The sequence below is a fragment of the Lactuca serriola genome, chromosome 5, assembly GCF_051521515.1.
Source record: "Lactuca serriola cultivar US96UC23 chromosome 5, Lser_US96UC23_V15, whole genome shotgun sequence".
NCBI classification, from domain to species: Eukaryota; Viridiplantae; Streptophyta; class Magnoliopsida; order Asterales; family Asteraceae; genus Lactuca; species Lactuca serriola.
This window is the reverse complement of record NC_136412.1, coordinates 217,818,196-217,890,284: the sequence shown is the minus strand read 5'-3', so window position 1 is coordinate 217,890,284 and position 72,089 is coordinate 217,818,196. Positions and strand designations below refer to the sequence as shown.

General features: G+C 35.8%; 2 protein-coding genes and 1 pseudogene across 10 annotated transcripts; 1 reads left to right on the top strand and 2 right to left on the bottom strand.

The window, feature by feature from the left end:
- Positions 1 to 16,167: 16,167 nt before the first annotated feature.
- LOC145050175 (pentatricopeptide repeat-containing protein At1g10270 pseudogene) lies at positions 16,168 to 17,910 on the bottom strand (annotated as a pseudogene).
- A 6,418-nt stretch (positions 17,911 to 24,328) lies between these two features.
- Positions 24,329 to 30,001, bottom strand: LOC145053591 (formin-like protein 18). Of its 8 annotated transcripts, XM_079001657.1 has the most exons (15): positions 29,606 to 30,001; positions 27,273 to 29,466; positions 27,057 to 27,183; positions 26,910 to 26,981; positions 26,726 to 26,824; positions 26,600 to 26,641; positions 26,442 to 26,522; positions 26,314 to 26,364; positions 26,148 to 26,229; positions 25,990 to 26,084; positions 25,817 to 25,888; positions 25,628 to 25,744; positions 25,062 to 25,130; positions 24,899 to 24,965; positions 24,329 to 24,827 (listed from the first exon to the last, which is right to left on the bottom strand). In XM_079001657.1, exons 1-15 carry the CDS (start codon positions 29,676 to 29,678, stop codon positions 24,661 to 24,663), a joined length of 3,408 nt encoding a protein of 1,135 aa, XP_078857783.1. In that variant the 5' UTR covers positions 29,679 to 30,001; the 3' UTR covers positions 24,329 to 24,660. The 8 variants fall into 8 exon arrangements, 2 of the variants coding, with proteins under 2 accessions (XP_078857783.1, XP_078857782.1); XM_079001656.1 differs by having other exon boundaries at positions 25,990 to 26,229; XR_013684533.1 differs by lacking the exons at positions 24,329 to 24,827; positions 24,899 to 24,965; positions 25,062 to 25,130 and having other exon boundaries at positions 25,668 to 25,744; positions 25,995 to 26,084.
- A 20,490-nt stretch (positions 30,002 to 50,491) lies between these two features.
- On the top strand, positions 50,492 to 53,698 carry FAD6 (fatty acid desaturase 6). 2 transcript variants are annotated; one of them, XM_079001654.1, is made up of 10 exons: positions 50,492 to 50,684; positions 50,769 to 50,823; positions 51,737 to 51,981; positions 52,067 to 52,210; positions 52,288 to 52,439; positions 52,523 to 52,645; positions 52,716 to 52,893; positions 52,984 to 53,102; positions 53,190 to 53,304; positions 53,391 to 53,698. In XM_079001654.1, the coding sequence occupies exons 1-10, from the start codon at positions 50,646 to 50,648 to the stop codon at positions 53,550 to 53,552; spliced, it is 1,332 nt and encodes a 443-aa protein (XP_078857780.1). In that variant the 5' UTR covers positions 50,492 to 50,645; the 3' UTR covers positions 53,553 to 53,698. The 2 variants fall into 2 exon arrangements, with proteins under 2 accessions (XP_078857780.1, XP_078857781.1); XM_079001655.1 differs by having other exon boundaries at positions 50,495 to 50,684; positions 51,733 to 51,981.
- The last annotated feature ends 18,391 nt before the right edge of the window (positions 53,699 to 72,089 follow it).

Sequence of the window (72,089 nt, the reverse complement as noted above, 5' to 3'; positions counted from 1 at the left end):
CCCGTGATGGATTCACCGTCCTTCATTCGGGTTGTTATCATGGAAGAGATGATTTCATACCTCTCTTGACGAGCACTCTGATGGTAGCGATCCATCAAGTCCATGTGCATCTCAAAAGGGTAAAAGTCCTCATAGGACTTCTGGAGTTCAACTATCATTGTGGCCAACATGATACATGCCACCTTGGTAGCATCTCTCTCATGTGCCCTAAAGTCAGCGATCTCCTATGGAGTAGTAGTAGACTCATCAATTTCTTTCAGCTCCTTGTCGAGGACATATTCCTTGTCCTCGTAATGCATGACCATCCTGATGTTTCTGATCCAATCATTAAAGTTTGAACCATCAAAGATGACTCTCCCACAAAGGTTCATGAGAGAGAAGGAGCCGATAGGGTTTGAGCCAGAAGCAGCATTGTTGGAAGACATTTGAAAAGAAGAAAGACAAGTTTAGATTACATATAGGATCCTTAATAAGACACCCAAATGTAATATTAAGGCTAGGACCCAACACAATACTTTATAACTTGGAAGAGGGATGTCGTAATCTAAGCTATAAAATATTTGAAGGTAGGCGAATAACGATTCACCAATTTCCACCATGAAAACGAAATAAATTATTAGGTTTTAATTGGATTGAAACACCTAGATATTTTGAGATTCATTGAACTTTTCAATGGCATGTTTAAATCTCGGTTGTGCCCTCTCAAGTTTGTGACTGGGATGCCGAGGATCACAAACAACATGTGAATAACCAAGAAAATTAACTTGGTGCCCTTAATCTTTATCACCTAATCAATGTGCCAGTTACCCACATGCGCTCCACCGATCTATGATAAACATTAAGTCACCATTTTCCACTCTTACTAGTCCATGTTTGTGTGTCGGTTACCCACACACGCTCCACCAACGACTTGGTAAGGTACAAAGTGTAATTTCATGGGATAGCACCAAATTCACATTTTCCTAAAGTAACTAAGATTGTGAATTTATAAAAGGTTTAGTTACTTTATATTTATCATTATAATTTTAATGAGAATTATAGTCCTTGTTCTACCAGTTCGGCTAACGACCCTCCACCAGTCTGAAAGACCCTAACTTTCGTATTTATGAAAGACCCAAACTTTTATACTCGACAATATAGTTACTCCAAAACATGCTACTTGCATATTCATAAAAACAATATTTTACATTGATAAAGAGATTACAAACTACTGGATACAAACCGACTATTTTAAAGTGTTATATATTACATTACTTCCCAGGATTCTATAGTTTTATACATATGGGAGTGCAAAATACAATAGTTTCAAACTATTCATAAGCTTCTATCGATATAATAGTTTCAAACTATTCAAAAATCTTCTACCTGTATATAACTATACTGGATGCTTATCTCCTGCAATTTGTTAAACATTGAGATGGGTAAGCGGTGACGCTTAGTGAGTTCAATAATAGATACAATATAACGTTATGCCATATATACTTTAATATGTCAGAAGCAAAGAGGAACAAGGAACAACAAGGGTATATGTGAATCATGTGACAAACATTCCATATCAATCATTGATTTGATTTAAAGATATACAATCAATGAGACATAACAATTTCCATGCTTGCTATACATCAATAAAGCTTTGGCCCAAACGGCGCAGAAGATATACAACTTCGGATTAACATTTTGGTAGATTTCAGGCTTAAAGTCCTGTCTAACCTTCTGCCAATACCATAGAATAGAATTCATTCTTTTACGGAGACATGTTCTACATGGCCAGAGGCTACATACCAGTACTAACGTGAATCTAAGTCCTTTCACTGATCACATGGTCAAAGGTATTTCTTTGCTATTAAAAATAGCAAATAAAAATAACCCGGAATAATAACACCGAAAGGCACGTAGCACATATAACACATAACATACAATTGTTTCTATATATTAAACTCACCGTGAAATAACCGGGGGCTAAAATATTAATTTGGGCAGTACTTCGGCTCTAAATATGACTTTCGTCGTTGAAAACCGGGAGTTTTCTTGAAAACCGGGCTCTGCGAAGGTAGAGCTTCGAAACCGAAAAGATAAATTTTTCGGGCTTCTTGGGAGTCTCGGGGCGTGTTTCGGGCTTTGGAATTAGTATCGGGGCTTCGGGGGAAGTGGAAGTAGAAGAAATATAAGTTTAGGGGTGAAAAGGGGCAAATTTCAAACATTTACCCGGGAGGTCTCGCACCCCTTATATAGGGCCGAGGTTCGGATCCGAAGCGAAGGGAAGAGGGCAGGTGGCTGCGAGGCTCGGACCAGATGGCAGCTTCGGAGAGGCTCGGATGCGAGGAGTCATCGGCTTCAGGCGCATCATCGGCTGGGTCTTCGGCTCGGAACAGCAGGCTTGCTGACGGCAGCCTCAGATTGGACCCAACTTCGGTCCAATGGGCAGGCTCCACGTTGGTGCGAGGGTGATCCGGAGGTGTCTCATGCGAAGGTGTCCCATGCTTAGTGGACCTCGGACTTGGTCCAATCAGAAGGCAACACGCAAAGTTGCGGTCCAATCAGCAACGAACACGTGTCCGACACGTGGAAGCCTCGCATAAGAGGGTGACGTGGCAGTACTATTCATGCGAATTTTCTCGAAAAATGTGACAAATCTTGTAAAATCCATAACTTTCGCATACGAGCTCCGTTTTTGACGTTCTTATATGCACGCAAAGCTAAAATTATGCTCTACGACTTTAGTTTAGATTTCGTCGGCTAATTTTGACTTTAATTTTAATATTATTATTTTTAACAGACCGGGATAGGAAAATCTGTTAAAAATTCATAACTTCTTCATCTGACGTCCGTTTTCGTCAGACTTTTTACCGTTGCACTACAAATGACGAGACCTTCAATTCTCGTTTAGGTTGTGTCGGCTAAAAATCACTCGATCTAAAATTCGAGTTTTTAGCTGTCTACTGCTAAGCTGAAACTTCGAAAAATCATAACTTCCTCATACGAAGTCAGATTTTGACGTTCTTTATATGAAAGTTGATTATTTTCACGAGTTCTACAACTTTCATTTACATCACTAAGGCTAAAAATTAGTTTATCGAAAACTAAATTTTTACGCCACAAAGTATTTTCCGGATTTATCACGGATCTTTGTTTGGTCATTACTTCTTCGTTATAACTCGGATTTCGACGAGGTTTTCGCCTAAATGTTTCTAATGAGATTTTCTACAACTTTCAATAATAAAATTTTACTTATTCCAAATTTTATATTTTCGCTATATTTCACTATTTGGCTTTTAATTGGAATCTCATAAGACTTCCAACATTTTATGAGTGATTCTAAACATAGTTTTACTTTATTTCTAGTAAAAGCTATCTGTTATAACTAAACATTCAAATTCACTTAATATTTCATAATATTATTTACTTAAAACACGATTTCAAAACGTGTATGTTACAAATACCTCCTCTTTTTGAGGATTTCTTCCCCGAAATTACATCGATTAAAATAAATGGGGATATTTTGCTCTTATCTCATTCTTATTTTCCCAAGTATAATTTGGGCCTCGATGGTGTTTCCACTTGACAAGCACCAACTCTACTTCTTTATTACGTAGATTAGTTGTTCTTTCATTCACAATCTCTTCCGACTCTTCTACATATCTTAACTTATTATCCAATTTCACCTCGGATAATGGAACTGTCTCATCATTGATGCTCAAGCATTTGCGCAGATAGCTCACATGAAACACATCATGAATACCTGCCAAATCTTCAGGTAATTCTAAGCGGTATGCCTGCTTTCCAATTCTCTGGATGATTTTGAAAGGACCAACAAATCTAGGACTTAACTTTCCTTTCTTCCCAAATCTCATAAGGCCTTTCCATGGGGATACCTTCAGCATCACGAAATCACCCACTTGGAATTCTATGGGTCATCTTCTCTTTTCTGTATAGGACTTATGTCGATCCTGGGCCGCTTTCATTCTTTCTCGTACGATTTGAATTTTGTCGGTGGTGTCTTGAATCATTTCAGGGCCTCCAAGGATCTTCTGTCCTATGTCTCGCCAACATAATGGAGTACGACACTTGCGACCATATAATGCTTCATATGGTGGCATTTTGATTGAAGCGTGATAACTATTATTATACGAGAATTCGACAAGAGGTAAGTATTTATCCCAGTTACCACCGAACTCCAAAACACATGCACGAAGCATATCTTCTACTGTTTGGATTGTTCTCTCCATTTGACCATCTGTCTGGGGATGATAAGTTGTGCTGAGAGCAACTCGAGATCCTAATTCACCTTGCATACTCGCCCAAAAGTGAGAAGTGAAGCGAGTATCACGATCGTAAATGATCTTTAGTGGCACACCATGTCTTGCCACAATTTCATCCAAGTATACTTGTGCGTATTTCTCCATTGGAGTCGTTTCACGCATGGCAAGAAAATGAGCGCTTTTAGTCAGGCGGTCGACAATTACCCAAATGTTATCATGCTGTCTAGCAGTCTTTGGAAATTTGGTAATGAAATTCATGGAAAATTCCTCCCATTTCCATACAGGAACACTAAGACTTTCTGGGGTTCCATAAGGCTTTTGGTGCTCTGCTTTGACTTGTAAGCATACTAAGCATTCCTGTACATATCTTCCAATGTCTCTCTTTAATCCAGGCCACCAATAATCAGCTCTTACATCATAGTACATTTTACTTGTACCAGGATGGATTGATAGTTTAGATTTATGGGCTTCATCTAAAATCCTCTGTCTCAATCCACCAATCTTTGGAATCCACAGCCGATTCTTGAATACTTTTAATCCTCGCGGATCATCAAGTAGAGCATCATTATAGTGTATCATCCCTTCTTTCTTCACATTTTCTGGCTTTAGGGCCTCTTCTTGCCATTTCTCTAATTCATCTAAAATAGTGAATTTTACTGTAGCATGAGTAATGGCATAACACACACTATTGCGATAAACTTTTCTACTAAGTGCATCAGCAACCACGTTAGCTTTTCCAGGATGATATAGGATTTCACAATCATAATCTTTGATCAGCTCCATGGCTCGTTGTTGTCTCATATTCAAAGTTTGCTGACTGAATATGTACTTGAGACTTTTGTGGTCGATAAATAATTGGCACTTTGTACCAAAAAGATAATGCCTCCAAAGTTTTAGAGCAAATACCACTGCAGTGAGTTCGAGATCATGAGTGGGATAATTCTTTTCATAATCTTTCGGTTGTCTTGAGGCACAGGCTATCACTTTTCCACGTTGCATCAACACACAACCGAGTCCCAATCTTGAAGCATCTCTATACACGGAGAAATCATCATCACCTTCTGGGAGTGGTAAGATTGGAACATGAGTCAAAAGATCTTTTAGAGTTGAGAAAGCTCTTTCTTGGGTTTCACCCCATTCGAACTTCACTTCTTTCCGTGTAAGACTCGTGAGAGGTATGGCTATACGAGAGAAGTCTTTAATGAATCTCCGGTAATATCTTGTGAGACCCAAGAAACTGCGAATTTCGGAAGCATTACGGGGCACTTCCCAATTTTGAATGGCTTCGATTTTGATAGAATCTATGGATACACCATCACTAGAAATAACATGGCTGAGAAATTGAACTTGGCGAAGCCAAAATTCACATTTCGAGAACTTAGCATATAGTTTCTCCTTTCGAAGAAGTTCCAATACCGCACGAATATGAATGGCATGATCAGCTTCAGACTTGGAATAGATTAGAATATCATCAATGAATACGATGACTGATTTATCGAGCATTGGGCGGCATACCCGATTCATCATATCCATGAATACAGTCAGAGTGTTTGTTAAACCAAACGGCATAACAAGGAATTCATAATGCCCATATCGAGTACGAAAAGCAGTCTTCGGTACATCCTGCTTGTGAACTTTCAACTGATGATAGCCAAATCTTAAATCATTTTTTGAGAAATAGCTAACACCCTGAAGTTGATCGAACAAATCGTCGATGCAAGGTAGTGGGTACTTGTTCTTGATAGTCACCTTATTCAACTCACGATAATCAATGCACATCCGCATTGATCCATCTTTCTTCTTGAAAAACAGTACCGGAGCACCCCAGGGAGAGGTACTCGGTCGAATGAAACCATTGTCAAGTAGTTCTTGCAATTGGATCATCATTTGTTTCATCTCAGTTGGCGCAAGACGATAAGGAGTCTTTGCAATTGGAGCAGCTCCAGGCACAAGGTCAATTTGGAATTCTACTTGCCTATCCAAAGGAAGGCCAGGCAAGTCATCGGGGAAAATATCAGGATATTCGTTAACAACGAGAATATCATTTACAGTTTTCTTCTCCTCTTTTGAGACATTAACTGTGTAGGACAGATAGATAGAACACCCTTTCGATATGAATTTACGAGCTTTAAGGAAAGAGATTATTTTGAAGAGTCTTTGTTCACCGTAGACATAGATAGGATTCTCCCCTTCAATAGGAATACGTACTATCTTTTCATAGCACAAGAGTTCTGTGTGGTTCTTTGATAACCAATCCATGCCGAGAATAATATCAAAGTTGGGCAAGGAGATAGGGATCAGGTTAGCGAGAAAAGTATAGCCTTCAATTTCTATAACACAATCCCTATAGACTTTATCAGCAAGTAATGATATACTTCCCGCAATATCTACGTGAAATGGTTGCGCGAGTACAAAGCAAGCAATTTGAAAAGCATGCGCAAATTCGTAAGACACAAAAGAATCTGAGGCACCAGAATCAAATAAGATGTGAGTAGGTATAGAGTTGACAAGAAATGTACCCATCACAACATTTGGGTCCTCGCATGCCTCCTCTGAGGTAATCTGGAATGCACGACCCCTAGCTTTTGGCACCTCCTCCTTTTTAGTTGGAGTACCCTTTGATTGTTGAACAGGGACTTGGCTTCTTGCCGGTTGTTGAACAAAAGCTTAACTTCCCGTCATCTGACTAGTAAGGGTAGGGAAAAAATGCTTCTTGTGGTCAGTAATACCACATGCATAGCAAGTAACATCCTTTCTTGGGCAAGCTGGCTTTATATGACCCTTTTCTCCGCATCCATAACAGACAATGGATTCCTTGTCTATTTTGCATTGGCCCGGATGATTCCTTCCACAAATACGACATGAAGGCGATTGCATAGAAAAAGATTGTGATCTACCGCGTCCACGAGAGACACTTTGAGTTTGAACTTGATTACCAGGTTCAGTCCGAACAGATTGAGCTGGTAGAAAAGAAGGAACAGGAATAGTTCTTTCAGTACGTGGATGCTTTGGAGCAGTAACAGTGGCACCACATATTTCTAAGTCATGCTCACGTCTTCGAGCACATTCAACGGCTTTATCGAATGACAGAACTTCTCGATTGGCAACGAAATCGTGGATCTCATGTCATAGTCCCTCCATGAATAACTGAATTTTCTCGTCTTCAGTTGGAATATACTTTGTAGCAAACCTTGCTCTTTGATTAAACTGAGTTTCATACTCATTCACAGTCATTCCTCCTTGTTTAAGCTCGAGGAATTCCTTCTCCAATCTCCTCCCCATGTCTAGAGGACAATACTTCTCTAGCAAACGATTTTTAAACATTTCCCAGGCTAAATTCTCCTGGTCAAACCCGTTGAGAGCTTCATATGTTGCTTCCCACCAGGCCAAGGCTTATCCGATGAGCATTGCGGAAGCATAGTTAGCCTTGTCTTCATTATCCACATGAGAAATACGAAACACTTTCTCTGTGTTCTGGATCCAAGTAAGAACAATAATGGGATTGAGAACACCGGAAAGCTCTGTAGCACCACTACTCTTGAAATCTTTGAACGAGGGATGCTTCACCTCTCCTTTTGAAGATTCTCCAGTGGCTTTCTCTTTTCCCTTATCACCATTCTTTTTGTGTTCTTCGAGAGTCTGTCGAATAACACCGGTAAGTTTACCCAAGAGTCGCTCCTCACGAGGAGATACTGGAATATTCACTTCCTCGGGTTGAGGACCTCCACCAACCTCAGGGGTATGGCTACTAACCTGTTCAACCATTGCTCTGCAATACGGAGTAACATTGTATTTTAGAATATTAGGGTTTATTATTACCTAATACTTTTACTTATATATTTCCTATGGTTTGTATCCCTATACTTACAATGATTTAGTTCATATATTGAACTTCCAATAGTTTAAATCTAAATACCAATCCGTGGAATTTAGTTCACTCAAACTACTGCTCTGATACCATGATTGAAAGACCTTAACTTTCGTATTTATGAAAGACCCAAACTTTCATACTCGACAATATAGTTACTCCAAAACATGCTACTTGCATATTCATAAAAACAATATTTTACATTGATAAAGAGATTACAAACTACTGGATACAAACCGACTATTTTAAAGTGTTATATATTACATAACTTCCCAGGATTCTATAGTTTTATACATATGGGAGTGCAAAATACAATAGTTTCAAACTATTCATAAGCTTCTATCGATATAATAGTTTCAAACTATTCAAAAATCTTCTACCTGTATATAACTATACTGGATGCTTATCTCCTGCAATTTGTTAAACATTGAGATGGGTAAGCGGTGACGCTTAGTGAGTTCAATAATAGATACAATATAACGTTATGCCATATATACTTTAATATGTCAGAAGCAAAGAGGAACAAGGAACAACAAGGGTATATGTGAATCATGTGACAAACATTCCATATCAATCATTGATTTGATTTAAAGATATACAATCAATGAGACATAACAATTTCCATGCTTGCTATACATCAATAAAGCTTTGGCCCAAACGGCGCAGAAGATATACAACTTCGGATTAACATTTTGGTAGATTTCAGGCTTAAAGTCCTGTCTAACCTTCTGCCAATACCATAGAATAGAATTCATTCTTTTACGGAGACATGTTCTACATGGCCAGAGGCTACATACCAGTACTAACGTGAATCTAAGTCCTTTCACTGATCACATGGTCAAAGGTATTTCTTTGCTATTAAAAATAGCAAATAAAAATAACCCGGAAAAATAACCCGGAATAATAACACCGAAAGGCACGTAGCACATATAACACATAACATACAATTGTTTCTATATATTAAACTCACCGTGAAATAACCGGGGGCTAAAATATTAATTTGGGCAGTACTTCGGCTCTAAATATGACTTTCGTCGTTGAAAACCGGGCTCTGCGAAGGTAGAGCTTCGAAACCGAAAAGATAAATTTTTCGGGCTTCTCGGGAGTCTCGGGGCGTGTTTCGGGCTTTGGAATTAGTACTGGGGCTTCGGGGGAAGTGGAAGTAGAAGAATTATAAGTTTAGGGGTGAAAAGGGGCAAATTTCAAACATTTACCCGGGAGGTCTCGCACCCCTTATATAGGGCCAAGGTTCGGATCCGAAGCGAAGGGAAGAGGGCAGGTGGATGTGAGGCTCGGACCAGATGGCAGCTTCGGAGAGGCTCGAATGCGAGAAGTCATCGGCTTCAGGCGCGTCATCAGCTGGGTCTTCGGCTCGGAACAGCAGGCTTGCTGACGGCAGCCTAGGATTGGACCCAACTTCGGTCCAATGGGCAGGCTCCACGTTGGTGCGAGGGTAATCCGGAGGTGTCTCATGCGAAGGTATCCCATGCTTAGTGGACCTCGGACTTGGTCCAATCAGAAGGCAACACGCAAAGTTGCGGTCCAATCAGCAGCGAACACGTGTCCGACACGTGGAAGCCTCGCATAAGAGGGTGACGTGGCAGTACTATTCATGCGAATTTTCTTGAAAAATGTGACAAATCTTGTAAAATCCATAACTTTCGCATACGAGCTCCGTTTTTGACGTTCTTTATATGCACGCAAAGCTAAAATTATGCTCTACGACTTTAGTTTAGATTTCGTCGGCTAATTTTGACTTTAATTTTAATATTATTATTTTTAACAGACCGGGATAGGAAAATCCATTAAAAATTCATAACTTCTTCATCTGACGTCCGTTTTCGTCAGACTTTTTACCGTTGCACTACAAATGACGAGACCTTCAATTCTCGTTTAGGTTGTGTCGGCTAAAAATCACTCGATCTAAAATTCGAGTTTTTAGTTGTCTACTGCTAAGCTGAAACTTCGAAAAATCATAACTTCCTCATACGAAGTCAGATTTTGGCGTTCTTTATATGAAAGTTGATTATTTTCACGAGTTCTACAACTTTCATTTACATCACTAAGGCTAAAAATTAGTTTATCGAAAACTGAATTTTTACGCCACAAAGTATTTTCCGGATTTATCACTGATCTTCGTTTGGTCATTACTTCTTCGTTATAACTCGGATTTCGACGAGGTTTTCGCCTAAATGTTTCTAATGAGATTTTCTACAACTTTCAATAATAAAATTTTACTTATTCCAAATTTTATATTTTCGTTATATTTCACTATTTGGCTTTTAATTGGAATCTCATAAGACTTCCAACATTTTATGACTGATTCTAAACATAGTTTTACTTTATTTCTAGCAAAAACTATCTGTTAGAACTCAACATTCAAATTCACTTAATATTTCATAATATTATTTACTTAAAACACGATTTCAAAACGTGTATGTTACACAGTCAAGGAAGCGGTGGGTGAGAGTGGACACCCATTAAGCTGTCATTTTATAGACAACAACCTTATACCCCCCCCCCCCCTTTATAGACCGGCTTCGTGAATGAGGCCTACTAACGGTAAAACTGACTTGCTCTTATATATATATATATATATATATATATATATATATATATATATATATATATATATATATATATATATATATATATATATATATATATTATTAACTTATAATACTATAAAGTATAAGGGTTGAATTTTAACTTTTAAAACTCTAGGGTTTGGAATTAAAGTTTTCTAAAGTGACTTTACAAATTCCAAAACTTGAGGGCAAGTTTTGAAACTATTCAAAAACTTTTCGTTTCTATAACTTATGAGATTTAATGGCTTTAAAGAAAAGACTTTTGGAATTTCATAACTTGAGGACAAGTTATGGAGTCCATTAAGTGGCATTTAGATCAAGAATTACACTTAACAAACAATTTGCAAATAATTCTTATGATCTACTAAAACTCATAAGTATGAATATTCATATCAACAATTTCAAGAATCATATAAACACATATAAAACTTGAAAATTTGATAATAACCATTGAAAATGGATTAGCATAATCATTACCACATCAAAAACAGGTTTTATAAGTCCAAAACAGTTTAGGGTAATGATTCTAGTCCATTTCCAGCAGCAAAACTCGAAAATCTGCACACAGGGCCTCCTACTCGTCAAGTGCAAGAACCTACTTGACGAGTAGGATGAGTTCACACTTGGACTCGTCGAGTCCTCCCATGGACTCGGCGAGTTCACTATACAGTTTGCAGAATTTTGACTTTTTCAAGCAGTTTGCATCAAGTATAAAGAAAACAAGCCTAGGCTCTGATACCACTGATGGGTTTTAAGCATTCTAACACTCATATGGTGCATGTAACCCTAGAAACCTTGGATCTATGTTTTCTCTAATATACATGCAAATATGATTTTCCAAGGTTCTCATTCTAACTAGCAAACCATGGGGTACTTGTAATATAAAATTAGTAGAATGGCATACCTTTCTTGTTGCTTGGATTCCTAAAGACCTTGTGAGCCTAGCACCCCAAATGTGATGCCTCAAATGCTTCACACAACACCACAACTCTTGGAATAACTTGAGAGAAGTACACTTGAGCACAAAATTCGGCTAGCCCTCACTTCTTGTGTCTAAGATCTCATTTTGCTTCATATGAGGTTCCTTATATAGTGTGTCACATGTAAGGTTACACCATGTAATCCCTAATGTGCATGGCTTTTCATTTCCCCCATGATCCATGTGTTTTAACCTCCATGGAGCATCCGTGGAGCACCCAATGGGTTCTAGCCCAATCTAGTGAATCATGGACCATAAGCCCACTATATAAGAATGAAAGATTTACATAATCAATCCCCATTTAATTAGCCTCTTTTGATCACAAAATTAATTCCAAATTAATTTTTGATCAATACTAATTAAATAATATGATTTCATATTAATATATTAGAATATATTAACAAATCATAAGTGTCCTTATTCTCATTTTGTCTATCCAATTGTGGAGATTCCATGCAACCCAAATGGACCATGTCAAGTCGGGTCAAGTACATACTAAATATAGTTATGGACTTAGACACCTTATCCAACAATATATTCCATATTCAAGTTCATCTTCAAGATTGATTTGTAGGTTTGAAAACCCTAAATCGAGATCATCTTCAAGCTTGTTAGAACTTTAAGAACTCATCAGACCTTCGAGCTCGATTTTTGGAAAACCTCTACATGTGAGTGTGTTCATCTTTAAGGAACCCAAAACATATAAAATCGATATCTTTTTTGTTCTTGAAAATCGATTTATGGGTTGAAAACCCTAACTCGACTAAGGATTGTTCTTGAGTTCGATTTTTGATCTTTATGTGTTTTTGGAAAATACACATAGAGCAATATGTATGTTTTATTTGTATGTGTGTTGAAGATCGTGTGTGTGTGTGTTCATCTGATATAGGGTTCTTGAGTTTATGTGTTCATCAAATCTGATTTTGTGTTCATCTTAGATTTGAAGAAACAACTTACCAAAAAAAAGATGTAGATGATGAATGACTTAAAAGGGAGAAAATGGTGGCTTGGATCTGATATTTGATGAACATGTTGTAGTAGGTGTTCGATTTTTAAACTCAAGAACCCAAAACACACAAAATTTGATATTGGATGAACATGTTGTAGCAGGTGGCCGGAAAAATCAAGAACATCGTAGTCTCGCTGGAGAAGATGACCAAAGCATTACCGGAACTGTCAAATACGCCTGAAGTCGTCTAAACCTACTATTGCAGGTCATAAAGATGTTTTTTGAACGGTTCAACAAGTTTAATGGGAAAATATGGACAAAAAAAACTCAGTGACTAAATATGTACAAATCGAAAAATAGATTACCCTTTTAAGTTATTATCCCTAATAAACAAATAAAATATATATCAAAAAATAGAAAGGGTAAAATTGTCATTTTATGTCCGTCAGGGACGGTCCAAGTGAGAAAAAACAACGGTCCGAGTGAGAAAAAACCAGTACATGACGGTCCGAGTTAATTTTTGAAAATATGGACTAAACGTGCAATTAGACACTTACACGAGAGACAAATCGTATAATTACTCAAATAAATATATTACTATCCTTAATGATATTTAACCCCCATTATTTGTCGTTGTTAGGTTGAACGTCTAAGACCCTCACCGGGACCTCATTGAGTCTAGATGATGTCAACACGCAACAATTCCACAATCCTGTCTAATAATGAACATAAAATTATGCATTTTTTGTGATGAAATGGAAAATCTTAAAATGAATGATAGATAATCAAGTCAAGCAACATATTTATAAAATTCAAATTACAGTAGTTACAACTATTCATGAAAAGTTGCAATGGTTCGAAAATACTTGTAAAAATGTTTTATCCTACCAAAAAACCATAGAAACTAGCCTTTTTATTTAGCATTCCCTACAAAAAAAAATTAAAAATTTTAAAGGGAATCTAAACTAATAAACTCACCGAAGTTTTCATCACCCACTAATGCCAGCAACAATCCTACAATTCTCACTCATGAACATGAAATAATGCATTTTTGATGAAATTGAAAACTTAAAAAAGTGAATGATCATAAAATCAAGTCAAATGACATATTTAAAGAACTCAAATTCAACAATTATAACTCTTCACAAAAAGTTGCAATGGTTCAAAAATATTTATAAATACAATTTTCCCACCAAAATCCTCTAAACACTAGCCGCCTTTTAGAATTCCTTACAAATCATTTTTGGAAATTTTGAATGGAATTTGAATTTAAACTAATAAACTCATCAAAGTTATCATTTCTTTTATTGGTTTAAAAATACAACCTTTTAGAATTCTCTACAAATCATATTTGAAATTTTTTAATGGAATTTGAATTTGAACTAATAAACTCATCAAAGTTTTCATTTCTTTATTAAAAAGTTGTAATGGTTCAAAAATACAAAAGTTTTCATTTCTTTATGAAAAAAGTTGTAATGGTTAAAAAATACAAAGACAATTTTTCCTATGAAAAGACACTAACCCCTTGTTAGCAAAACACCAACTACTCAACAAAGTGATAAATACTATATTGCTCCAATACATGCTTCCCTCGTGGTGTTGTCTGCTTAGCGTCCGTTATTTAGACAAGGAAGGAATATGATGTTGTATTCCTTTTCTCTGGAGAGTACATATTTTTGTTGCAAAAAGGAAATTAGTTATAGTGTTTATTGATTTCGAAGGAATTGTTGGTGATTTTAGTGTCACCATGTCATTTTAAGTAACTGGAACTAACATGTGAGCTAAGGGGTTTCATGATTTGTACTCTAATATATGTACGGGTTTGTGCGGAGTGCACGCATGTATAAGATCGAATCAGAAACCGTTTCGACGACTAGTCGGGGGTCCGGGGGCAGCGCCCCTTTGGCGGGGTCTAGGGGCAGCGCCCCTAGCGGGGTCCAAGGGGCAGAGCCCCTGGCTGGATAATGGAAAATTCAATTTATTGATGGTGATTATGGTAAAACTAACGAAACTCGTTAATTTTTGGTAACCCTAATCTGGATTAATATTACTTGCTTCCTAAGCAAGTAATGACGGCCCAACCCTAATGGAGCCCTAATCGTGTTTAGTATATAAACAACTCTTCATTTCCAGAAGACGGACGTTTTTAGCTCTCGTTTTTCATCACACATTCACAGAACCTTTTAGCATAATAGCTTACGTTTTCTGTGCCTAGAAACGTAGGTGTCCGCTTGGATTATCCTAGGCTGAATTTCTTGTAACTCATAGGGTAGAAATATCAGTTCGGAAAATGATATCACGATCCAAGCTGGTATCCAAATCTCCACCGCAAACCCTAATTTTCCCAACAGGAATTGGACTGAGTTTTCATCCGGAAAATTTAGCCTTGACAATTCACGACACGACACGAAATAAACGGGTTTGGGTTGAGTTTTTCAACCAGCCAACTTGTCAACCCGTTTATTAAACAGATCATATATGAGTTTCTCAAAAAATATACGGATTGACCCTCCAACCCGTTTAAAATTTTAATAAATAAATTATATATTTTGTAAATGTATTAAGTATTATACACTATACAGTTTACACTATATAGTAGGATAAGATACACAATATCATTGACCATTTGACTTGTAGATAACCATCTGCTAATTTGCATTGTAACACGTTTAGCGTTTGCCCTGAATAATCTTAGTATCTCACAAGAACGGTGGCATGAACGATTGAATCATTATCGAACGACATCGATGCCTACGATTGAATTTATCTATGTTTGTATTAATGTTTTAGTTTGAACATGTTTCCATGAATGTTTTGGATGTGTAAGACTTAAGTTTCTAAAATTCGGATATGTTTGCATCAAGAATTTATTAATGTTTAATTATCAATTTTACTTATGGAATCTGACTCACGAATACATGAACCCAAATCCGACCCACGAACCTGTCAACCTATGAACCCGTATAAATAATTGGGTTGACGGGTCATATATGGGTTTATGTTCCAAACCCGCCTACCTGTGACCCGCCAACCCATGATCTGTATAATTAAATGGGTCGTGTTTGGGTTGGTATATTTTGATCCGTCATCCCAAACACGACACGATTACCAGGCCTAGGAAAATTGTTGGTATTTTCTACTGAAGACTATATGACCCAAGTTGTAGTTTCATATCATAGATCTGTTGCAGGAAAAATATAACCAAAGTTGATCATTAACTTTTGATAACTAGGTTAAAATTGCCACCTAGACTTTGATTATGGTTTCATGGTTCTACTTAAGGATAATGTCCCCTCTATTCTTTGTAATTGTCATTTAGGGAGGAAAAAAAAATCTGCAATATCTTTTAAAGATAGTAAGAGCATGTTTTGTGTGATCAACCATGCAATAATTTTTTTTCATAATAATGTACCATTATAATCTTCAATTTTATGTCCTAACAAAAGAAGAAAAAAAAACCGATGCCTCTGTCCGTACCCATTCACAATTTGAGGTTCAATATTCATTCTACAATCTATAACTATTCAGGTTTCACCACCATATTCTTGTGCATTAAAAGGCGACATATTTTCTTTATAACCAGAGCATTTTGCATTTAGAAGCAAATAAATCTCATTTTGTCGCCCCATCTTACCAAACACCTCTAAAACATACTCCCCAAGAATAGGGGCAATCCCAACATCATAATCAACCATTTGTTGCAACAAAAACAAAGCCCTCTCATAACATAAAGCTCCACAACATGCTCTTATCACAATATCTGGTTTCGGGTCTCTTTTACCCATTTTACTCAAAATTGGCTCACACTCCAAAATCTTTCCATTCTCAATCATATTAGAGAACCATTTGTTAGCATTAGTAGGAATCACTCTCAAACCATCATCCACCATCATCGTGTACTTCTCAATAGCTTTATCAATTCTTCCAGCATTAAAATAAGCATCAATCAAAGTCTTGTAGATATTGACATCAGGTGATAAATACTTCATACGCATTTCCACGTACATTTTTTCTGCATCATCTATCATGTCATTCTCACAGTACCTCATTATGATATTACTATAACCCATTGTATCCATTGAAAAAGACTTAGCCATTGGTGCGTGAACAATCTTCTTGAAAACACTATCAATAATGCCATTATCAGTGTACCTCTCTCTATCCATGTCAATTAAAGGCTTCTTTGACTTTGGTGATTTACCAACCTTTTTGAAAACACTATAAGCTTCTGACCCTTTCCCCATTTTGAAACATTCATTCACCATGATATTGAAAGTATCAGAATTTACTGCTGGGAAAACAGGTGGGTTGTGTGTATCTAACATGCTATTGAACAAAGCTTCGGCCTCTGGTTTCTTTTCCCACTTGAGAAGAACCTCTAATAGCTTATTACATGTAGCAGGAACCATTTTGAATTTTTTATCTAACAAAGACTTGTAAGACTCCATGGCTTCTTTTGGTTTACCTTTACTGAAGAACCACTCCATGAAGGTTGCATTGATGATACCATCATAAACCCTGCAACTGAATTTAAGTTCATCAAAGAATTCATTGGCTTTTTCCAGATTATCCAAATTCAGATATCCAGATATGATGTTGTTGAAGACATGAGAGTCAGCCCCTTTGCCATCCCAAATCATTGTCCATAGTAAGCTCACTGCTTCATCAATACGCCCAGCATCAATCAGACCCTTGGTTAAATAACGAAAAGTAACTTGAGAGGGAGTAAAGGGAGCATTATCCTTAATGTGTTGGTAGACTTGTAGGGCTTTATCAACTTCTCCATTTTCACAGTGGGATACAATCAAGAAATTGTAGGAAACAACATTAGGAACTATGTTCGATTGCTTGAAAAAGTAGGTGAAATGAACTATGGCGTCTAAATACCGCTTCGCACGATACATTGAGGCGATGATTTCGTTGCAGGTGAAAACGGTGGGACGTATGCTGAAAAGAAGTGAGTGTCGAGCAACAACAGAGGCGTTGTCGAGATCACCGGCTCGGATTAGCGATTGGACGCGGTTGTGGAGACTGAGTCGAGGTCCATGATCGAGATCAGTTAAAGAATCAGGTTTAATAGGGTCGAGTTGTTCTACGGCGGAAGAAAGGACGAAGGTTCTAAGAGGGATTAAGATGTTAAGGTTTGTTGTTTGAGACTGGAGTGGTAGAGATTGAGGGTTTATGGTCGCGGTTATGCTGGTGGTAGTGGTGGTGCGGAGAGATGCAGGACGGCGGAGGGAGCGAAGGATTAATCGAGCCACCGTCATGGTTGGAGTGTGGATGGGAAATTTGGAAGAACCCTAGTTAAACCCTCTCGTGAAGCTATTAAATATTTGTCTTCATCTTCTATAACAGATTCTATCATTCTACGTACTCATAATGGGGAACAATGTTTAAAAAGAAAATTACAAAATTACACAAACACCCCTAAACCCTCTATGAATGAAGCTAAATATTTAAATTCATTTTCTACCAAGAAACAATGGGCTAATGTCATAAGAGTTTTATCCTTTTGTGTATTTGTGGTTCATTAAACAAGATTTAGATAGTTTTTGTATTTATACTCTTTCAAACAATGTTTTAAAAGATTAAAAAACATACAAAATATAATGAATTTTGTACGAACTTTAATTTGTTTTCTTATTATTGTCATTTTTAACTGGTTATTAGTTATTACACATATCTTGTTTTGCAGTTTGTTAGATTTTTTTAAAAAGTGAAAATGCATTTATTTTATACATAGTAAAAATCATGATAAATAATATATTTACAATATCGAGTTTTAATTCACTTTCTTTCATACTATTGATTTTTTCTTAAAAAGGAACTTCTTTAATAAGAGTTCATAGTCAGTTTTTGTGTACAGACTAATCTTTTTCTGTAGGACCGGTCCATTAGTTTTTTATGTCCCGGAGAAGATGGTTAATTATGCCCCTTCATTTGTTTCAATCCTATACAAATTTTTAGTTCACAAAAACTCTTTTAAAACAATATAATTGGGTAATAGTAGTCTACAAATATGAATAATATATAGTACATTTAGTATGATTTAGGACTCAAACTTTTTCTAGTTCTAAGCCTAGAACAATTCCTAAGTTCTTACCAAAATGTTCATATGGTTGTAGTTTTTCACTTTTATATCAAATTACATGTCTGAAGGACACAAATCTTAATGGGCCTCTATAATATAAGTGTCACCAATGATGATACTATAGTCTATAATCCAAGATCAACATGTTTTATCACCCTAAAAAAACTATTAGATGGCAATCTTTTATTGGCTTTAAACCATTCAGACCATACAATCTGTCTTGCAGTTATTTCATAACCATGTACTCAAATTTAGTTAAAGTTGTACATAGAAAAAAAATATTAAATTTGTTCTCTGTTGAATAGGTTATTTAGCTAAAATCAATGAAAATTATATTAATTTTTGTTTTTGAGGTTTATCTCTAAGAAAAGAGGAAGTCGTGGTAAATGGAGAAGAGACACCAGTGGTACCTCCAAGGTACCACTCCCTCTTAAGTGTGTTGGAGGGTTAGGAGTGGTAGGTTGTTTATTTGGTTCCATTTACCTACTCTTTCTCTCTCTCTTTCTAATATTTTTCTCTTGTATCATGTATTTAAAGATATAGTTTTCATATGCTGTGGGTTAGATAAGATAGGAGAAAAAAAGATGATGTAGCAGTGAGTTTTGTAAGTTGGGAGGGAATAACTCCCACCTCGCGTATGAGCGGTACCTCCAAGGTATGATACCTTACTTAGTGGGTTCACATTTGTGGGTTGAGTGGGTTAAATTATCGGTTTCACTAACCTAATTATATCAACTTCAACTCTTGCATTAATCATTTGTTTTTTTATGTATCAACACTTGTACCAAAACAATTTTTTTATGTTTTTAATTCCCTAGTCTCTAAATTATTTGTATGTTTTAATATTATGTAAATTAGTTTTGTATAATTTTTTTTGTTTGTGTTTATTTTAATATAAAAAAAAATTGAGTGGGTTGGAAAAAATAAGTTTTTCATGTGTTGTTGGGTGAAAAATATAAAAGATAGAAGAGAAAGAAAAGTTGATATGCAGCTAATGTGACAGTGGGTTAAATAGATTTAGAGGAAATGACTTCCTCCACCTAGAATCTCCAATTGTTAACCTATATTATGACTTAAAATTATCGACACTTCATCATTCTATTAGTTTTAAGCTATAATTAAATTACTTCTCCACTGGTTAACCTCTTCCAATAATCTATCACTGTCTATTTAAAATAGTCCATAAAATTTACTCCGTTTAATTAGTCATTTTTTAAACACACGTCATATTTTATAAACGTTGAATGTCACAAACACACAAAAATAAAAATAAATGTATATTGGTTCTTTATTTTATAAACGTAAAATATTAAAAAATTAATGTCATAGTTATAAAAAAATTGGAAATATTATATAATCGTTATAAGTTTAGATTTCTTAATATGTCATTAAATATTTGATAGAAATAATTAATTAGTAAATTAAAAATATTTAAAGTCAAAAGGTAATTAAGGGGTAAAACGAAATATGATTAGAAAATAAGGGGTAACATACTAAAGATGAAAATATATTCATCACTCAATATTATTGAGTGATCAATATAAAAAAGCAATTAGCTCCAATAGTAATAACTAATAAATAACTTAAAGCAAACAGTAATAAGCTCAAAAATAAAAGCATCTTCAATGGTTAACCTACTCTTTCATTTAATATTTTTGTCATATTGTAACGTCCCAAAAATATGATCCAAAATTTTCATTTTTAATTTAAATAAAACGGTATTCCAAAAATATTATCCATGCATCTCAAATGAAAATAATTGTCTCAATAACATTTTAGGGTGATTTCTCAAAAGTGGAATTCATGTGGTGTGTGCGATTGTTAAGCTTTTATAATAGTTTTTTTCTTATAAATTTAAATTATTGATTTTCATTTATCTAAAATGTTCATAAAACCTCCTCATTTAATTAGTAGTCTTTAAATATATTATACTTTAATATGAAATATTTTAAATTAAGGTTATCATTAGAAATTAATATAAAAACATTTAATAAATGAAAAACTATGATAGAAATTATTAAATAGTTAAATAAATGAAAAATATTTAAAACTAAAATACAATTAAGGGGGTAAAAATAAAATATGTCAAAAATAGAAAATGTTAGATGTTTTAAGTTTTATACTATATTGACCACTCAATATATATTGAGTGATCAATATAAATACATAAAAAGCAATCTACTCTAATACTGTTAAATGAAAATAAGTTACGAATCAATTGAAAAAAAAAACGGAAAATGACACAAATGCCCTACAAAGTTTCTAAGGTTGGTCGATTCAGTCCCTAAAGTTTTTGTCGGACTTAATGGGTCCCTAAACTAGGATACGACCTGCTCTTTTAGTCTCTGTCAACCTGTAATAGTCGGTTCACCGTACGACAGTGGCCATTTAGACCAAAAAAACTTACATTGTGCCCATATAAAGCCAAAAAAATAAGTTTGGGGATCAAATGCAATCTCACCTTCATCTCCACCCAATACCACCCTTGTTCCACCTTCCTCACATAAACAATACACCATCCATCCCTATGTCCCAGCTTCCCTATACTCCATCATCACCGACCCAACCATCATCATCGTCTTCCATGCACAACAATATTTCCATGTCCGCTTCGTCAATTCCATCGATACCATGGCCATCATCATCGTCATCCCTGCAAATCTCATCACCGATCTCACCCAGTCACCCCTTTTGCGATGAGATCTCCCTCTCTCCTTCATCAATTCATGTCGCCCAAAATTACATTGTGTTAGATCTTGGTAATGGTTGCAAGTTTGCTCTCTTTTGTCTGTGACACACAGAAATCGTACAATACTCATCAATTCCACGATTCCCTTGTCTACTAATCCTCTGTAAAATTTTAGCGTGATTTAGTTAATAGTTGTAGACTTTGATATTCTTTTGGAGGCTCAAAAATTGCAATTTTTTTATTTTGTTTACTTTGGTTAATACACTATGAATCATATTGATCATGATAATGGCATGAAAGCTGGTTAACTGTGGTTATTACTCGGTTAATACTTGTATCTTGTAATAGGATGAAACATTTGATGTTCCATTACACTATTCGTAGTTGTGTGAATACTTGATTTATGCATGATCATTATGCCATTAAAACATGTAATGAGGAAAGAAAAACAATGGTACTTTATGGAAGATGCATCACCGGAATTGGCGAGATACTTGGGGTTGTAAAAGAAAATTTGCATTGGTTTCAATATGGTATTTGTTGATGCAATTGGCAAGATAATCTACGAACTTATCTTTTTTGGCTTTATAGGGACACAATGTGATTTTTTTGTCTAAATGGTCATTGTCACATAGTGAACCGGCTATTACAGGTTGACAGAGACAAATGAGCAGGTTGTATCCTAGTTTAGAGACTCATAAAGCCCGACAAAAATTTTAGGGACTGAATCGACCAAACCTAGAAACTTTGTAGTGCATTTGTTGCATTTTCCCATAGAAAAAGCTTTAAAATAAGTTTCCATTGGAGCTAATAGTGTTAAATGAAGATGAATCAATTAAAAAAACTTTTAAAATAAGTCTCCATTGGAGGGTGATGCTCTAAGACAACAATGATGAGACATTTTGTAAAGTGTATTAGTAGTGTATAATCGGATTTCCCAATTCAACATGGAATTGCAGTAAACCTTTTTTCATTCACTTATTGGCATGAAAGAAGCATAAATTACCTGTGACTAAGAAATGATCAGATTAAAGAAGGGAGGATATGCAAAACTTAATTTATACTGAAAGGCTGAAAGCACAATCCAGCTAAAAGATTTTAGTTTTCCATTTATAAAAAGTAAGATGAATCTATGCTCCTTGGCCTATAGTAAGTGAATGAGAGGGTATGGGTTCTGGGTCTTTTTCCAGTCAAAATTGACTAATAGGCAATCCCCTTTTTCCGTGATAATGTGAAAGGACTCAATTCCTTCTTTCTTCCCCAGCAAAATGTAGCAGGAACAGCCTTCTCGCAGTCGCATTAAGGATATTTTTTCTTGAAATTTTTATTTTGTTTTATTATTTTTTGTGAAATCTCCAATCGTGGCCAATTAACATGAAGAATCATAAAAAGATCTTGGACCAAAACATGAAGAATCAGAGAAAGATTCAAATATTTTTGCTAACAGGTTGTCATCTTTAAAAGGCGATGGACAATGGTGGGTGGTGTTGGTCGGAATCTGGAAAGAAAAAAAAAGGAATCAAAGAAAGATCGAGGACAAAAGTGTTTGTTTTTTAGCACCACTCCTATACAACCAGATTTTATGCCACATTTCTTTGTCTCCTTGTCTCCTCGACTTCTCTTCATTTCCTCGGCTTCTGTTGTTTACATTAAAGACGTGTTGTCTTTAAGGTGACTCTAAATTCCAATTGTCGCATTCGCTTTTCATCCTTTATGGTCGACTCTCCCTGAATCCATTCTATTTGGATTGCACTTCTAGTGTGGATCTAAAATTTGGCCCAAACAAAATATACTCATAACAACTTTATAAAATTTGTTGCCCTCGTCTCAATTGATGGCCTGGCGGCCCATCTCGTCCACCCCTTGGGTCGATTATGTTTCATGTCCACGAGTCATTGCAGTTGAACATTCATGTTTATAAGGATAACTAATGTCAAGATTTGAACATAAGTCACTAAGTTACTCATCACATCTTCCACACATGCTTTAGCAAGTCACCACAGTTCACTTGATTTGAATTTTTTTTTTTTTTGGAATGTGATTTGAATTAATATTATAGAAGAATAAATTGATATTCCTTTTATGTTATCTTATTATTTTAGCTTTTTCTTGTATGTACTAGGTAAGTTACAAGGGCCTTGATGAGGGTGGTTTGGGCATTTAAAAGGATTAATGTAAAATCTTCTAACGGTATAAAATTTTCAAAAGTGTTGTATCTTGATTTCATCATGGTTAATATTCAAAAAAGTAGGTATAAGACGTTCATTTAATATAAAAATTAAATATGAAATTCTAAACATTTGAAAAGTTTGAATTTATAAAAAAATAAATAAAAAATATTGAATTATTAAAATTAAAATGTTTTTTTTCTCTTTAAATTTAAACAAATAATTTAGATAAATAAACAAAGGAACTAATGATGTTTTAATTTATAAAATTTGAAATTAAAATCAATTAGTGAAACTGATATGCATTTATTATTACCTTTATTGTAATTATTATATTTAAATATTATGTGGAATTTAATAAACTAAAAAAATTAAAAAATAACATGTGGGAAAAAAAACTAATTTAGAATAACCATATAATGACATGTGGCAAAATGAATGAGAGTGACATGTAAGAAAAAAAAAATTGATATTTATTAGGATAGATAAATAATATGGAACATGGTTGGCATAATTAATAAGGACATGCAAGTGTATTACTATATTGAATAAAAAAATAAAGTACATTGTTGATATAGGTAAAAAGAGTGAAACATATTGAAACCAAGTATGTTGCTATTATTGTAAGAAAATGGAAGTACATTATTATTATGGATAACAAAATATTGTACTTTGAAGTTTCTTTTAAAATTTCAACAAAACCAAAAAGGTGAAATAGCACGATGCTATTTACTAAAGAACTCAAAAAGTTGTTGCAATTAATTCATAACTTTTCATCCAACTGTTTGTAGTCATACAGCTAGCTAACAAACTAAACACTGCGTAATTAGTAATTACCAACATGCCCTCCTTATATGCTAACTGAATCCATATCAAAATGTACATTTTAAATAGTCATATGGTTGACCTCAAAAGTCAACAGTTAGTAAAATTGACCTTCAGTGGAAACAGGAGAGCTCTGTAGTATGCTGCTGCGAAAACTTTGACACTATACAACTACACATTTTAAATTATATACATCCTGATCATCATTAAAAATTAAAAAATTAAAAAAAAAAAAAAAAGGAAGTTATTTGCTACTTTTTACAGGAGATTGTGTTATTATACTTATACGTTGTTTTAATTTCTCATTTGAGGCTTCCTTTTCTGCCTTCTTTTTATCCGCCTCTAATTGCCTGGTGTTTTCTTCGTGTGCTTGATTAAACATTCTCACAAACTTGACCAAAGTTGAAACAACTGAAAACAAAAAGCTATGAATATAAATATAATCAGACTTATAAAATGTTTTGTAATTTATTATTTATTACCTTGCTCATATGGGCAACGGACTGGATCCTCGCCAAAGTAAATAATTAAAGCATCCACATTCTTACCCTATAATAAGAATTAAGAAGAAGCTTTGCTTAAAAATGTAAAATCTTTAAAAAAATTATTTTATATCTAAAAGGGAAAAAAAAATATGAGACATACAACGGTAGAATATAGAGAAGCCAATGATCTTGCTTCCCCTTCTGCTGAACAAAGGAAATCCTTCAAAGCCTACACCAATAAAACACAATATTTCGGTTAAGACGACCTTATCTTGTACTGTGTTTGGCTTGTATTGGACTGAAACTGATGTCAATGGAACAAAAATTACAATTTTTTGTTCCACCAAAAAAAGGTGGGACAGGGACCCACTCTCAATCTTTTGCCTATGCAAAAGACGTAAATGTCCTTCTCAACCTTATCATCAAAAATAGCCCTAGAAAGCTTGTCCACTCTTGTCCCGTGTAAGAAACACACACAGCCTAAGGCTGTGTCTGTTACATAGAACGGGACACAATTGGACAAGTTTTTTTAGGGCTAGTTTTAATGATGAGGATGAGGAGGGCATTTACGTCTTTTGCATAGACGAAAGTTTGAGAGTGGATCCCTATCCCACCTTTTTTGGTGGAACAAAAAATTGTAATTTTTGTCCCATTGATATCAGTTTCAGTCCAATGCATGTCAAATGCAGTACAACCTGTTATGTCATGTCGGATTGATATTCTTACCTTGCGGAAATTTTCAGACACGGGTCCATCATTTTCAGACATTGACAATTCCTGGACAACTTTCTCTAATCCTTTGGTAATAGCTTGCATTTCCTCTGCCAAGTATTTCAATTGCATCTGGACAGAAATAATCAAAATATAATTGAACATTTAAAAAAAAAAATTGTAGAAGATTAAACTAGAATATACCTTTGCTGCAGGTTCCAAACTTTGAAGATCCTTGGAAAAATCAAGAACTTCAGGTAGTTTGTCAGCAAGCACCTACATGCATCCACCATAATTCACAAAAGTTGAAAACAATATAATTTTCTTTTTTACTTTTACTTTTACTAAAATAAAAGGAAAAGAAATAAAATAAATACCTTACAAAGATAATGCATAAGTGTCATTCTATTGTTCCTTGCACGTGTGTCTGTAAGTTTCAACAGGCTATCCAACCTGAACCCAATCGCAGACCCTAAAACAAAATCAATTTTTATATTTCTGTGAGTATAAAAAGTCAAAGTCAAACTTAACTCACCTCTTGCAGTCCCTTGATTCAATGCATTTCCTAAAGAAAGAATTGTTTGCATGACTCTCTTCAATTTAGCAGAACCCCTGGTCTGATACAAACACCATCAACATTAATTAAATAAAAAATATAAAAATATTAATAAATTAATAACTAATTAACTATCATAACTTGCCTGTTCTACTGCAGAATTTATTATGTTGAGGTTCTTCCTGAGATCAGAAACCTAAATGCCAACAAAATTCAAGTTTCATATTTATTTAAAAAAAAATGTCATCATATGAATATCTTCTCAGTTCTCACCTGTGTGTTGAACTGTAACTTAAAAGAGAAAACTCTGAGTTTAGATTCTGTACGTGGAACCTTCATTAGCTCCAAGAAGAACTGTTGCAATAAATAATAAATATAAAGGTATCCATCAAATTAATTTAGGGAAAATGCGTATATTACAAAGTAGAAACCTGTTCACATTTGCCCAATTTATCCGTCTCTCCTTTGTAACCCTAACCATAAAAATCGTTAGTTATCGTTTAAGCAGGGCTATTTCTGTCATTTAACCTTTTTAAACAGTTCAAATAACATTTTACCTTAAGCAGCTCCATTTCCTCTTTTGTTGGACAAAACTTTATGAGGTTGTCCACTTGATCTGAATCCATTGCCGAGTCTTCTAACGCAAGGACATGATGCTGTTAAGTTTCACATACAAAGAACATTATTTAGTACAAATTATAAATTTTAAAAACAATAAAATAGATATCTAAATGACCTTACCATCAATTCATTTAATGGTATTTTGACCTTTGAAAGCATGATTTCACAGTTATATGCCCTCCTGTGCTCAATCTGCAGGAAATTGAACAATATAAAATAACTTTATGTACAAAGAATTACAACCTCATGAACAAGATGATATTTTACCAGTTGTATTCTTTCAGGTTTATTAGCTACCACTGCCCGAGATTTTGACTTTTCTGCCCCTTGGTCAGGGTTAGGGTTTGATGCTGAGAACAGAGACTCGAGTTCTGATATATCAATTTCGGGTGCCCTAATGTGAATGAACCATTAGTGGGAGACATGACTTCATCCTTTTTCAAGAAAGAAAAAAAAAAGGAAAAAGAAAAAAGAAAAAATTACTTTGCAAGATCACCAGATTTTTGTGTCTCAGCCCACAAACTTCCTTGTACTGCTCTTGTTATCTTCAACCAATGCAAAGGCTTCAGTTTCTTGGAATGTTGAGTTTTCAAAGAAGTTGTTTTTGACAAACTACGCCCTTTAATTAAAGGTGGTGGAGGAGATGGAGCTCCAGGATTAGTGCCTGCTTTTCGTGGGGGTGGAGGTGGGACAACACCCTTCTTCACATTTCCACTAGAGAAGGTTGGAGGAGGTGGTGGTGGTGGAGTTGAAGAAATCCGTGATGCTGGAGGAGGTGGTGGTGGTGGGCCTGAAGAAATCTGTGATGCTGGAGGAGGTGGTGGTGGTGGTGGTGGTGGACCTGAAGAAAGCCTTGATGCCGGAGGAGGAGGAGGTGGTGGTGGTGGTGGTGTGCCTGAAGAATTCCGTGATGCTGGAGGAGGAGGTGGTGGTGGTGGTGGGCCTGAAGAATTCCGTGATGCTGGAGGAGGTGGTGGTGGTGGTGGTGGGCCTGAAGAATTCCCTGATGCTGGAGGAGGAGGTGGTGGTGGTGGTGGGCCTGAAGAATTCCCTGATGCTGGAGGAGGAGGAGGTGGTGGAGGACCTGAAGAAATTCGTGACGCTGGGGGAGGTGGTGGTGGTGGGGGAACGGGGGATGCAACTCTTTCATCTCTACCTTCCTTTACAGGTGGTGGTGGTGGTGGTGGTGGTGGAGAGGGACCTGCTCTAATAACTGGCTTGTCCTTTAACGGAGGGGGAGGAGGCGGTGGTGGTGGAGAAGGTTCAAGTATAGTATCCCTTTTGTCCTTCGATGGAGGAGTTGCAGGGTATTGTGGGGAGGATAAAGATTGAAAAGGTTCAATCTTACTATCTGTTTTGTCCCTTTTTAATTGGCTACGATGGAGGATGGATGGGGAGGAGGGAGACTTAGTGTCCTCCTTAGTGTCCTTTAATGAGGGGCTAGGTAGTAGAATGGAGGGGGGGATTAATGGAGTTTTAGTAGGTTTAAGTTTAACCTTACTCTCTGCAACTTCCTCTGATTCTTGATTTGAAGGAAGATGAGCTTCAACAGACAACTTTTCTTGAACAATGTCTGATGCAACTATCTGGTGGAGAACATTTCTTGCAGCATCACTTTTAGGATCTAACCAATCCACACTGTTAAACATCTCTTGAACTTTAGCAAAAGCTTCTATAGGAAGGCCCTCTTCTTCAAAATAAGTCGAATCTATTGGAACTGTAGAAACTGCAGTAGTGTCCATGTCTGAGAAAAGAAGCTCGGCTCTGAAGTCGTTGGGAAATAGATCCTTAGCATCCCAAAGCATGTCGATTTCATCACGATTAAGCATTAAAATATTTGACCTAATAAATGCTGTGTTGAACACTGCGCGAAACATCATCTTTTCACGAATCAGATCATCATGTAAACTGATACACTCCATCACGATGTCTCCTTGAACATGGGAATTGATGTCAATTTTAACCAGTTCAGATTCTGCTTGTTTGTAGTGTCGGACATTCTTGTTCCCTTTTGGAGTTGAGTACAGAAGTTTAGGGGTTTTATCACCAGGAAAGAAAGGATCTTGTCCATAAACCCTAAAAATAGGACAGCAACCACCGTTTCCATCAATGTCAGGAATCATTCGGATTATCACACAATCCAAAGTGAGTGCCCTATCCAATGGAGGCCATTCTGTAGCGACATTCCTCCTTGATACATACTGTAAGTACCTTAATTGAGAAGGTAAAGGATTTAGAGGAGAGAAGAATTGTAACAGTTCACGCGGAGCTTGCTTATAAACCATGTCTAGGGTTTTGGATTCCCCAGCGTATTGCTTTCTGTAAATCAAAAGTGCAGCCAACATGCAAGCCAAAACCGGCCAACCACCCTGCTCACAGTGCATCAGAAGAATGTTTTGCTGGCCAAGTGAAAGCCAGCTTTCACTTGATCTTAGAAAATGGTGGATAACCTCCATTGGAAGCAATGGGCAACCTTCGTATTGTCGAGGATAGTCCATAATCGTCATGTCATATTCCGACAAAGCAGAAGCGATCTGACTTGATTTTACGTCACCAAAGTTAAAAATCAGGACGGAAGCATCGGGATAATGGTCCTTGAGCTGAGAAATTGTGTTTCCGACATAACTTTTATAATTTTCTTCTTCCCAAGCATCAGTTGTGAAACAGCAATCGAAGACTAAACACAAAATGTGCAAACCATCAATCAGCAAACCGAGAAAAATCCAAGCTCACAGATAAACGAATTATTAGGCCTAAAACACCATATAAACAGTTGTAAAACGCTATTTGAAAGATCAAAGGGTAAAATTGATTACCGTAGATTCTTTCAGAGATTTCAAGAAGTCCATCAGGTGGTTTCTTGTAAAACAATTTCCGTAACAATGCCATTAGTATTAATCAGTGAACTTGAAACCCTAAAACTGTAAAAGCAAACTATGTGTGCAGAGAAATTGAGATGGATAGATAGATAGATACGTGCTGTAGCAGTTGGTTAGGAGCTGGTAGAGAATTGACGAGTTTTGTCGGTGGTGAATCTTTGGCGGGTGAGTCTGTATTAGGTGGTGGTGTACTGTTGATTGATTGAAAGAGAAGGAAAGCTTGAAGTTACGTCTGAAATCAACTTTCCGGGAGGCGAGTTACAGTTACACGTCAGACGACAACGTGTTTAGCACTGTTGTTCGACAGAGACCAACTATGACTATCGTATGAAAGTATATTCAATAAGGTGTTACGAATTTTCAGTAGGGATAATAACAAAAATATCATATAGTTTTTGAAAATTATCGTTATTACCCGATATTTTTGGGATTTGCCAAGATTACCTCTATCTACCAAGTTTTGTGTATCTCTATTTTGACATTTTGATATACTATACGAATGATTAACATAACACGAGTTCTTTTATGAGTTTTAAAAATTCATGTTTTTGTGTCTATCATTATGAACAGAAATTTTAAATATTTGTTTTGTATCTTATATTTGTCAAACACGAATTTACATGTTTAAACATGTATAAGATACAAATTAAATGTATGTAACACGTGATATGTATAGATGCGCGACATGTACATACACATATAAACATGTATATACAAGAATTTAAAACAAAAATTAATAAATGGTCCAAGTGTTTTTCAAAAATAGCACTTTTAGGATATCCTTACGAAAAGTTACACCAATGGTCCTTGTGGTTTCTAAAGGTTATATGGTTGGTCATTCATATGTGAAATCTAACTTTTAACATGTTAATATTTTTAAAAGAGTAAATTACATTGATTGTGAATGTCTAGAGGATAATGGAGGCTTTAGGTCATGTGATGTTGGTTTCTTTAATTTCAATTGTATATGAGAGAAAAAGAAAAGGATGGACATGAAAAGAGATGGTCGATAGTGAGGATAAAAAATCAGGTGGGTGAGACTTATATTTATTAAGTAATTTTTTTAATACGTTAAAATTAATTAAAATAGTCATTAAGGACATATTGGTCATTTTAAATTAATTAGGAACCAAGCGGATAACAAAATCAAATTATAGCGATTGTATAAGTTAAGGATCAAACATACAAATTAATCTAAACTATAAGGGGCATTTATGTAATTTACTCTTTTTAAAATAACTCACTCAGTTTCTTTGTGTTACAAGTAGTGGCGCGAGAGCATAAGTTGGAGAACTTGTGAAGATGTTTTTGTTTATAGATTTGTAGTTGTATATAACTGTGTAAGGTTTATGTTTTATTGTTTTGCTTTTGTGTCTGTATCGGAACATGACATCCCGAGTTTTGATATATAATGAAAATAGATTTCCTTAAGAAATGCTTTGATAAACTTTATTTTATCATGTTTTGTTTTGGGGACAAATTCTGCAACTCTTTTAAATCAATGGATTTACTCTGAAATTATTTTAAAAGCATAAATGAAACCTGTCTTTTTCTGGCCGTGATTTTGGGGATGTCACACTTAATAAATCATATTTTATGATATATTATGATACTTAACATTAAAAAATAATATTTCCATGAAATAATTAATTTCCAATTAATTAAAAGACGTATATTTATCTATCAAGAATCAATTTCCTATAAATAATATATTTGCATCAAGTTGTTGTTAGTGTGACCATTTAAGATCATATATTATCTAGCAATATATCATTCTATAATGACTCTTGGACATAAAGATCTATTAGTTATATGATATAACATAAACAATCCAATCCCAAAGTAAAATCTTCCATAAATATTTCAAACTCATTAAAAGTTTGCTTTAATATCACTTGGGGAAAGAAATCATTTTGAATAGGGGCATTGTCAAATCATGAACATAATAACTCTTCATAACTTATTCCCACATCCCAAGTATCAACTCTCACAAAAATCCTTTTCTTTAAGGACATATATGATAAACTCAAAGCATAGACAATGTACTATCATCTTTCACTAAACTCGTATATAGGCTTCACTATTTAACACTTTTGGACTCATGTGACCATCACATATTAAACCAATGAATGGGTGTGCAAAGTACATCCACCTGATCATGACAATATAAATTTTCAATCATAACTTACACGCATCACTGCTTGCATGGGACTGTATTCCAAAATATAGTGCCTATGACTTTGCTCAGGATATAACCCATCATTCATGAATGTAATGGTTATGCTTAAAATCCTTTTAGAAAATTTAAACATTCCCTACTATTTAAAGCTCGCTTGAAAATAAATTTTCATGAATAACACATAATACACATAGTAGTTCATACAAATAATACACATAGAAATGCAATTATAAGATGTCACATAACCCAAAAGAGTGTTGGTGATGCATTATTTAGCTTCCAATGATGTCTGGGTAATTTCTTGACACATAATGACCAAATATTATCAAGTACTAGTTGTGAGACATGTGTACTACACGGGTTGATTAAAAAAGTTGAATATATATATGTCTAAATATTAAACATTTTTAAAGTAAAATTTCGAAATAAATACGAACAAAATGATTAATAAGTAAGTATTTCAATATATACTAATAAAAAAAACTATTGACATATTTTAAAAAGTTGATGAATAAGTAAATACTTCAATATTAGATGTCTTATTACTAAGTTTAGGATCATTTTCTGAAATTAATATTTTTAATTCATATTTGCTTTTAACTTTAGACAATACAACATATAACTACCCATAAGTGAACATTGGTTGTTTCAAATACTCCAAAATTCCATGAACAAATATGAAATCCGATAAACAGTTTCGAAATTTCGAGCAAAAGCTTCAATTTTACTTAAATCTAACAAAAAGTTAAACAAATATAGTAAATGTGAACTATTACAACTCTTGTAATGTTAAAAAAAACATGTTATAATCTATATAACTTATATTAAGTTGTTTCATTAAACTAATTGTTCAAGAATTTGTTTGTGTATAGCATAAAATCAAAGCTAGAGTTGAATTTTACCATAGCGAATTATAGTAATTATATCATTAAACTAATTTGGAAATTTTAGAATTAGAATGAAAACATTAATAGAATTTATGTCCATTTATTATGGCATTTATTATAATTTTTACATATTATTATTAGTGGAATTTAATACCATGAAAAAAAAAACATAAAATGTCACGTGGAAAAAAAATTAACATAACCACAAATGACATGTGATAAAATAAATGAAAATACGACATGTGGCAAAAAATATATTTATTTATTAGAATATATTTAATCACTAATTAATTTCAAATTGCCTGATTGAATTGCTTACACTTAAATATCTCATTTTATTAAAATGAAACAAAATGGTATTAACATTGTTGATGATGCATGAGCCTATCAAGTTACACGCATAGTTCAAGTTCTGAAGAAAAAAAAAAAATTAAGTGGGGAGTGATATACTGATTCATTGATAATAAAGTGGCTTAACTAGAAACTAAAACTCGGGGGACTTAATATGTAAGTAATCATATGGTTGGATAAGAACGATATATTAATTAGTATTAATATTAATTTATCCTATTATTTGAATTTTAAATAATTTCTTAGTTTGCAAGTAAAGGAGTAATATAAACATGTCTCCACTGTTTACCTGTAGAGATGGAAATAGGGTCGGGTAATAGCGGGGATCTAAGTCCCCATCCTCATCTCCAAATCCTCGTTTCAATCCTCATCTCCAACGGAGAGTATAAATGAATCCCCGTCCCCAATTGGGAATCCGAGATTTCTTTTTCTATTTTAAAATGAAAACTTTTACATAAATAAAAACTCTAAATTTCAATTTTACCAATACAGGATTATAGATTTTACAAACCATATTGCATAAACACTATAAACTATATATATATATATATATATATATATATATATATATATATATATATATATATATATATATATATATGGAAAATCAAGTAGAAAAAAAATTATGAGTGTTTATATTTCAGGTAAAAATAAATAAACCAAGGAGAATAAAAATTATACACGAGGTTAAACTAGATAAACGAGTAATAAAAAGTATAATTTCAACAAAGTAATTATTAATGAGTTGGTTTACTTTAATCAAAATTTAGGTATTATAAATTTTACTACAAATATATGTTTTATTTTATTTTTATATATTTATATCTACCAGGGTAGGGTCCATGGTCGGGGACTAGGGATATTCCCATCCCTGCTCTTTTATCTGAGGATTCCCCGGTCAAACCGAGGTGCGAGTTTCGAGTTTCTCATCATGTATGTTTTTTTCCAAGCCTATTTACATGTCATCAAAATAAGAGATACACATCAAAAGAAGAGATACACTGAGCAAAATTCCTTTCCGAGTTTGAAGACCAACCTATAATATTTATTATTTTCCCATATATTTAATGATTTTTTTTCCTAAAGTTTCAATAGTCAGATCGCCTTTAACAACAGTGACTTCACAACATGTTCACCAACATTTCGTTTAGTTGGATTGAGCATATCAATACCGGAAACTCCAGAATAGTTGTTGAACAACATGCCCAGTTTGGAGTTTTTATATACTTCGCTTATGAACATTGTTATTTTGGTGTGCACACGCAATAGATAACTCTATTTTGGGTTCTATAAGATCATCGTCCAAACATCGTTGCTTACGAGAAATCTTCTCCTTGCTTCTTTTGCTACAAGCTATTCGATGTACATATCTCCATGGTAAATTAAGATGGTGTTTTGATATATTGTTTTTGTAACATCCGGATTTACGGGGACATTATTGGGTATGTTAATCTTGAGATTTGAGGAGGGACTCGACGAGTTGAAGGACCAACTCGCCGAGTCGAGTCGAGATTTGCCGCGTGGATTTAATGAGCGGACTCGACGAGTCCTAGGATGGACTCGCCGAGTAGGTACTGGGCAGAGAAAACCCTAAGTTCCGGGGTTGGAGCCTATTTAAAGGGACTTATGACCTTGGGTGCGCCTCATATCTCTTGTAAGAAACCCTAAATCGCCATTGGAGCCAAGGAAGAGTTCTTGTGATGAAATCAAGTAATTTTGGTGTGGTTTTTCAAATGAAGTTAAGGGATTCAGCTTGAAGGACCAATGGAGGCTGTTATTCTGAGACATCTAAGCAAGGATCTCTATTTTGAGGTAGTATTTCACACCTTCCTTCTGTTTTGTGTAAAAATCCTTGAATCTAGGGTTTTCTTTACCCTTTCTTGGATAGTATATGATGCATACGAGATCCCAGTGTGGTATAAGCTTTAGATTTGGACCTTAAAAGGTCCAGAGAGTCCCAATCTTCCAGCTTTATGCATTCCCTTTGGGGTTATGGATCTAGGTTGCCATTTTAGGAGTTATTTCTTCATTTAAGGGCATAAGGGTGTTGCATGAGCTTAAAGATTGAACCTTTACGTGATTATTAGGTGTAAGAAGGTCAGATATATAAGTTAGAGAAACAAATCTGACCTCAAAAGGTCTTTTCAGTGTTGCCATGGGGGGAACTCGCCGAGTCCATATGGGGACTCGACGAGTCGAGTCGGGTTGCCCCGCGATTCGTGACCAGTGGTAACCCGTCGAGTGAAAGGTTAACTCGACGAGTCGAGTGAGGCTTTTGAGGATTCAGAGGACACGCATGGACTCGCCGAGTCACTCTTGTGCACTTGACGAGTCTAGTCAAAGTTGACCTTTGACTTGAATTGACTTGTGTTGACTTTGGGGTTTTGGTCAACATAAGTAATAGAGATCATAGAGGGGTAAAATGGTCTTTTACCCACTACCCGATTAGAGAGGGAAAGAGAAATTGTCGATCTAATTAGGGATATTTGCCTTATGTGTTAGGCGGTGGCGAGTTCGAGATTCAAGTGTAAGGATAACTGCTTTCTGCTTCCAGGTGAGTCTTTTCACTATACTTTACCTTGAGTGGTAGTTATGTGTGACCAAAAGGTCTTATGTGCTTACATTGAGTATTATGCTATCCTGTTGTATGTGACATGCTATGGATTATGTCTTTGTGATTTATGTTATGCGGAGTTTATAGACCGGACCGGAGGGTCCAACGATTCATGAGGCCGGAAGGCTCAAGCAAACCGGACCTGAGGGACCAACGAGCTTAGGACCAGAGGGTCCACAGAGTTATGGGACTGGAGGGTCCCACCGAGACACACTGACCAGAGGGTCAATAGAGTTATAGCCTCGAGTGGCTAATATGTGTTGTATGTGGTATTTTGGGGAACTCACTAAGCTTCGTGCTTACTGTGTTATGTGTTATGTGTTTCAGGTTTTTCTCAGGATCACAGGACGGCACCGGCTCGATTGTACACACCAGAGGAAGAGTTATGTTTAAGAGGATCCTGGATTATTATTTAATTGATTATGGAGTTATGTTTTTCAATTTAAACAAAATGAGATTTTTACGAAAAGTGTTTTAAGAATTAAGCGCATTTAAATGAAAATTTTAGTTTTGGAAATTTCGGTGTTACAAGTTGGTATCAGAGCCTTGGTTTGAGGGATTCGAATGCACCTTCGGGTAAATCTGGGCTTAAACCGAGGAAATAAGAAAAGTTTTCAAATAGATGATTTTCTAAAAGTGAATAAGAGTTCGAAGAGAAAGCGAGAAAGAGCAGTGTCTACAATCAGCCAGAACCCGAACGGTGATTTCCCAAAATACTCTTACTTGTGTGTTATGAGATATTTATGATACATTTTATGAGATATTATGCATTCTAGAGACAGGCTAGGTATTTCATCTCTTAGGACTAGAGTTGCCTGATTTGTGATGCCTTAGCCTAGGAGTTGTTATATGCTTTTGAGTATGAGTGAGAGTATTCAGTTGGAATCATTTAGGGGATTCGAGTAGACAAGTAATCTAGAAGAGGTATATATATGAGCATATGAGGAGTCTGCCGAGAGGGTAGCCAGAGGCCATGTGGGGCAAAGATGTTAGAGTTCGGTGATATCCTTCGAGTATGAGGAAAGCAAGTGCATAATAACCTAGGGAGGTTTTACGTGCTGAAGGAGATGCTTCGACGCCCGAATGTTGTTTGCTTTGTGCTTTGTGGAACTCTCGACGATGGGAGTAAGCTACTAAGTGAGTATGACGATATTCAGGAGGTAGATGGCTGGCATCATTAGGAGTTCTTCAACAACTAATGGCGGAGAAGTGTGAGAACCAAGGAAGAGCCTAGGGAGTAGCCTTAGTCAAATGAGTACGCTGACAGAGTAGAACATTTCGCTGAGGAGCAAGCACGCGTGACGGGATTGGTGAACGAGAGGGTTGAGTTGCTACTTAGGAGCTCTAGGATGGTCCGTGTGGAAAGTATGGGTAGATATGGCAGGTAGTATGGGCCCGTACTACCGAAAGCAGAGGACCCATACTCAATATAGGGTGTATTCTGAAGGTTCTAAGTAGCAGATTGGGAAGTGATGCCATGGTTCGAGTACCATGCATGTTAGCAAATTGGGGAGTGATGTTATGGTTCGAGTACCATACATCAGAGCAGATTGGGAAGTGATGCCATGGTTTGAGTACCATGCATCTTAGCAAATTGGGGGAGTGATGTTATGGTTTGAGTACCATACATCGGAGCAGATTGATGAGTGATGTTATGGTCCGAGTACCATACATCGGAGCAGATTGGGAAGTGATGCCATGGTTCAAGTACCATGCATCTTAGCAGATTGAGGGGTGATGGTATAGTTCGAGTTCCATGCATTGTAGTAGATTGAGAAGAGATGTCAGGGGCTGAGTACCATAGCTCTTAGCAAATGATGCTTGTGATTCTCCGGTTGTCCGATCAGGATTGATTGGTGGAGTTTGGACGCGATGTGGTTTTAGGCCTAAGGGCCATGATTGAGTTCGAAAAGGCATCCCTTGAGAGGGAGGTCGAGAGCATTTCAGAGCACCTTGGTAAGATGTCAGATGTAGTCGCAAGACTCAGCGATTAGTAGAGAAGGCTTTTATGGGGGATTGCGGTCTGAGTGACCAATCAGCCGATTGAGGAGATGTCTGATGGGTTTTGATCATAAGAACATCCTATGTGCTCATACAAACCCTAATGCTTGGATCTAAGTTTCTCTATTGTACATGCAATTCATCCAAGACTATAAACCCTAGATCTAGTATATGATAATCAATATAACATATAAAATTAGGGTTTAGATCATACCTTGATTGTTATGTAGCAATAACAATCTCAAATCCTTCTTGTATTGACTTTAGAAAGCTTAGAGTCACAAATGTCACTCCTATAATGGTTCACACACACCAAGAGCAAGAGGATGAAGAAGAAAAGAGAATGAGGCTATCAAAAACGTGTGGAAACCCTCGAGAACAAGTTTACCACATTTTTGGAGCATAAGGGTTCTATATATAGTGAGGCTATTAGGGTTATCTAACAAGGAAACCCTAATTTGGATGCTTAATCCCTAAGCAACCCATGGACTCCTTTCCTTAAAGGCCTTGGACGATTTCTAATGGGTTTCCCCATAGAATTCGTCCAACCTTATAATATAAGGCAATCCATAGCCCAATTGCAATTATCTTATAATTGCAATTCCAGTCCCTTAAGTTTAATTAATCTCTTTTAGTCACAAACTTAATTCTTATTAATTCTTGACTAATATAAATTAAACAATATGATTTCTCCTTTAATATATTATTCTCATAATATATTAATAAATCGTATTTAATCCTTTCTCTCCATAATTCATCCTATCAAGTTGCTTTGGTGAAGGCAACCCAAAAGGACCATGCACCATCGGGTCAAGTACATACCAAAATAGTTATGGACTTAGACACTAATCCAACAGTCTCCCACTTGGATAAGTCTAATAACTATTCTACGTATGACTTCAGATCCTGATCTATAATCGTAGCTTTCCAAAGCCGCTGTCAACTCTGATCCTATCAGATACGCGTGTCCTTTAGATAAGGGATCATATATTCTTCCATGCTAGATATCGTAAGACATGATTTCTAATCATTCTCTCTATACTATTTCTCGACTTCCGATTTATGACGACTGACTAATTGAACAAATCAAATTAGCCCTAGCCCGGCCGAGCATTTACGTTTGTCATCACTAAATCATCGAGGGGCCCAAAGATATCGCTTTTATCCTTCTTTGGATAAAAGGAACAGATAAACTTTGATTCAATGCTCGCTTGCACTCACTCACCAAATCACACACAACAATATGTTTTATGACACCAAGTTACTGGTGCGATTACATATTATCAATGCGCAACCGATTTTCAAGATACAACTCACACATCTCGGTTTCAAGAATATAAGATGTTATCGTCTCACCATTCACTCGTGATACTATTCATGGAGTGATCCAAGTGAGCGTGGGTTTAATCCAATGCTCAAATCATATTCATAAGCACTCATGAACGTTGCAGCAAACATTTGCTTATGTCTAATACTCTTCAGACAATCCACACACCAATTCACGATAGTCTTCATTCATACCTACTTCCAACATATGAACGACTGTGGCCCGTTCGAATAATTTGACTGTTCTAAACCAATTAAATTATTCAGGAAGTCAAAACATGCAAAGTGAAACACAAGAATAATACTAATCCCATATGGCCTCAAACCTTTGAGTATAAATAAAACACATTTTATTTATCACCATATCGATTACTCATTATTTGTTGTTTCAGGTAATCAACTTCTTACTTGAATTATTACAACACTTGTCCCATGCACTTAGCATGCACACAATGTTTACCTATGGTTCTTACTTTGTGAAATAGATCAAATGAACACATTTCCAATCATACTCATTTCACAACTCCTAATCCTTTTTCACAAGTGAAAGAATATCAAATTCTTGCCACTTATGGAATATGTTAGATTCTAACATTTTATGCAATGATCCTTTCGTAATGTCATATCACAAAAGTCACAATGACTATTGCCAATGATATTACAAAGTTTTCTATCGGAGATTGTTACAATTCCTTAGATATGATGTCTCTCACTCAAAGTACATTCCTTTGAACATCCTTTTGCATAAAATTTCTAATCTAGACATAGATTTTCAATATTCAATTCCCGATATGGACACGTTTCTATATTTTCCATATGACAACTCATTCTTAATATAATCTTATTTATTCATAATAATGTCGATATGGTCCATCCAATACTATACTTCCAACTACTCACAAGCGACCAATCCTAGGCGAACTTTGGGTTGTCCTTTGATAGTTGTTTAATTATCTTAGTCAAAACCGATTCTTGTCATTTTTCCTTCTAAATGCGCTAGACATTTGGAAAATTTTAGAATGGTCAAATATTATAGCATTTGCAATCGATCCTATACCCGAAGCGTATGGGACATGATGCATAATGTCTTACATAAAGATTTGATACTTTATCAATCTTCTGTCATAATATTTTATGTGCTACGTTCTCAAAATTCGAACTATGAAGAGGAATGTCGTAATCATAATCGAAATTTGAGAATACACTATATATCCTTGACTAAATTTATTAACATTCCACAACCTAAGCCTTTAAATTTGAAACGAAGCATAATATTCTCTCCCTTAATTATAGCAAAACAACTTTTCAACTCTTACGACTTTGCAAAGTATAACTCTTGTTTTCTATAATTAATATTGCTAACTTGCAATACATTCCATAATAATCATACAATCATACCATTTATGTTCCCACTATCATGATGATTATTATAAACATAACACTTATGCTCCCACTAGCTTTGACATGTATTCAGAAACCAGCTTAACTTCCAGAAAAACAATACTTATTGAATTTCTTAAGTTCATGTTTCTAATACCTAATGCTTTGATAATCCTTTATCTAAGCTTATACACCTTTCCCTTAGATAGCTCATATGTGTGTCTAAACAATTCAGACTAATTGCCAAATCTCACAATTCGAATCATGGAAAGGGATACCGTAACCATAATCGAATTCGAGAATTCAATTTCACAATCACTATCTTTTTAAAATCTCTCTTAGTGAAAGTATTTCCTCACAATCATTTTTCATGAAGGAAGGAATCTTATGACACTTAGATTTTAATGGTGTATGTGTTCCTATCCATGTGAATTTGTCAAAACTAAAGTTTACGACAAATTCAAACTCATATGGACCGAACTTTCTTAATCTTGATTTCTTGCCTTATGGTAGCACAGCTGCCCACCATGTCTTCCAAGTAGTTAAGCAGCTCACCTTTTTCCTATCAATGTACTTTTCATTGATCAAGGTGCCTGCCTTTTATGCGTTCAAATGAGAACTCATAGAACTCACATGCATAATTAACTCAATTGGAATGACACAGAAACAAAATAGTGTCAACACGATAGTTTGTAAACCTCAACTCGTGTGCTAGTGATGATCGATAAGGTTTATTTTTGATTTGTTCTTGAAACCTTTCAAGACCATTAAGACTCCCACTGACTCCTTGACATATAAGATTCTCTTGTCAATAAACATTTCTTGACAAGTATTCAAGAGTTAGTGTAGCTTTTATCAAAACATTTCATAAATTGGTCCTAGTTGGTCTTTGTCTTATCCAAGACATCACAACTTTCCACATTTGATGAATGTTATAAACCTTCTTAATACTTGTCACTCAATGTCACAATCTTAACTCTAAGACTTGTTTTGGAACGAAGTATGATTGACTTCTTGATTTAACCATTTCTTCAATTCTTGATTCCTCTTCTTAGACATACAATTGTACTAAGACTCACTTAGAGGATCAATTGAGATATGGTTCTTAATCATTAAGACCTATCATAAAGCATAAAAGGTACTCTCCCTTATTCTTAGAATGGAGAAACTTTTATCTTTCTACCTTCTTGATTCTTCTTATTCGTTCTGCTATTGATTTAAACTTTTTCAATCAATTCAGAATTACACTTAATCTTATAAGTATAATCATATTTACTAACCTTTAGTAAATCATGACGAATATCTTTGTTACTCTTATGGTGGACTTGATCAACACGCAACTTTGTGTACTCGATCTCCTAGTCCTTCACTTGACACTTTGTCAATGAATTAGTCTAATTTCCAAATATGAAATTTCTCATTCATCGTGCAACCAAGTTGCATGATTCTAAGTTTCTGTCCAATTGAAACTTGGGCGATGAGAAACTCTCCCTATTTGGTAAATTCTCGACATTTCCACAAACAACATAATTAAGAATCAAATCCATTATTGCTAATATTAGAAACCTTCAAACATCATTTTTCATGCATGCCATTGCAAGGATAAATAAATAATATAAAATCAAAATTTATTTTATTGCGGAAAAATTTGTCCTTACAATGCAATTCATTAAAAAAAACTATGCTTATACATATTTCTTAGCAATCTCATTCTAACTCTAAGTAGTAGCTCAAGAATCTAATCTTCAAGTAATGCGATCGAAATCCATTCCTTCATGGTTAGATTCTGCTCACTTCTTCCATCAAGCTTCCTTTCTTTTCTTCGATCCTACAAAACATCAATTGTAATCTTATCACATTATGTATTAAGAATCTAGAATAGAAGCTTAAAAGAGTTAGTCAATGGATTTTTACCTAAAGCAGAGCCATACATTTTGACTCTCCCATCTCTTAGATCTCTTAGGTAAATAGGGCAACTTCGTCTCCAATGCCCCTTCTCTTGGCAATAAAAGCAAATTGACTCTTTTGGAACAGGACATGGAACTACTTCAGACATTGCCTTCTCTTATGATCAAACTTTTCGATCATAGCATGTCTTTCGTTGCCATTGTCTATATCCATGGAGGTCTTGAAGGCAGATTCACCAATCATCTTTGCTTTTCTATTGCGCCAAACCATTGTTGATTCAGCGGCAATAAGCATATAGGTGAGATCTATAAGGGTCACGTCGCAGTTCATCATATAGTACTCTCTTACGAACTCACTATATGAGTTGGGAAGTGACTGAAGAACCCAACCAACAGCCATCCCCTCACAGACAACGGATCCCAACACTCTTAACCTATCAATGTGTGACTTCATCCCTAGGACGTGTGCACACACCGACTTTCCCTCTTCATGTTTACTTGCCAAAAGGGCTTGAGTGAGCTTGAACTTTTCAAGCCTTCGAACTTGTGGGTTAGGGAGAATAATTGGAGGAGGTGGAGGAAGAGAAGCATGATCTCTTGTTCCTCGATCAAATCGTGGAATATCATCTTCATGCGGAACGCTTGTTCCATGGGATTTGGGAAGACCATAGTTGTCATACTTTGACATCTACAAAATGGGAGAAAACGAATTCAAGTTATTTGATTGATTGAGTCCTTAGTAAATCACCCAAATGAAATATTAAGGCTAGGACCCAACACAATACGCTACAACCTAGAAAAGGGATGTCGTAATCTAGTTGCAGAATATTTGAAGGTAAGTGAATGACGATTCACTAATTTCCACCATGAAAAACGAAAAAGAAATTTAAGTTTTAAATCTATGAAAACTCCTAGATCCTTTGAGATTCATTGAACATTTCAATGACATGTTTAAATCTCGATACGCCCCTCTAGTTTGTGACTGGGATGCCGAGGATCACAAAGCGGGTGTGAATAACCATGCAAACTTACATGGTGCCCTCACATGTTACAGTCACCTATTCGATGTGCTGGTAAACCACACACGCTCCACCGAACTATGACAAACATTGAGTCACCCTTTGCTACCTTTTCTTAGAACCATTTAGTGTGCCGGTTAACCACACACGCTCCACTAACGTCTTCGCAAGGGCACAAAGTGTAATTTCATGGAATTGCATCAATTCACTTTTGCCTAAGTAACTAAGATTGGGAATTTGTAAAACATTTAGTTACTTTTGTACTTCATTATACTTATAATGGAAGGTTTTGTCCTATCCTACCCATTCGGCTAACGACGCTCCACTAGTCAAGAGTGCGGTGGGTAAGAGTGGATACTCATTCAATCGCCATTTTATAGGCAATTTCCTTAAACACCCCTTATAGATCAGCTTCGTGAATGAGGCCTACTAACGGTAAGACTCACTTTTACTTATACATATATATAATGTTAGACTTTTAATGTTATATATAGTATAGGGTGTATTTTACACTTTTAAAATACTAGGAGGTCAAATTTAACAATTATACTTTTAATTCAATTAAATTGTAAACCTAAACTTTTATGGATTTATTAAACCTCTTTTAATTATACACCTTAATTAATTAATAAAACCATAAGGGTGTGATTTGAACTTTTCAAAACAATACTAGGGTTTTAGAATTTAGCATTCCTAAATTAAACCTTTTAATCAACTTTTAAATTCTAAAACTTGAGGGCAAGTTTTGAAACATTTCAAAACATTTAGGTTTAGAATTTAAATATACATCAAAATTAAACTTTTAATCAAAATTTAAATTCAAAAACTTGAGGGCAAGTTTTGAAACCTTTTCAAAACATTAGGGTTTCAACTATTTAAATTTCAAAACTAAACTTTTGAGTTTAAATTTAAACTATAAAACCTAAAGGGGAAAAATTGAAACTTTTCATAACACAAGGATCAAATAACAAATAATATAAATTAAACAATTAATTTCATCATTATCTATATTTGACCTAATTTTCAATTTCTTGCAAAATAAGTTACCCAATTAATACAAATAATCCAATCTTTATCATATAAGGAAGTTATTATCTAATCAATTGGTAATTATCTTGTGTTTTGGCAATGACATTCTTTAAGAAACAATAAAATTCGTATTTTATAGGTTTGAAACAAATATGGTAATTATCCTTAAGCAAAACAACAACAAAATCTGAAATTTCCTCTGTCTGACGCTCCGACTCGCCGAGTCACACTTTGGAACTCGCCGAGTAGGGCTGACTCGCCGAGTCAGGTCGAACAGTAAACCAGAATTCGATTTTCAGCTACATAATGCATCAATACAAAGAAACCAATCAAGGCTCTGATACCACTGATGGGTTTTGATCATAAGAACATCCTATGTGCTCATACAAACCCTAATGCTTGGATTTAGGTTTCTCTATTGTACATGCAATTCATCCAAGACTGTAAACCCTAGATCTAGTATATGATAATCAATATAACATATAAATTAGGGTTTAGATCATACCTTGATTGTTATGTAGCAATAACAATCTCAAATCCTTCTTGTATTGACTTTAGAAAGCTTAGAGTCACAAATGTCACTCCTCTAATGGTTCACAAACACCAAGAGCAAGAGGATGAAGAAGAGAAGAGAAGGAGGCTCTCAAAAACGTGTGGAAACCCTCGAGAACAAGGTCACCACGTTTTTGGAGCATAAGGGTTCTATATATAGTGAGGCTATTAGGGTTATCTAACAAGGAAACCCTAATTTGGTTGCTTAAGCCCTAAGCAACCCATAGACTCCTTTAATCAAGCCCTTGGACGATTTTCTTATGGGCTTCCCATAAGAATTCGTCCACCTCTTGATTTAAGACAATCCTAAGCAACCCATGGACTCCTTTCCTTAAAGGCCTTGGACAATTTCTAATGGGTTTCCCCATAGAATTCATCCAACCTTATAATATAAGGCAATCCATAGCCTAATTGCAATTATCTTATAATTACACTTCCAGTCCCTTGAGTTTAATTAATCTCTTTTAGTCACAAACTTAATTCTTATTAATTCTTGACTAATATTAATTAAACAATATGATTTCTCCTTTAATATATTATTCTCATAATATAGTAATAAATCATATTTAATCATTTATCTCCATAATTCATCCTATCAAGTTGCTTTGGTGAAGGCAACCCAAAAGGACCATGCACTGTCGGGTCAAGTACATACCAAAATAGTTATGGACTTAGACACTAATCCAACAATGTCACCTTCTGTGACTTGTTGGGTGCTATTTATGTTTCCTATGGGAAGTAGGAGAGGCGTGAGATTTCAGTTTTGGGTTTAGGAGTAAACCCTATGGGTTGACATTGATGACGATTTTTCCACCAGAGTATCAGGCAACATGTCTGCCGCGAGGAAATGATCTACCATTAGCAGGTAGTCAGTGGGGACTGAGATGGTCAAAGACCACATTACACCCTAATTGAGTATAGTAGGGCGTGTGGTAGCAGTATCAGCGGGTAATCCAGTCGAGTATATTAGAGCGGTGGCTCTTTTGTCAATGATGGGCATTGAGTATGGTAGTGGAGTCCTTATTCTCGTGATGATTCATGTGTTGGAACGGGTGTTGAGAAGTCGAGGATGAGGAGTATGATGATTTATTGTTTCAGTCTAAGAGTTAGTGATAGTGTTGAACAGTTGGGATGTCCAGTATTGGGATGGTATGAGACTTCAAATGGTTAGAGGCAATCGTGATGAGAAGTTCCTGAGGATTTCTTCAGAGATTTAGGGTATTTGAGGTTTCTTGATCTCTACATGGGGAGATCATGGGGCGTTGTGTGGCACCTTCCAAGTGTAGGTGCGATGTTTCTGGAAGAAACCGCCTGTGGGGTAGAGTGTTGATGCATCAATTGGTGATGGTTCGAACCTTAAGTGGAGGAGAACCGGGTATTTTATTGAGGGAACCAGAGATTTGTGTAAGAGTGGTCAGGGGTTGGATACAGAAACCTGTGGCTCGAATTCATGAGGCCAAGGTCATTGGTGATCAAGGAAAGGTGCAGAACGAGATAATGCATGTGGTATGTGTCTGAGAAAAGATGGGTGTCTCCTCGGCAGGTAGCCAATGGTCAGGAATCTGGTGGTGGTCAGGGCCGTTTCAAGTGGAAGACTCGTTAAGATGGTATGAGCAGTTGAGAACTTCTGGGTCGAAGTATGGATTGTATATGCCCTTTTTGGGGTGGATAGAAGATTATCGAGCAGCCAACTCCCGGGCTGGTATGTATATTCTTGCTTGGATTTTGAGCGGTAGGGGAAAGGGTTTCAGAGGATCATCAACGTGTTCTGAAGTGTTAACGCTTTCTTTGTATTCCAATTGAGTGTTTGGATACACTGAAGTTGCGCATTGGGTAAAAAGAATAATTATTCATGGAGTTCAGAGGAAATGTATTGTTGTATATGTATGGTGCTGGGAGTAGGAGATCAGTGGTTGAGGCAGGATATCGTGATGTTCTGTAATGGTGTTCCGTGGTGACTGAGTATAATGTCCCGATTTCAGAGTTATTTAGAATATTGAGTTTGAAACGACTAGTGGTGTATCATGTATTTACGGTTCCAGTGGGAGCCCTTCGGGTATTGACAACGAGAGGGATTATTTAAGGTTATGGATCTCAGCAGGGGAAGGTATTTTGTTATGGCGGTCGCGGTCAGAGTCTGTGATGCATATTTGGGTCAAGTGTGTGTAGCTATCTATGATAGTCTGCGGAGCATGAGTTAGTGGACGTAGTGTGGTGTTGTAGTGAGAATGAGATTATGGGGTGATGAGAGAGGGTGCTGTGGTGCTACAGGGAGTCGTAGTACTCACAAGTCAGAGAGGGGGAGTTGTGATACTATGGGGAGCTGTAGTATTCACTAGTCAGAGGGTATTGTGATGCTACGGGGGGGGGGGGGGGGGGCGTGGTACTCACAAGTGAGAGCGGGGGAGTTGTGATACTACGGGGAGCCGTAGTATTCACTAGTCAGATGATGTTGTGATGCTACGGGGAGCCGTAGTACTCACTAATCAGAGGCTGTTGTGATGCTACAAGGAGCCGTAGTACTCACTAGTCGTCGAGAGGTCATCATGATGCTGCATGGAACAATTGTACTCACTAGACGATAAGAGAGTGTGATGATGAAGTGATCTCCAATCAGAGTATGATGCAGACGAGTTTTAGGCTTAAATAGCCTTATTATTGAGTTTTTGGAGCCTGGTGGTTGAACCAGGGGCGAGACTGGGGTCTCCGTCTTTGTCAGGGCTAAGTTGATTTCCGGTTGGATTGTAGTTTTCATTTGAGAATTTTGTGACTTGTGTGTCACAGGGCCGAGATAGTTGATGCGAAGGGGAAGTTAGTGGAAGCTCTTTTGCGGAGAGTCGGGCAAAGTGAGCGGACGATTCAGACGCTCAAGGACATGCTTCGGGCATGTGTATTGCATTTTGGAGGGAGTTGGGACATGTACTTACCCTTGGCCGAGTTTTCCTATTACAACAGCCATCATTCGAGCATTGGTATGCCACCCTTTGAGCTGTTGTATGGGAGGAGGTGTCAGACTCCCATTTGTTGGGGAGAGGTAGGGCAACGTGTGATGGGTAGTACATGGTTGGTGCTTCAGACGACCGAGCAGATTCAGCGGTCAGACCTCGTGTGGTGCTAAAGGGGATATGGAATTTGGAGCTGAGACTTATGAATGTGATGTTTCAGGACACTTATGAGCGATCATGGTTATGCTTTTGTGCCTGAGGGCAGAGTGTTGGGATTTTTTGATTGGATGGTTTCTGATAACAGTTTAGTAGATGTACCCCGGTGGAGTGTGACCCCTTTTAGTCGTGGGGCGTGATTCGTATGATTTAGCATGATCGGTTTGGGAGGGCGATAGCCGGTTGTTGGATGTGGTCTTATGAGAATCAGTGAGCCGGTGAGTAAGCAGGGTTGATATTTGAGGAGCGAATATCATGGTGATCGCTCGAGTAGGCGGTCAAGCGGTGGGTCAAGCCACTAGAGTTTTCGGGTATTGGGAAGGAGTATTTTAGCGATGAAAGAGGTGGTTTAAATTTTGGTTTTGGAGGTTTTATGTGGTTTCGCGGGTCCATAGAGAAAGATATCGGTGTAGTATGAAGATCATTTCAGTAGTGCCTTCGGGTTGATAATTTCAATCTATAAGTGGTTGAGGGGTGATTTCGAGGGCGAAATCTAATTCAAGTGGGGGAGAATTGTAACATCCGGATTTACAGGGACATTATTGGGTATGCTAATCTTGAGATTTGAGGAGGGACTTGACGAGTTGAGGGACCAACTCGCCGAGTCGAGATTTGCCGCGTGGATTTAATGAGCGGAGTCGACGAGTCCTAGGATGGACTCGCCGAGTAGGTACTGGGCAGAGAAAACCCTAAGTTCCAGGGTTGGAGCCTATTTAAAGGAACTTATGACCTTGGGTGCGCCTCATATCTCCTGTAAGAAACCCTAAATCGCCATTGGAGCCAAGGAAGAGTTCTTGTGATGAAATCAAGTAATTTTGGTGTGGTTTTTCAAATGAAGTGAAGGGATTCAACTTGAAGGACCAATGGAGGTTGTTATTCTGAGACATCTAAGCAAGGATCTCTATTTTGAGGTAGTATTTCACCCTTTCCTTCTGTTTTGTGTAAAAATCATTGAATCTAGGGTTTTCTTTACCCTTTCTTGGATAGTATATGATGCATACGAGATCCCAATGTGGTATAAGCTTTAGATCTGGACCTTAAGAGGTCCAGAGAGTCCCAATCTTCCAGCTTTATGCAGTCCCTTTGGGGTTATGGATCTAGGTTGCCATTTTAGGAGTTATTTCTTCATTTAAGGGCATAAGGGTGTTGCATGAGCTTAAAGATTGAACCTTTACGTGATTATTAGGTGTAAGAAGGTCAGATATATAAGTTAGAGAAACAAATCTGACCTCAAAAGGTCTTTTCAGTGTTGCCATGGGGGGAACTCGCCGAGTCCATATGGGGACTCGACGAGTCGAGTCGGGTTGCCCCGCGATTCGTGACCAGTGGTAACCCGTCGAGTGAAAGGTTAACTCGACGAGTCGAGTGAGGCTTTTGAGGATTCAAAGGACACGCATGGACTCGCCGAGTCTAGTCAAAGTTGACCTTTAACTTGAATTGACTTGTGTTGACTTTGGGGTTTTGGTCAACATAAGTAATAGAGATCATAGAGGGGTAAAATGGTCTTTTACCCACTACCCGATTAGAGAGGGAAAGAGAAATTGTCGGTCTAATTAGAGATATTTGCCTTATGTGTTAGGCGGTGGCGAGTTCGAGATTCAAGTGTAAGGATAACTGCTTTCTGCTTCCAGGTGAGTCTTTTCACTATACTTTACCTTGAGTGGTAGTTATGTGTGACCGAAAGGTCTTATGTGCTTACATTGAGTATTATGTTATCCTGTTGTATGTGACATGCTATGGATTATGTCTTTGTGATTTATGCTATGCGGAGTTTATAGACCGGACCGGAGGGTCCAACGATTCATGAGGTCGGAAGGCTCAAGCAAACCGGACCTGAGGGACCAACGAGCTTAGGACCAGAGGGTCCACAAAGTTATGAGACTGGAGGGTCCCACCGAGACACATTGACCGGAGGGTCAATAGAGTTATAGCCTCGAGTGGCTAATATGTGTTGTATGTGGTATTTTGGGGAACTCACTAAACTTCGTGTTTACCGTGTTATGTGTTATGTGTTTCAGGTTTTTCTCAGGATCACAGGACGGTACCGGCTCGATTGTACACACCAGAGGAAGAGTTATGTTTAGAGGATCCTGGATTATTATTTAATTGATTATGGAGTTATGTTTTTCAATTTAAACAAAATGAGATTTTTACGAAAAGTGTTTTAAGAATTAAGCGCATTTAAATGAAAATTTTAGTTTTGGAAATTTGGGTGATACAGTTTCCGTTGCTATATTTCATTTTAAACGTTTAACATAATCCAAAATATCATTTAGCTGTTTATAGTTGCACAAAATGAGGAGCAATTATGCAATGAAACATAGTACAAGGACTGTTTATATAAACTTCACCTGTCTCACGTGAATCAAACATCACTTTGGGTCCTGGGGATAACGAGGGGCCGAAACGACTTCTATCCATAAAGGGGGCGAGAAGAGGGGTTTATGTGTTATCATTTTAAACCCCACTGAATCGAATCGATATTCTATGGTTCTCTTTAGAGCGACCCACTCTTGTTTACCCTCGTAAATCTCCAAAAGGTTTCGTGAATCGGCCATTTTTCTGCTTCCAATGGCTTGCAGACTCGTTGATTCTAGTTTCCTTTTGAAGGTAACATGCATTCCGTTAATCTCTGAAGTTGAATTTGTTCATTTTAGACACTGTTTGATGTTCCTTGGTTAATTTTGATTTTAGGGTCCCCAACAAAAGCGAATTCATGGACACAGATTTGTGTCACTGTATCCAACAGGTATGAATCCTTACTCTCGCGGTGTAATTTGGAGATTTGGGGTTTTATCGTCTCAACGCATTAGTAAAAAGACGCGGTCTTAAACAGTTAAACATTCAAGTCTGTTCATTAGAATCGATGATTTTCCCCAATATCAGGTTGTGATGGCTTTCTGGTTATAGATATGTAAACCTCGATATGGTAAACAGACCTATATATTGCTTCGTTGATGTCAAACATAGTCGAGGAATGATGATATTGAATGTTGTCCCTATAGTAGAGTGTTATCTAGACCTGCAAAACCAGAATCCCTAAAAGAGATTAAGGCCTTTTGACACCAATTAAAAGAGATTAAGAGTAAGAAGAAAAAAAAGTAGCTAATTACTAATTTACTATGAAATGTGTTAAAGGTGATAGTGTTGTTTTATGCATGTTTACTTGTTTTTAGGGTGGATTTGGCTAAAAGATCATGAAACCTTGCTTCAATCAATAACCACAAAATTATAGAAATGTATGAAACCCATGAACTTAGAAAACACACTATTTTATTTTTAACCTTTTGATGTTCATTTATTTATACCAAGTTATTCTTCATTTTTCAAGTTAATTACAAGAAAATGAATTTATCTACTATACTGCCCTTTTCCTTTTTCCTTTTTTCTTTACTATTGTTAGTCTTTCTCAATTTTATCCCTCTCTTTTTGCAACTATGGTTTTTCATTTTACTTTTTAATTCGTTCTATCAAATTTTGTTTGTTCAATAGTTAGTATATGAGTATATCTTTAGTTACTTCTCATGGTTTCTATTTAGTTATTTTTACAATACACTGTAATTATTAGGCATCATATTAAAGAGAAATTTATTAGGTGAATAGTATATAGATATAGTTAATTAAGTAATGTAACTTCTTACAATACTTGCTTGATTAGACAGGCACATCTCTTTTAAAGTGGGAAGCTCTACCTCAACACAAACCCAAAACCCAAAAATATGTCATTCCTTTACGAAAGGGTAAAATAGTAAAATCAGTAGCCAGTCCTATCACACCACCATTACCAGCAGCAGACAGTGCAGAAAGAAGACAAGAATTATGCGAAAATTACGGTTTTAGACAAATTGGAGAATCACTTCCAGATAATATCACATTGAAGAACATCATCGATACTCTTCCCAAATCCGTATTACACTCTTACTTATTAATTTTTATCCTTTTTTTTTTTTTTAAATATTCATCTCTCATACTTCATTTTTTTTTCTCAAAAGGTATTTGAAATTGATAACATGAAAGCATGGAAATCGGTTTTGATATCTACCACTTCATATGCATTGGGGCTTTTCATGATTGCCAAATCCCCATGGTATCTTCTTCCTTTAGCTTGGGCATGGACAGGAACTGCAGTTACAGGGGTAAAATCGTAAATAAACATTTTCATTTATTTTTTGAGTTTCTTGTAATCAATCTAAAATTTTTTTTCCTTCAAAAGTTCTTTGTAATAGGCCACGATTGTGCACACAAATCTTTCTCAAAGAACAAGTTATTAGAAGATATTGTTGGAACTTTGGCCTTTTTACCCTTAATATACCCCTATGAGCCATGGCGCTTCAAGCATGACCGACATCACGCGAAAACAAACATGTACGTGTAATTGTAATTGTAATTGTATTATTAAAAAAATTACCATAATACCCTTTTACAATAGAAGCTCAATTTTATTTTAGGTTGAACGAAGATACAGCTTGGCATCCTGTAATGAAAAAACATTTTGATGAGTCACCATTTTTCAAAAAGGCAATTGTCTTCGGATATGGTCCTATTCGCCCCATCATGTCTATATCACATTGGTAATTTTCCATATTTTGATATGACAAATAGTTAAAATACATATTGTTGATTAATTTATATTGTTTTCAGGTTAATATGGCATTTTAATTTGAGTAAATTTAGATCAAATGAAATTGGAAGAGTGAAAATTAGTCTGGCTTGTGTTTTCGCATTTATGGCAATTGGATGGCCGTTGATTGTGTATAAAGCGGGGTTAGTTGGATGGATAAAGTTCTGGCTAATGCCGTGGCTGGGCTATCATTTTTGGGTAATACGAATTTCCTCAGTCTGTCTGTGTTACTGTCATTGTCACTGTCAGTGTCAGTCTATCACTGTGTAGATGTTATTGTGTTTACAGATGAGCACTTTCACGATGGTTCACCACACGGCGCCTCACATACCTTTCAAATCGTCGGAAGAGTGGAATCCGGCTCAGGCTCAACTTAGTGGAACCGTGCATTGTGATTATCCTCGATGGTATCTTTTTAAACTATTATTTTTAATTCATTTAAACTAATATTTTTACTCTAATACTTTTTTTTTTTTTTAAATTATTGTGTACAGGATAGAGATCCTTTGTCATGATATCAATGTTCATATTCCTCACCATGTCTCCTCAAAGATTCCAAGCTACAATTTGAGAATGGCTCATAAAGCACTTCAAGAAAATTGGGGAAAAGTAAGTTTTTTTTTTTTTTTTTTTTTCATTAAGTAAAAAAGAAACTTAATTATTTTTGTTTGTATGAATTGTGATACACAACACAGTATATGAACGAGGCATCATGGAACTGGCGGTTAATGAAGACAATTTTGACAATCTGCCACGTGTACAATGAGGAGCGTAATTATATCTCTTTTGAAGAGGTTGCTCCTGAGATATCGGAGCCGATCAGATTTCTTAGACGGGTTATGCCCGATTACGCCTAATATATTGTTTTTTTTTTTTAAATTTTTGTTTGAGTTTATTTATTTTTAATTGTTTATTTCCTTTTCTTATTTATACTATTTTTCTGAATAAAGCTTCTTGTTGGCTCATTATTATAAAACTAAATTGAAAATTAAGTTTAGAATAATAGTGTCCTCATATTCACATTTTACATTATGCGTCAAATATGAAATGGTATCAGAAATAATCTTGTAAAAGTCAAAATGTTGGCACCATTGCATATAAACTTAGGATAAATATGATTAAATTATATAATAAATATTTAACCAGTATTTTATACTGTAATTATTACCTAATTAGAAGTTGCTTTGCGTATATACAAAAGACATAACATGCTAATTACCATCCATGTTTTTTGTTGAGACTTTGGTCGACTTTTTAAGAATCGTTTAGAATAAATTCAAATATCAATTTATCATATTGTTTATTATAGGGGGGTTGGGTACAAGAATCGGTCCTAATGGGTACAAACAGTTCCAGTTCCATACTTTAGGAACTGTAAACGGAAACCATTATGTGATATTGTTGAAATTTAACTAATATTAGATTTAATGTTTTACAAAATTAGTAATTTGGGTTCACTGAATTTGGGAAATAAAATTTTCAAAATGTTTTCAAGTTACCAACAAACATTTTATTTTTGGGATAATGATTTTAAAAAAGTAATATATTTTTCGATTTGTACATATTTGGTCGTTGAAATTTTTTTTGTTTATATTTACCCTTTGAACTTGTTAAACTGTACACATTCAGTCTTTATGACAGGTTAATCGGTAAAAATGACTTAATAGGGTAATATATTTCTTATTTTGTACACATTTAATCCTTAATATTTTTGTACATATTAGTCATTTATATATTTTTGTTGCAAAATAAGTCATTTTTATTTTTGTACCAATTTAGTACTTTTGAATGATTTCTTTAGGTTTTTCTCATGACATCATCTTACGTGAGACAATCATTAATGAGGTGTTTGAGACTTTTGATGCTTATGACCATCGCGATCCCGACTACTTGGTTGTTTATGTCATGTGTTCTGAACGTTATAACTTCTTCGTACGATCTCGGATTTTAACGATCTTTATATCAATGTGTTCGTATTTTAATCTACTACAACTTTCATTTAAATTACTCCCGTTAAAAAGTAATATATTTTTTACTTACGATCTTTTCATCCATACGTTTTTTTATAAATGCATGTATGAATATTTTTTATATAAAATCGTAAGTAAAAATATATTACATTTTAACGGGAGTAATCTTAACGAAAGTTGTACTAGACTCAAAAAACGAATGAGTGGATATAAAGATCGCTAAACACTGATATCGTATGGAGAAGTTGTGACGTTCATAACACAAGACCTAAGCCAAACAACAAGACCTACACAACCAAGCAGTCGAGATCGTGATGAACATAAGCATCAACAGCCCCAAATAACTCATCAATGATTGTCCCACGTAAGATGTTCTGAGAAAAACCTAAAAAAATCATTCATAAGTATTGAATGAGTACAAAAACAAAAATAACTTGTTTTGAAATGAAAAAATATTAATGACTAAATGTGTCCAAAAATATCAAGGACTAAATGTGTACAAATGAGAAATATATTATCATATTAAGTCATTTTTCCTGCTAACTTGGAGTAACTGGTCATAACGACTGAATGTGTACAGTTTAACAAGTGGAAAGAGTAAATGTGGATGGAAAAAACTCAGTGACCAAATGTGTACAAATCGAAAAATATATTACCCTTTATCTGAGGGATGTTGTGAGTTTTCCAATGTTTCTTTGTAAGAAAAATTTGTAGACAAGAATTTATCAGACATGTCAGAAGAGCTCGAAAAGGGAAATCTTTAGGGAAAAGAAGTAAATTAACTGCTGAAAAGAAGTTATCTGGAGCATCAGAGAAGAAGCTGACATGAAATAAGCTTAGGGAGGTGAAGAAGAAGTCGATTTCTGCTAAGGAAAAATCAAAGATGAATCTGAAAAGAAAAATGGTTTTGGAAAAAAGAAAAGGTAGTAGAGGTAATTTCTGATACGAGTCTGAAAAAAAATAATCTGAAGAATTCGAAGAAAAGATTTCTAGAAAGAAAAGGAAGATCAGAAAACGAAAGAAATCTGAAAACTTATCTGAAGACAATCTGAAGTCTTTTCAGTTTGCTGAACGAGTTTCAGATCCACCAAGCTTGCCATATATGAAGGGATATGGAGTAACAAAGAAGTGAGTTGAGCTTCAGAGAAGTCCTAACCACACGAGTTAGCAAATCTGGTTGGGCAAGTCGATTCAATGACTTTAAAAAATGGCAACTTTCCGAGAGGCAACCCAAGGAATAATTTTTAGTTTTTTACGCTTTCAATAAAGAGATAGTCATAGTTCCAAGCAAGCTTGGGGAAATCAGAGAATCAACAGAGTTGCTGAAATTCAGATTTTTCACCATATCTTCGTCAAACTCAAACTTCTGCAAACTTATCAGGTACATTCTTTCCTAAGTACACCGTTTTTTTATATGTTTTATTGAGTTGTTCAATCCTCTCTGAATATTGGGGACAAGACATCATTTTAAGCTTGCGGATGAGGTTAGTGTAAACTTTTGCATTTTTTGTTAAATTTTTTAAAGTTTTTCAGTTTTTCAGTTAAGTTTTTAAAATTTTATTTTTCTTTTTGCATTTTATTTTCTGCATTACATTTTCATATTAAAAAAAAACGAAAATTCCAAAAAATATTTTCCTTTTTATTTTTCTGCATTCATATATAAAAAACCCCAAAAAGATTTTTATTTTTTGCATTTCGAAAAAAAAAAAACGAAAACATGTGAGATGAGGACATTATTGCATTTGATAACTCTGTATAAGTGGAAAATGAAAGTACGAAATGATCAGATCGATAGTGGTAAGTTTAGTCATAGTTTTCATAACTAGGAGTCGCAAAACATAATGATCCGAGAATCGGATGTAAAAAATAAAATAAATGGCGTGCTGAAACATTGTGTGGGCATTAATAATAGTTCAAAATGATTTGCTTATTAATGTTTAAAAAAGAACTTTGATCGACAAGTCTGAATCCACAGAACATGGTCTTATTTGTTGACACGCGTTACCCTCGTGGTAACTGACAACCTTATATCAGATCCACACAGTTAAACGAAGGAAGGGTATAACTGTCATATCTGATACCCAAGTTAATTTCAAGCATTTAATGTTGGGTTTTAGTTCAAAAATAGTTTCATTAACTAAAAAAATATGGCAACGAAAGACTTTAATTTTGAAATAACTTAAACATTTTATACCCACCAATGATCTTCTTGCAAGTTATAGAAAGATTAAAATATCAACCAAAGAAGAGGTTAAGAAATAAACCTTTGTAGTTCTTTGGGTCGTCTTGGGAGGCTTGGAAGTTGATGAAGAATGTTGAACCTTTGAGACACCAACAATGACTCAACTTGATGTAGAATGCTAGTTCTTTGTGTAAAACTCTGAATTTTTGAACCAAATCCAAGTATGGTTCAAAGAGAGCAAAATGCAAGCATCAAATCTTCAAGTGTTCAAAGCAAGAGAAGAGAAGAGGAGTGGGAAGAATGCTCTCGACCATAAGCAAGTAAAATGGGGCAAAGCTTTCAAGAATGCAAGCCTCATTATATAGTGTCTTAAAGTGAAGTCTTTAACCATTAGGTCATTCAACTTTAGACAAGCATGTCCTCATGTCATAAGCATGCCCAAGCATGATTTCTTTTGAATAAATTAAGTGAAAGCCCATGCCCCTCCTTTATCCCCAACTTTAGGCCAAGATGTTGAAAAATAGAAGATTAAGTTTAAATTTTATAAACTCCAAGTTTATAAAATATAAACTTTGTCTTTAAGGAAAAAGACAAAAAAGATTCAACTAGTCCAAGCGTTTGTATATGACTTATAAATTATACCATATGATATATTATGTTACTTGATAATGAAAATTATTATTTCCTAGAAATAAATAATTTCCATTTTAATTATAGGACTTTTATTGAATATTTATTAAAATCAATTTCTAATAAATAATCAATTGTATCATGTTGTTGATAATGTGACCCATTAGTATCATATGTTATTTAGCAATATCACTTTAATATGACTCTTGAGCATACTAGACCTTTCAATCTCCCACTTGCGCAAGACTCTTATTAGATTGATATAGATAGTGGTGAACGTCTAGCAACATTTCATTTCCCTTAAGACCATACGACTGTTTGTGCCATTCTATCAATGCCCAATTCCCAAAAAGCTCAAAGCTACAATTGGTGTATAAGGTAAGTTTATCAGTTATCCCTTTGCTACAGACATCATGTTGAGCATGAGATTTGGATCGCGATCAATCTCATTAGTTGTTCAACTTTTGTTAATGCACCTTAGTTGTATATCCCTCAACACATAAGAGGAACAAATCTCATCTTGACTACATAAGCCTCTTGCATAGTTCACACCATACCTGAAAATGACTTTTATAACTGCCTGGTTAAGGAACAACATTTGACCATTATCAAAGCATAGTACTCCCTACACTTAAGTCCCACTATGTATCTCAGGTGTTAAGGATACAAAGATAGTACTTTTAAATCAAGTATCATTCATGATAGCGATCCATGAGATGATCTTGATGCGCGTCAGTTCAATAATAGTTCTCTAACAAGTACCTATGAAACTTGGTTACAACCACTTTCCTAATTTCATCTAGTGAGAGTCAACCAATCCAATTCATATTATTCTTAATTCATAATTTCCCCCACAATTATAACCGACTATGAAGTTTTAGAATACTAATATTATTCATGGATTAAACATGTTAATATAGAACACAACAAGTATTAATTTGATGATTATATCTCAATATATCATAACATTATCTAATAGTTGTTGTCACACCCCCGAACCAGACGGCGGAAACGTCCGGGGGCGGGTGACTTCATCTTGTAATATCATCACAATGTATATAATTAAATCAAAGACAACATCATCATCATATATAAAACATACCAACCATCATAGCTTTACATAAAAGGTGTTTTTTCACAAATTACATCCCCGAAATATTAAATGTATGATGAAAGCAAAAACACAACAACATCCACTTTTCCTTGACGACCAATCTATTTAATGCGTTCCTAAGAATACAAGTTATTTTGAAAAATGTCAACATATATAATGTTGGTGAGTTCATGAGTCTAAGGAGATTGCCTTGGACGAGTTGTTCTTGAGTCTAAGGAGATTGCCTTGGACTCGCCGAGTTGTATGAACAACTCGCCGAGTCCCTCCATTACTGAGTCCACCCTCAACTCACTGAGTCCACTCCACTACTCACTGGACCCACTCGACACCGCTCAAAAGGAAGAAATCGGGGACTCGCGACTCGACTCGCCGAGTCGTTCTTCCGACTCGCCGAGTCGCCGCCATGCAACTATTCTATACTCGATTCTGCTTGAATCCAACACATACAAATGATAGATCTGAGTCCAATAAGCTGATTTACCACGTAAAGTTTCCAACTTTACGTGTACAAACACATGAACAAGGGAATAAAGGCTAAAAAGGCACTTAAAAGGGGTAGATCTAGGGTTAATATGCAAAATAGCTCCATAAAGGCAATAGATCTGGGCTCTACAACTCCTAAATGAACAGATCTAAGGATATCTCAGCATAATAGAGCTTCCAACACAACATAAGGCTTGAGAAAGGCATTAACAAGATCTAGAAAGGGTTTTAAAGCATAAAAGGGAAGGAAATCTGAAGAATACCTCAAAGAGCTCTTGCTTTCCCTTGAATCTCTGCTCTACAATCCTACTCCTTGCTCCTTTCTTCTCCTCCTTCTTCAAGCCTTCACAAATATACAGACAAATTACTTAGAATCATTCAAGAACGAATTAGGGTTTTCTCACAGCTTTTGAGGGTGAAGGAGGCGAGGTTGGGGGCTATAAGGTGGCTTAAATAGTGGGCAACCCAGGGATTTAGGGTTTCTCCCAGACGGACAGACTCGCCGAGTCCAGAATATGGACTCGCCGAGTCGCCAACTAACACGTGCCCGAAATCCCGTCCCTACTCGGCGGGTCAGGCTATGAACTCGCCGAGTCCCTTAAACAAAACTTAAAAATAAATACCAAGGAATTATCATACCGGAGACGGGTCGTTACACAATAAAGGCCTACTTTTTGTCAAAAATGACATTTTTGACCCATTAAAGCCGAGAATTTAAAATCAAAGCCCATTTTTATTAAAAATTACATTTTTGGCCCAATAAAACCATGTTTTGTCAATAAAGTCCATATTTATGAAAAATGGCACTTTTGGCCAATAAAATCATGAATTTGTCAAATACGGCCCATTTTATAAAAAATGACATTTTTAGCCCATGAAACCGTGAATTTGTCAAATAAGGCCCATTTTATCAAAAAGGACCTTTTTAGTCCATGAAACCGTGAATTTGTCAAATAAGGCCCATTTTATCAAAAAGGACCTTTTTAGCCCATGAAACTATGAATTTCCAAATAAGGCCCATTTTTATGAAAATTTACACTTTAGGCCTAAGTCACCGTGAGTTGACACATAAGGCCCATTTATATGAAAATTTTACACTTGAAGCCCACTAAACCGTGGGTTTAGAAATGAGGCCCCTTTCTATGGAAATTTACACTTTAGGCCTATAATAACCCTGGGTTGTCAATTTAGGCCTATTAAAATCGAAAATGACACTAAAAACCCATTTTGTTCATCTTTATTGTCAAATGTGGTCCTTTTGTGTACATTCTTTGAATTTTCTAGTAATTTTTTCATGTTTGATCTTTCCAAACAATCATATGTTACTTCAAGTATCTTGTTTACAAATATCACCAAGATTTGGAAGATATTTCAAGTCTGTGAGTGTTTGACACATTTTCATGACAATTTCACACAGCATAACATGAAAACACACACGTACATGCATAATAATAAGATTAACCACAAAACTAGCTTGTATTCTCCCCCAAAAAAAGGTAGTAAAACTCGAAAACAAGGAGGTATGAAGCTCACCTTGATGTTAGATTGGTTTTGAAGGGAAGAATGAAGAAGATTTTTGGTCTTGAATGCTCCTTTGAAGGGCTTTTCGAAACTAAGAGAGCTCTAGAATCATACACACGAAAATAGAGTGATTTTTGAGGAATAATCTTAGCATAACATGGAGTTTAACAACTTGAATGTGAAGTAACTTACCAAGAGGATGATACTTGGTGCAAAGCTCTTGAAAGCACACACTAAGCTCACGAAAATTATAAAGGATGTGATGGGATTTCTTTGTGTTCTAGAGAGAGATATGAGAGGATCTTTGGTGAAGTCTGAATTGAAAAATGGAAAGTGATAGGGGAGGTTCGACCGATTTTAAGGAGAGAAAAGAGAAAGGGATTGTCATGGTTATTGCTTATTGGTTAATCCTTCATTTTCCTAGGTGTATGGAAGACATATTGCATGGATGTCCTCCATGCGAAGCTTAGGTGTCACATTAAGATTAATACATATTTTCTCTTTTATATATATATATATATATATATATATATATTCTTTTTCCTTTTCCCCTCTCCTAATCCTCGACCCTATATATATATATATATATATATATATATATATATATATATATATATATATATATATATATATATAGGGGCCGAGGATTAGGAAAGGAGAGAAGGAAAAAGAATATTGGGCTTGGATTTGAGTGTAGTTGAGATTGTATTGGCCCATTAGATATTTTTTGATCCATGTGGACCCACTTATGGGTTTACGGCCTAAAATGGTAAAAGAAATGGGTTTTCGGCCCAATGTGGTTAAATAAATGGGTTTTCGACCCATAGAAACCAAGTGAGTGGATTTCGGCCCAATAAGGCCTGCGAAGGGTCTTATAGCCCAAAATACTATTTCTTAATGAATGTGGGTCCAACTAGGGACCAAATGAGGATTTTTAGCCCAAAAGAACCAAGTTGAGAGGTTACTGGCTCATTAGGCCCAATAAGTGAATCCTGGTCCAATAAGAGGTTTGAACCGGGAAGTTAGGGTTACAAGCTCAAAGTTGAGTGAATGTAGCGTATTGAATTAGGTTTAGAGCTTTCACGAGGAAGTTTCGACTTGAATTTTCATTTGTGAATGAATAACTTGTATTTTTGGATTAGTGTCTAAGTCCATAACTATTTTGGTATGTACTTGACCCGATTATGAGCATGGTCCTTTTGGGTTGTCTTCACCATAGCAATATGTAGGATGAATTAAGAAGAGAAAGGTTTAATTATAATTTATTAATATATTATAAGAATAATATATTAAAGGAGAAATCATAATGTTTAATTAATATTAGTCAAGAATTAATTAAGAATTAATTATGTGACTAAAAGAGATTAATTAAACTTAAGGGACTTATTGTGTAATTATAAGATAATTACATAGATAGGCTTATGGACTCCATAGAAGGTGGAGTGGACGAATTCTATGGGGGAAACCCATTAGAAGTCGTCCAAGGCTTCTAAAGAAGGGGTCCATGGGTTGCTTAGGGCTTAAGCAGTCAAATTAGGGTTTCCTTGTCAGATAACCCTAATTGCCTAAGTATATAAGGAGCCCTTAGGCACAAAAAACAAGAAGAAACTCAAGGATTAGGGTTTCCAGCCGTTTTTGGTGTCTCCCCTCTATTCTCTTCTTCATCTTGTTGCTTAGTGGTATTTGTGACTCCATTACAGGTGCAACAATTGAGGCACTAAGCTTTTGAAGCCAATCAAAGCAAGGAATTGATTGTTATTGCAATATAACAATAAAAGGTAATTACTAAAACCTTATTTCAGTTCTTATATGATAGATCTAGGGTTTATAGCTTTGGATATTCAATTGTATGTTCATTAGACAAACTAGATCCAAAAGCTATTAGGGTTTGCATGTATACCATAGGATTGATGTTTTGCTCAAAATCCATCAGTGGTAGCAAAACCTAGGGCTATTTGTTAGTGAATTTGATGCTTGATTGATCGTTTTTTGCTTGGAAAACGAAGTTTTTTGGCTTCTGCTTGTCCGACTCGGCGAGTCCAGTCTCTGACTCGGCGAGTTCGAGGATCTGGTAGCGTTTTTTTTGGCGTTTTTCTTGCTATTTTGGCTTGGGATACTTACCATAAACGTTTTTAATTAATAAAATCTGATTTTTATTGATTTTGGGTGAATATCCTTACCAAAATAGTAGATAATTACCATTTAATCAAATATTTGTTACCTTATAAGATAATGTTTAATTATTTGAGTTATTTGATGAATTATCCTGCAAGATTTTTTGACTAGGTCAAAATTAGATAATTGCCTTGTTTGAATAGTTTCAAATTGCACCCTTTAGGTTTTATAGTTTAAATTTGAACTTAAAAGTTTTGTTTTGAAATTTAAATAAGTTAAACCCTAATGATTAAATCTCTTTTAATTATACACGTTAATTATTTAATAAAACCATAAGGGTGTGATTTGAACTTTTCAAATTACTAGGGTTTAAGAATTTAACATTTAATAAACCCATAAAGTTTTGGTTTACATTTAATTAAATTAAAAGTATAATTTACTAAATTGAACCACCTAGTATTTTAAAAGTGTAAAATACACCCTATACTATTTATAACATTAAAAGTCTAATATTATATATATGTATGAGTAAACAATCAGTCTTACCGTTAGTAGGTCTCATTCACGAAGCTGGTCTATAAGGGGTGTTTAAGGAAATTGCCTATAAAATGGCGATCGAATGAGTATCCACTCTTACCCACCGCACTCTTGACTAGTGGAGGGTCGTTAGCCGAACGGGTATTATAGGACAAAAACCTTCCATTATAAGTAGGGATGAGAGTGGGTCCAAACCCGGACCAGTAGACCCGGACCCGGAAAATCCGGGAACCGGTTAACGAGATTTTTTAGGACTGAAAACCAGACCGATATATAGGAACCGGTTCCGGTTCGGTTCCGGGTAAGGTACCGGGTAAAGTGGGTCTAGAACCAAAAAACCCGTAAATATCAAAGTGGGTCGAATGAAACCGGGTAAAGTGGGTCTAAAACCGAAAAACCATAGGAACCGGGTAAAGTGGGTCGAATGCATCTTTTAAAATTTCACAAAATACAAAAATAAAGCTGAGAAAAAAAAACTCGCAGCTTTGATATCCCAACTTTGGGTGACTATAAATCAATGAATATGAAACCAAAAATGACAAAATTATAGTCTAAAATCATGTACAAACTCTATACTGCACTTTGGAAAAAACCGCATGCTATTCCGACTTCAAACGAATTAAATATGTATGTTTAAATCTATCACGAAATACAAAGAAAGCTGCAAAACATAAAATTTTCAGCTTTGATATCCCAACTTTGAGAGACTATAAGTCAATGAATAAACACCCAAAAATAACAAAATTATAGTCTAAATCATGTACAAACTATAAAATACACTCTTGAAAAAACCTCATGCCAATCTGACTTGAAACGAATGAGATATGCATGTTTTAAAACTATCGTAGAATATAAAAAAAAGCTGAAAACATAAAATTTCCAGCTTTGATATCCCAACTTTGAGAGACTATAAGTCAATGAATATAAACCCAAAAATGACAAAATTATAGTCTAAAATCATGTACAAACTATAAACTATACTATGGAAAAAACTTCATGTCAATCCGACTTTAAACGAATGAGATATGCATGTTTTAAAATTATCACAGAATACAAAAAAAAGCTGAAAAACATAAAATTTCCAACTTTGATATCCCAACTTTGAGAGACTATAAGTCAATGAATATAAACCCAAAAATGACAAAATTATAGTCTAAAATCATGTAAAAACTATAAACTATACTATGGAAAAAACCTCATGCCAATCCGACTTGAAACGAATGAGATATGCATGTTCTAAACTTTCCATAGAAACCGGTTCCGGTTCTTTAACCCGGTTTACCCGGAGTCGAAGGACCCGAAACCCAAATTACCCGGAACCCGAATAGAGCCATTCTTTAAACCCGGGATCCGGACCGGTTTTACATATTCTGGTTCCAACGGTTCCAGTTCCGGTTCCGATCTGGTTTTCCGGTTCTAAATCTCATCCCTAATTATAAGTATAATGAAGTACAAAGTAACTAAATGCTTATACAAATTCCCAAATCATAGTTACTTTAGGCAAAATGTGAAATTGTATGCTAATCCATGGAATTACACTTCGTACCCTTGTCAAACGTTAGTGGAGCGTACGTGGTTAACCGGCACACTAATTTGGGGATGACATTGGTGGCGAAGGGTGGCTCGATGTTTGTTATAGATCAATGGAGCGTGTGTAGCTAACCGGCACATTGATTGGGTGATAGTAGCATTGAGTGCACCACGTGATTCGTATGGTTATTCACACCTTATTTGTGATCCTCGGCATCCCAGTCACAAATAGAAGGGCATAATCGAGATTTAAACATGCCATTGAAAAGTTTAATGAATCTCATAAGATCTAGGAGTTTCAATTCATTTAAAACTTAAACTTCCTTTTCGTTTTTCATGGTGGAATTTGGTAAATCGTCATTTACCTACCTTCAAATATTCTGCAACTAGATTACGACATCCCTCTTCTAGGTTGTAGAATATTGTGTTGGATCCTAGCCTTCATAACTCATTTGGGTGTTTCATTAAGGAGTCAATCAACTTAACTTGAATTTTCTCCCATTTTGTAGATGTCTAAATCTTACAATGGTCTTCCCAAATCCTTTGGAACAAGCTTTCCAAATGAAGATGACGTTCCGAGATACGATCAAGGAAATGAGAGTCATGCTTCGCTTCCTCCACCTCCTCCAATTTTTCTCCTTGGCCCACAAGTTCAAAGGCTTGAAAAGTTCAAGCTCAGTCAAGCCTTTTTGGCAAGTAAACACGAAGATGGGAAACCTGTGTGTACACACGTCTTAGAGATGAAGTCACACATTGATAGGTTAAGCATGTTAGGTGTCGAGATTTCAAGTGAGTTGGTTGTTGACCGGGTTCTTCAGTCACTTACTGAATCATATAGTGAGTTCGTTAGAGAGTATTATATAATGGATCACGACGTGACCCTCATTGATCTCACCTATTTGCTTATAGCTGCTGAATCAACAATGATTTGGCGTGCTGGTCAAGCAAATTTGTCTGGTGAATCAAACTCCCAAACTTCAATGGACACTGGCAACATTGGAAGTCCAGAAAGAACTAAGTTTGTGATTGTCCGATGTGCTGTGCCAAAGGAGTCCATTTGCTTTTATTGCCAAGAGAAGGGGCATTGGAGACAAAGTTGTCCTGTTTACCTGAGAGATCTAAGAGATGGGAGAGTCAAGACGTATGGCTCTAATTCAGGTAAAATCCATTAAATAACTCTGTAAGTTCCTATTTTTTGATTCTTAATACATGATGTGATAAGATAACATTTTGATGTTGTGCAGGATCGAAGAAAAAAAAGGAAGCTTAATGAAGAAGCTGTTGAATGTGGTCACGAAGAAATGGATTTCGATCGCATGGATTCAAAAATCGGATTTTTGAGCTGCTACTTTAGAGTTAGGGTAGATTGCTAAGAAATATGTAATAGCATAGTTTTTCAGTTGAATTGCATTGTAAGGACAAGTTTTTCCGCAATAAAATAAATTTTGATTTTATCTTATTTATTTATCCTTGCAATGGCGTGTATGAAAAATTGATGTTTGAAGGTTTCTATTATTAGCAATAATGGATTTGATTCTTAATTATGTTATTTATGGAAATGTCGAGAATTTACCAAATAGGGAGAGTTTCTCATCGCCCAAGTTTCAATTGGATAGAAACTTGGAATCATACAACTTGGTTGCGTGATGAATGAGAAATTTCATATTTGGAAATTAGACCAATTCTTTGACAAAGTGTCAAGTGAAGGACTAGAAAATCAAGTACACTAGGTGGTGCGTTGATTTAGTCCACCACAAGAGTGATAAAAAATATTCGTCATGATTTTCTAAAAGTTTAGTAAATATGATTATACTTATAAGATTAAGTGTAATTCTGAGTTGATTGAAAGAGTTTTAATGAATAGCAGAGCGAATAAAGAAGAATCAAGTAGGCAGAAAGATAAAAGTTTCTCTATTCTAAGAAGAAGGGAGAGCACCTTTTATTGTGTTTTGTGATAAGTCTTAATGATTAAGAACCATATCTCAATTGATTCTCTAAGTGACTCTTAGTGCATTTGTATGTCTAAGAAGAGGAATCGAGAATTGTGGAAATGGTTAAATCAAGAAGTCAATCATACTTCGTTCCAATATCGAATCTTAGAGTCATACTCCAAGATTGCGAATTGAATGAAAAGGCTTAAGTAGGTTTATAACACTCATCAAATGTGGAATTTGGAAAAGGTTTTCTTATTCTTGCACATTTGAAATTGGTAAGTTGTGATGTCTTGGATAAGACAAAGACCAGCTAGGACCAATTTGTGAAGTGTTTTGTCTTGATAAAAGCTATACTAACTCTTGAATATTTGTTTGTCAAGAAATGTTTCTTGAGAAGAGAACTTTATATGTCAAGGAGTCAGTGGAAGTTTTAATGTTTTTGAAAAAGTTTCAAGAACAAATCAAGAATAAACCTTATCGATCATCACTAGCACACGACTTTAGGTTTACAACCTATCGTGTTGGCATTATTTTGTTTCTGTGTCATTCCAATTGAGTTAATTATGTATGTGAGTTCTATGAGTTCTCATTTGAATGCATAAAGACAAAGCGCATTGATCGATGGAAAGTACATTGATATGTAAGGATAAGTTGCTAAACTACTTGGAAGACATGGTGGGCACTCGTGTTACCATAAGGCAAGAAAACAAGATTAAGAAAGTTCAGTCCATATGAGTTTGGATTTGTCGCCAACTTTGATTTTGGCAAATTCACATTGATAGGAATTTATACACCATAAAATCTAAGTGTCATAAGATTCCCTCCTTCATGAAAATGACTGTGAGGAAATGCTTTCACTAAGAGAGATTTTAAGAAGATAGCAATTGTGAAAATTGTATTCTCAAATTCGATTATGGTTACGACATCCCTTCCCATAGTTCGAATTGTGAGATTTGGCAATTAGTTTGCACATTTGGAACTTAGTAACATAAGTTCTGAATTGTTTAAACACACATATGAGCTATCTTAGGCAAAGGTGTATAAGTTTAAGAAGCTTAAATAAAGGCTTATCGAAACATATGGTTTTAGGAATATGAATTTCAGAAATTCAATAGGTATTGTTTTCTGGAAGTTCATTTGTTTTCTGAATACATGTCAAAGCTAGTGGGAGCATAAGTGTTATGCTTATATGATAATAATCATCATGATAGTGGGAACATAAGTGTTATGCTTGTATGATTATTATGGAGAGTATTGCAAGTTAGCAATATTATTTATAGAAAAACAAAGATTCAATTTGCAAAGTTGCATGGGTTGAAAAGTTGTTTTGCTATAATTAAGGGAGAGAATATTATACTTCGTTTCAAAATCTAAAGCTTAGATTGAGAAATTTTAATAAATTTAGTCAAAGGATACATAGTGTGTTCTCAAATTTCGATTATGATTACGGCATCCCTCTTCATAGTTCAATTTGTGAGAACGTGACACATAAAATATTATGGCAGAAGATTGATAAAGTATCATATCTTTATGTAACATTATGCATCGTGTCTCTTACGCTTCAGGTATAGAATCGATTGCAAATGCTTTAATATTTGACCATTCTAAAATTTTCCAAATGTCTAGCGCATTAAGAGGGAAAAAGGACTAAAATTGATTTTGACTAAAATAATTAAACAACTATCAAAGGACGATCCAAAGTTCGCTGAGGATTGGTCGCTTGTGTGTAGTTGGAAGTACGGTATTGGATGGACCATATTGACATTATTATGAATAGATAAGATTCTATTAAGAATGAGTTGTCATATGGAAAATGTGGAAATGTTTCGATATTGGGAGTTGGATATTGAGAATCTATGTCTAGATTAGAATCTTTTATGCAAGAAGGATATTCAAAGGAATGTACTTTGAATGTGAGACTTCACGTCTATGGATTTGTCTTGTAACAATTTCTGATAGAGTACTTTGTAATTTCGTTGGCCAAGTCTTGGTGACTTTTGTGCTATGAATTTGCGAAAGGATCGTTGCATAAAATGTTAAAATCTAGCATATTCTAACAGTAGCAAAGAACCTTGTGTTCTTACACTAATGGTAAGGATTGGGAATTGTGAAATGAGCATCATTGGAAAAGTTTTTCAATTGATCTATTTCACAAAGCATGGACCATAGGAAACAAAGTGTGCATGCTTGGAGCATGGGACAATTGTTGTTGTAATTCAAGTAATGAGTTGATTATCCAAAACATTGAATGATAAATAATGAGTAATCAATATGGGGGATAAATAGAAGTGTTTTATTTACTCTCACGAGTTTGGGTCCATATAGGATTAAGTATTATTGTTATGTTTCAGTTTGCATGTTTTGACTTCCAGAATAACTGGGTTATTCGAACCTCCACAGTCATTCATACGTTAGAAGTAGGTATGAAGGAAGACTGTCATGAAGAGTCTGTAGATTGTCTGAAGAGTTTAGACATAACACAAGTTTGCTGCAGGGTTCATGAGTGCTTTAATAAGATTAGAGTATTGGATTAAACCCACGCTTACTTAGATCACTTCATGGATTTATCACAGGTGATTAGTGAGACGATAATATTGTATATTCTTGAAACCGAGACGTGTGAGTTGTTATTTGTTGGTCGGTTGCGCATTGAAAATAAGTAAACGCACCAGTAACTTGGTGTTATAAAACTTATTGTTGTGTGTGATTCGATCAGTGAATGCAAGCGAGCATTTGAGTCAAAGTCTATCCATTCCTTTTACCCAAAGTGGGATAAAAGCGATATATGTGGGCCTCTTGATGATTTAGTGATGACACCTAAGCGCTTGGCCAAGCCGGGACTAAGCTGATGTGTTCAATTGTAGTCTTTTGTTAGTCGTCATAAATCAGAAGTTAGGAAACAGTATAGACAGAATGATTGAAATCCATGTCTTATGTCTATACGATATATTGAGAATGGAGGAATATATAATCCCTTATCTAAAGGACATGCCATCTGATAAGATCAGAGTTGACAACGACTTTTGAAAGCCACGATTGCTGATCAGGTTCTGAAGTCATATGGAAAATAGTTATTAGACTTATCCAAGTGGGAGACTGTTGGATTAGTGTCTAAGTCCATAACTATTTTGGTATGTACTTGACCTGATTATGAGCATGGTCCTTTTGGGTTGCCTTCACCATAGCAATATGTAGGATGAATTAAGAAGAGAAAGGTTTAATTATAATTTATTAATATATTATAAGAATAATATATTAAAGGAGAAATCATAATGTTTAATTAATATTAGTCAAGAATTAATTAAGAATTAATTATGTGATTAAAAGAGATTAATTAAACTTAAGGGACTTATTGTGTAATTATAAGATAATTACATAGATGGGCTTATGAACTCCATAGAAGGTGGAGTGGACGAATTCTATGGGGGAAACCCATTAGAAGTCGTCCAAGGCTTCTAAAGAAGGGGTCCATGGGCTGCTTAGGGCTTAAGCAGTCAAATTAGGGTTTCCTTGTCAGATAACCCTAATTGCCTAAGTTGGTCGAATTGATCATCAATCCGGGGAAGTGGGTATCAATTCTTAATAGTGAGCTTGTTTAATTCTCAATAATCGATGCACATTCTGAAAGATCCATCATTCTTCCTGACAAACAAGACCGGAGCTCCCCATGGTGAGAAGCTCGGCCTGATGAATCCTTTGTTGAGGAGTTCGCTTAGTTGGCTCGCTAACTCCTGAATTTTCCATAGGGGCTAACCTATAGGGTGATTTGACAATTGATGTGGTTCCAGGTATCAGGTCAATTTGAAATTCAACCTGTCTCAGAGGAGGTATCCCCGGGAGGTCTTTTGGGAATATGTTTGGGAAGTCGCGTACATCCGGAATATTGTTGATGTTCTTTTCCTCTTTCTGTTTGTCCACCACGAGGGCTAGAAATGCATGATTTCTCTTGTGCAGGCACTTTTGTGCCTTGGTGCATGAGATAAGACGAAGATTTACACCATTTTTATCATCGTAACTGATTAGGGTTTCGTTGTTGGGTAGGATCGATCCTATTCGCGGCACAAGGTCTCTGGTGGTACTGATGATGAAGTAGATGCGCCTTGAAGTCTGGCTAACTGGCGCTCCGTGACACGTAGTCGGGCCTCCAACGCTGCCTGCCTTTCTTGGTAGTCCCTCACTACCTCCTGAGTCCGTCTCTCGGCATGCTCCACCGCAACTCTCATTGCCTCCATCTGAGCGGCAATCATCTAGGCCTGCCCCCCAATGTCTCGTGTCCTCCTGACGACCACGAGGGAGAGCGCGGTCGGCCGACCCTCCATGTCGGAGGTCGTACATTCCCTGGTCCATGCCAAAGGGTGGTCACACCCCTTGCTGTCTGCTCCATCTCCAAATGGCATGGGGCCATGGGGGCCTATCATGTGTGCTGGCACTTATGCCATGTATGGAGGGTTGATGACCTTAGACTCCATGTCCGAGTCATCCTCATCACTCTCATCAAGTTCATCCTCATAAATGTTTATCACTGGTTCCACGGGTTCCTTTTCTAGTTCTTCAGGGTCCCCCATGGGTTCTTCTTCTGGCTCTGGCTCCAGCCAACCCCCATTCCCCTGATTAGGGAAGTAGGGATCACCAGGAAGGTGGAAGCCGACAATAGAGTTTGTACAAGAATATAAACATGAAAGGGAATATAAGAGAAATACAATAAAGGTTTCTCTTACTATTAAAATACTCCTATAGTATTTTATTTTTTTACATTCGGTTCATCGTTCCTTTAGGTATTAGGTTGACAAGTTTCAGATTCGTTGTCCACCCTGATCACTCCCAAACACATGTTGTTCGTATTTTGAATAAATATAGTTGATCAAGCTATATTTATCCCCAATAGGATTACATAACTACACGGGTTTAACCACGATGTCCAACTCCTCCAAAAACTTTTATTGTTTTCTTATCTTTGTTCAATGTATTTTAGTCACAGTGTATTTATAGTTGCATATATTGTATGATTAGATATGTCAGTTCACTATAAACATTGCTCTGATACCAATCTGTCACACCCCCGAACCAGACGACAGAAACGTCCGGGGGCGGGTGACATCATCTTGTAATATCATCACAGTGTATACAATTGAATCAAAGACAACATCATCATCGTACATAAAACATACCAAGGATTAGGAGAAGGGAGAAGGAAAAAGAATATTGGGCTTGGATTTGAGTGTAGTTGAGATTGCATTGGCCCATTAGATATTTTCGATCCATGTGGGCCCACTTACGTGTTTACGGCCTAAAATGGTAAAAGAAATGGGTTTTCGGCCCAATGTGGTTAAATAAATGGGTTTTCGGCCCATAGAAACCAAGTGAGTGGCTTTCGGCCC

Excerpts from the sequence above, each read along its gene's own strand:
- LOC145053591 (XM_079001656.1), bottom strand. The coding sequence starts at position 29,678 with ATGGCATTGTTACGGAAATTGTTTTACAAGAAACCACCTGATGGACTT. Across the intron at positions 26,523-26,599 it reads AATTGGGCAAATGTGAACAG|TTCTTCTTGGAGCTAATGAA; the intron begins GTTTCTACTTTG and ends TTATTGCAACAG. Across the intron at positions 26,230-26,313 it reads TAAATTCTGCAGTAGAACAG|ACCAGGGGTTCTGCTAAATT; the intron begins GCAAGTTATGAT and ends TGTTTGTATCAG.
- FAD6 (XM_079001654.1), top strand. The coding sequence starts at position 50,646 with ATGGCTTGCAGACTCGTTGATTCTAGTTTCCTTTTGAAG. Across the intron at positions 52,211-52,287 it reads CAGGAACTGCAGTTACAGGG|TTCTTTGTAATAGGCCACGA; the intron begins GTAAAATCGTAA and ends TTCCTTCAAAAG. Across the intron at positions 52,646-52,715 it reads ATCATGTCTATATCACATTG|GTTAATATGGCATTTTAATT; the intron begins GTAATTTTCCAT and ends TATTGTTTTCAG.